Source organism: Ranitomeya imitator, chromosome 3, assembly GCF_032444005.1.
Source record: "Ranitomeya imitator isolate aRanImi1 chromosome 3, aRanImi1.pri, whole genome shotgun sequence".
NCBI lineage: Eukaryota > Metazoa > Chordata > Amphibia > Anura > Dendrobatidae > Ranitomeya > Ranitomeya imitator.
The window spans coordinates 353,620,374-353,692,462 of NC_091284.1; the positions used below are offsets into that span (position 1 = coordinate 353,620,374).

At 44.9% G+C, this 72,089-nt stretch overlaps 1 protein-coding gene across 4 annotated transcripts; it reads right to left on the reverse strand.

Moving 5' to 3' along the window:
- Positions 1-5,152: 5,152 nt before the first annotated feature.
- C3H1orf216 (chromosome 3 C1orf216 homolog) lies at positions 5,153-41,192 on the reverse strand. 4 transcript variants are annotated; one of them, XM_069756835.1, is made up of 2 exons: positions 41,064-41,192; positions 5,153-6,249 (listed from the first exon to the last, which is right to left on the reverse strand). In XM_069756835.1, the coding sequence occupies exon 2, from the start codon at positions 6,220-6,222 to the stop codon at positions 5,377-5,379; it is 846 nt and encodes a 281-aa protein (XP_069612936.1). In that variant the 5' UTR covers positions 6,223-6,249; positions 41,064-41,192; the 3' UTR covers positions 5,153-5,376. The 4 variants fall into 4 exon arrangements, with proteins under 4 accessions (XP_069612936.1, XP_069612938.1, XP_069612935.1 ...); XM_069756837.1 differs by lacking the exon at positions 41,064-41,192 and adding an exon at positions 31,194-31,265; XM_069756834.1 differs by lacking the exon at positions 41,064-41,192 and adding an exon at positions 21,116-21,237.
- Between the last annotated feature and the right edge of the window lie 30,897 nt (positions 41,193-72,089).

A 72,089-nucleotide genomic window follows, 5' to 3' on the forward strand; every position in this document is an offset into this window, starting at 1 on the left:
GGCCTTAAGTCTGGGTTTCCATGTGAATTCCCCAAAACCATGATTCAGACAGAGGCCCAGAAGGAACCACTCACTTATGAGACAGATGGAGTCACTTTGGACTAGTCTGTGTTCTGGCGGTGTCCCATCATTTTAGGCGTCTTTTTAGCACAAGTGTGGAGACCACAGATCTGTGCACATCTAAAAAGATGGATACCAACGGAGCACATGTCAAAGTGCGAAAGGTCTCCATCTGCCTCATTATGATGGGTGGTTCCATTGCGGGTATCGCCTGAATCGCATTTTTGTGGCACTTACACAGAAACCCCGAAATAAGTGTTCAGCATAGAGCACAAGAGTATAATCCCAGCCTATGTGCTCACACCCTAAGGTTACATAGTTTTTTTTTTAGGTTAATTTGCCCTATTCCTGCTTTACCCCTCATTACTACAGGCTGCCTCCCCCCTTCCCCTCTCTTCCCTTTACAGGCCTTTCTCCGATATGCAAGATTGAACAGAATTGGTATTGTTTATCTTACCCATGCAATTGTATGTAAGATTATCCTGTAATTGCTGTCCCTTTTCTATTTTCAATAAATAGAGAATTTACAAAAAAAAAGAGTATAATCCCAGCCTTTTTCTGGAAGCGATTAAAAAATATAATGTACCCCAAAATGTTACCAATACAAACTACAGATTTGCAATTCTACAGAAAAAAAGGCTGGCGTGGGTGTTAGAAAATAGTCACTGCAGCCATAGATGAATTGAGAGGTGCAGTTTCTAAAAAGAGGTTGTTTTTGTTTTTTTTTCTGCTGTTCTGGCACCTTAGGAGCTCTGCAACACAACTGTCACCTGCAAACTATTCTAGCAAAATCTGTGCTCCAAAAGACAAATAGAGCTCCTTCCTTCTCAGCCCTGACATGTTGCCTAACATTAAATTCTGACAACATATGGGGAAGCACCGCATTAGAGAGAAATAGCGCAATAAAAAGTAGGGTCCAGATTCACCTATCAACCCTTGTGTACCTGACAAATTTGCAGCAAATACAAAAATTTTACTTTTAGCACTAAAATGTCATATTTCCACATCTCAATGTTCTAAAATTCTGTGAGGCACCTATGGGTTCAAAATACTAAATATACCTGTACATGACTTCTTTTAGGGGTCTAGTTTCCAAAATGGGGGGTTTCTGCTATTTTCACATGTCAGGTGCTCCTCAAATGGGACATGGCATTCACAATCTATCCCAGGCAAATAGCGCTCTTTCATTTCCTAGCCCTGTCATGTGCCCAGGGAGAAGTTTTTGATCACATATGGGGTATAGTCGCATTTAGGACAAATTGCACAACAAATTACGTGTCCTTTTTTTCCTATTATCCATTGTGAAAACTACAAATTTGGGGCGAAAACAACATTTTCGGGAAAAAAAATGAAAATGTTCAATATGACAACTTAATGTTATCAAATTCTGTGTAGTACCTGTGGGTTCAAAATGCTCACTATACCCCTGGATAAAATCTTTGAGGGGTGTAGTTTCCAAAATGAGGTAACTTGTGGGGGATTTTCATTGGTTAGGCACATCAGGGAATCTCCAAACACAACATGACGTCCGCAGACTATTCCGTTAAAGTCTGCATTCCAAAACGTCACTACTTCCTTTCCGAGCCCTGCCCTGGACCCAAAAAGTAGTTTTCCTCCACATATGGGGTATAGGCATACTCAAAAGAAATTGTACTACAGATTTAGGGGCCCATTGTCTTCTATTTCCCTTGTAAAAGTAAAAAAATTAGGGCTAAAATTACATTTTTGTGGGGAAAATGTGATTTTTAATTTTCACAGCTCTACGTCATAAACTTCTGTGAAGCATCTGGGAGCTCAAGGTGCTCACCACACATTTAGGTACATTCCTTAAGGGGTCTAGTCTCCAAACGTGACATGGTGTCTGCTCTCGATTGCAGCCATTTTTGTGTTCAAAAAGTCAAACGGTGCTCCATCCCTTTTGAGACCTGCCGTGCGCCCAAATAGAAGTATTCCCCCAGATATCCCCATATCTGAGTATCTTCATACTCATGTGAAATTGCACAACAGATTTTATAATCCATTTTCTCCTGTTACCCTTGTGAAAATAAAAAAATTGGATCTAAAAGTACATTTTTGGAGGTAAAATGTGATTTATTTTCACAGCTCTACGTTATAAACTTCTGTGAAGTACCTGGGGGTTCATGGTGCTCCCCACACATCTAGATACATTTCTTAAGACTAAGAGGTCTATTTTCCAAAATGACGTCACTTGTGGAGTTTTCCAGTGTTAAGGAGCTCTCCAAATGCAACATGGCGTCCGCTAATTATTCCAGCAAATTTTACATTCAAAAATCAAATGGCACGCTTCCCCCTTCCAAGATTTGCTATGCATCCAAACAGTGGATTTTCCCCAGATATGGGGGGGGGGGGGATCATACTGAGGAGAAACTGGGACAAATTTTAGGGACAACTTTCTCCTGTTACACTTGTGAATATAACAAATTTAGAGCTAAAGTAAAATGTTTGTGAAAAAAAAATGTTTTCCTTCCAGATTGCTTTAGTTCCTGTGAAGCACCCTAAGTGTTAATAAACTTCTTGAATGTGGTTTTGAGCACCTTGAGGAGTACAGTTTTTAGAATGGTGACACTTTTTGATGTTTGCTGCCATAAAGGTCCCCCAAAATCACTTCAAATGTGATGCAGTCCCTAAAAAAATGGTTTTGCAAATTTTGTTGGAAAAATGAGAAATCGCTGATCAACTTTTAACCTTTCTAACTTCCTAACAAAAAAATCTTATGTTTCCAAAAGTGTGCTGATGCAAAGTAGACCTTGTGGGAAATGTTATTTATTAACTATTTTATGTGACATAGTGGGATTTGTTGAAGCGCTCCAAAGTTATTACCTCATATAGTGACACTGGTCAGAATTATTAAATTTGGCTTGGTCATTAAGGTCAAAATTGGCTCGGTCACTAATAGAAATAAGCGAATTTGTTTGGCTCCCTCCTTATTCGGCAAGCTATAGTGCTTACCGAATAAGCTGCAGAGGGAACCCGGCTACCTGCATCACTCGTGCTGATTAGCTGTCGGGCGCAGCAGCTGCATGTGTCGCGGCTGTTTCACTGTCACAACACATGCATGGAGAGGCTATCTGGATCGCTCCTGCTGGTCAGCTGTCTGGCGCCGCAGCTGCATGTGTCACGGCTGTTTCACTGTCACAACACATGCATGGAGAGGCTCATCATACATTTGAGGTACTTTTCTGCGAAAAGGACAGGACGACTGCACCGTATTGAAGGGAGGATGGATGGGGTCATGTATCGTGAGACTAAAGATGGGTATGACTGGGTCTTCCAGCATAACAATGACCCAAAACACACAGCCAGGGCAACTAAGGAGTGGCTCTGTAAGAAGCATTTCAAGGTCCTGGAGTGACCTAGACAGTCTCTAGACCTGAACCTAATAGAAAATCTATGGAGGGAACTGAAACTCAATGTTGCCCAGTGACCATCCCGAAACATGAAAGATCTGAAGAAGATCTGTATGGAGGAGTGGGCCGAAATCCCTGCTGCAGTGTGTGAAAACTTCGGACAAGAACTACTGAAAACGTCTGACCTCTGTAATTGCAAACAAAGGTTTCTGTAACAAAAATTCAGTTCTGTTTTTAAATTGTATCAAATACTTATTTCATGCAATAAAATGCAAATTAATTATATAACAATCATACAGACTTCTCTATTCTTTGTAGGTGGGAAAACTTGCAAAATCATCAGTGTATCAAATATGGTACCTATTTTCCCCAATGTACATACCAAGGAAAAGAAAAACTTACATAAAGTGTAGTTACAGGAACGCATTGAGGGGCATGTACCACGAACAAAGTAAAATGTAATTAATAGATCTTGAAATGAAAATAAGTTCCACAATTGGATGTGATAAAAAATGTTCTTGTGCTGAGATAATCTTATACATGTGCCCCTGCTGTGTGCTGTGAAATGGATGTGTCTGACCGTGCAGGAAAATGGTCTGATCATATCACATCTCCTGGGCAGGGGATGCTGCTAAACAGAGTATACAGACATTACGGCATGGGATCCCTCTGATTCTTTCTGTGAGGTAAAACATGTTGAGTAGGAAGCAGCAAATATTTTACCTCACAGAAAGAATTTGTCCAGCCTTAGGCTAAAAGTCTATAGTCATTATATGTGACTGCAGAATTTTGAATCTTCACATTGTGCGCAATGTGCGCTATGAGGATTCTCTGTTGCTGGCACTGGGAGCGGTGGGCATGTGGCCGCAAGCATGCGATTTGCATACATGTGGTCACATGCCGACTAGATAGGTGCGGCCTTGCTCAATGCAAGTGTATTGAGAGCCGCTGGACACAGTCTAGTTGGAATTTGGCTGAAAGTATGCATATCATATGACCACCCACTCCTGGCTCTGGCATCAGGCCACGTGCACACGTTGCGGAAAGTGGTGCGGATTCTTCCAGACTGATTTTGGTAAATCCGCAGGTAAACCTCACTGCGGATTACCTGCAGAATTACAGCGGATTTACCGCGATTTTTTGCGGATTCCACCTGTGGTTTTACACCTGCGGATTCCTATTATGGAGCAGGTATAAACCGCTGCGGAATCCGCACAAAGAATTGATATGCTGCGGAATAAACAACACTACGTTTCTGCACGTTTTTTTTCCGCAGCATGTGCACTACGGATTTTGTTTTCCATAGGTTTACATGGTACTGTAAACTCAGGGAAAACTGCTGCGAATCCGCAGCGGCCAATCTGCTGCGGATCTGCAACAAAATCCGCAACGTGTGCACATACCCTCAGAGAATCCTCATAGCACACAGAGTACGCGCGATGTTAGGATTCACAAGACTGCAATCACATAACGAGACTTCAGACTTGTGGCCTAAGATCAGACAACCAAAATCTATTAACATAGTATACTCAATGAACTTTGGGATTTTTTTCTATTGTAGTACAATATATTTATATAAAAAATATATTTAATTACTACTGTATAGTGGAATGCTGCTTTTTCTGAATCTTGGTAACAGAATTAATGTAGGATTTATCCCACTGCCTGTGCTTTTGAATTGAAATTGCATATAATTTCATGTACAAATTAAAGCAATGTGAACATTTCAATTTGTTTCCACTTTATTTTTTTGATTTACATGATGAAAGTGAATAAATACTCAAGTAATTCTCCAGTACTTGGTTTGATATGTAAAAGCTGTAGTAGTAGCATTCAATATTTTCTGTTTCTGGCTTGTGCTTCACATTACACAATATGTTTTTACAACCACTCTCAGAGTTCAAGCCTTGGGATGAGTAATTTGCACATAGGTATGGTTTTTGTTTTCTTATACTGCTTCTTTAGTGGGTGACTTATTGCAGCCATGCTGGATGTACCTCAGCATCTCCTTGCGGTTGTCCAGGATAGTGTCAAAGCTCTCCTGCAGTCTGTTCTGCTGATCCTTCACCCGTTGTTGAAGACTTCTGATCCATCTCAAAAGAGCTAGTCTCCTATACATTGTCAATTGTGCATGATGCTTCTCCTTTTCTTGCTCCTTTAGTTTTTCCTTGTCTTTTAGACTTTGGAAAGCTTCTGTCAGCGTAAGTGTGAGGGATTCAGATTCTGATGAGGATTCGTCTTCAGAGTTCTCCATTTCAGGATCCTCCAATTGGGTGGATGTTAAAGTAGGTGATTTGTTGTCCTCCCATGTACTGCCAGGTATGCTGTCAGGACTGTCAATGCTAAGTGAACTGCTGGCGTAACCATTGTCTTCCAATGGAGATCCTGGCCATTCACTGCATTCCTTTGTTGTCTCATTAGCTGGTGCGTCCACTCCTAATTGCATTATTTCTGCTCCTTCTGGGGGGCTCCTAACTTCTTCTTCCAATGAAGACAAGCTGATTCCCTCAGACTTGACAGCCTTTATTTTCATCATTGTATTCTTTTTCAGATTGGTTCTGTTATCTTCTAAGTGAATTTTACCACTGTCTTCATTTAATTTATCTCCCCAGTTACCTTCATCTCCCTTCTCCTGTCTCCAGTTTTCATTTTTATCATATGCCTCCTCCAAAATGTTAAAGTTAGTGTCTTGCTTTCGCTCTTTGTCACTAGGAAATGGTAAGTTACCCAAAGGTTTGGTGCGATAAAATGGGGACTGGTGAGGGCTGCTTTCAGACTTCTGTATGGCAAACATCTTGACACACGTTGTTCTCTCCTTTATCTGTTAAATGACCAAGTGCATAAAAATCAGTGTCTCACTATATTTAAATAAATACACTCATATATATACTGTATATGAGCAATTATTACATAATCTAGGTACAGTAATTTACTAAAGGTAAATATACCATGGTTTAGAGACTTCAAACATCTGAGTTCCACAGTCTATATGTAGCAATCGCAATTTCTGGACTAGCCATTGCAACATCTGTTTCATATGCTTATATGTGGCTGCTGAGATCAGGTCAGGAGACTCATAGCCTGTCCGGAAATCACAGTCCGTACATCGATTGTGAAACTCATACATGTGAAACTGGCCTTAGAAAGGGACATACATTTTGTACACAAGAACCTTAGGAAACTTGTCATTAGGGTCATGCTGCTTGAACTGTGGGCAGCATCAATCACAGCCTAGCTACATGATCGCATCCAGATATGTCTTTGAAATGGTGCAGCATTTCAGGAAAACATAGTTTGAAAAGTCAGTCAACTATAGGAAAATACCTGACTGGCTCAGCGCTCCCAGTGACTGGCTTCTTGCCGCACCAGTCCAGTCGACTGACTGACAGGTCTCTCCTATTTACATAGTTATTAAGGTTGAAGGAAGACTTTAAATCCATCTAGTTCAACCCATAGACTAAACTAACACGCCCTAACATGTTGATCCAGAGGAAGGCAAAAACAACCCATGTGGCAAAGAGTAAGCTCCACATTGGGGAAAAAATTCCTTCCCAACTCCACATACGGCAGTCAGACTAGTTCCCTGGATCAACGCCCTATCAAGGAATCTAGTGTATATACCCTGTAACATTATACTTTTCAAGAAAGGCATCCAGTCCCCTCTTAAATTTAAGAGTCTCACTGCTCTTACAGTAAAGAATCCGCGTCTGTTATTATGCATAAACCTTCTTTCCTCCAATCATAGAGGATGCCCCCTTGTCCCTGTGTCAGGTCTATGAGTAAAAAGATCATCAGAAAGGTCTTTGTACTGTCCCCTCATGTATTTATACATTAAAATAAGATCACCCCTTAGCCTTCGTTTTTCCAAACTAAATAGCCCCAAGTGTAATAACCTATCTTGGTATTGCAGACCCCCCAGTCCTCTAATAACCTTGGTCGCTCTTCTCTGCACCCCCTCTAGTTCAGCTATGTCTTTCTTATACACCGGAGACCAGAACTGTGCACAGTATTCTAAGTGTGGTCGCACTAGTGACTTGTATAGAGGTAAAATTATGTTCTCCTCGTGAGCATCTATGCCTCTTTTAATGCATCCCATTATTTTATTTGCCTCTGTAGCAGCTGCCTGACACTGGCCACTAAATGTGAGTTTGTCATCCACCCATACTCCCCGGTCTTTTTCATTGACGGTTTTGCCCAGAGTTTTAGAATTAAGAACATAGTTATACATCTTATTACTTCTACCCAAGTGCATGACCTTACATTTATCCCTATTAAAGCTCATTTGCCATTTATCAGCCCAAGCTTCTAGTTTACATAAATCATCCTGTAATATAAAATTGTCCTCCTCTGTATTGATTACCCTGCAGAGTTTAGTGTCATCTGCAAATATTGAAATTCTACTCTGTATGCCCCCTACAAGGTCATTAATAAATATGTTAAAAAGAAGAGGGGCCAATACTGACCCCTGTGGTACCCCACTGCTAACCGCGACCCAGTCCGAGTGTGCTCCATTAATAAACACCCTTTGTTTCCTATCCCTGAGCCAGCTCTTAACCCATTTACACATATTTTCCCCTATCCCCATTATTCTCATTTTATGTATCAACCTTTTGTGTGGCACTGTATCAAAAGCTTTTGAAAAGTCCATATTCACTACGTCCACTGGGTTCCCTTGGTCCAGTCCGTAACTTACCTCTTCATAGTAATTGATGAGATTAGTCTGACATGAACAGTTCCTAGTAAACCCGTGCTGATACTGGGTCATGAGGTTATTCCTCTTCAGATACTCCAGCATAGCATCCCTTAGACTGCCCTCCAGGATTTTACCCACAATAGAGGTTAAGCTTACTGGCCTATAATTTCCGAGTTCAGTTTTTGTCCCCTTTTTGAATATTGGCACCACATTTGCTATACGCCAGTCCTGTGGTACAGACCCTGTTATTATGGACTCTTTAAAGATTAAAGATTATTTGTATACATGAGAGACTTGTCAATCAATGGGGTGAGGGTCACAATCCTCCCTATAATATCTGGCTAGCTTATCAAACTATGTTTTCTCTGAAACGATGCAGAGTTTTAGAGACAGACATTTCAGGCTACTATTGCACAGTTAGGCTCTGATTCAGACTGCCCGTAGTTCAGACAGAATGAATCTGATGGTGCGTTCCCTTTAATGTCCGTTCTTGCCACAAAAGATATTTTTTCCCCTAAAGCCTAACTACTTAGGATAAGTTTACACAGGGTGTTTTTGCTGCTTTTTTTCTGCAGCAAAACCTGATCATCTTGGTAGGAAAGAAGCTGCGTCAAAAAAGCAGGTTTAGGTGTGTTTTTGGTGCTTTTTTTATGCGTTTTTTTGGTGCATTTTTTTCTCTTTGTCCATACTAATGCCCTTGGATTTTCAGCAGCAAAAATGCAGCAAATAATGATACCTGCATTTTTGCTGCTTTTTTTCAACACCCATTCAAGTCAATGGGTAAAAAAATGCAGCAAAAACGCTGAAAGAAGTGACATATATGTATATATAGTCACATATCATGAAATAAAGTTTTATCATTGAACATCAGGGGATATTAAATCTGTATTTGGTTCCAAGTTAATAAATGATTGACTTTTCAAAATTTTTCCGCCTGACTAAAGTTGAAAGGCTTCCTATGTTTTGTGTTTATTTTGGGCTATCAAATAGTTATTTTGCACAAGATACATTTTATCCTTTTATGTCCATGTCACATGTATGGTAAAATACTGAAATAGAAGCACTAATCAAATTAACAGACGGAACCTTTGTTTCTGCAGGAGACACAAGGGTCTTTGACACCCCCCAATGTGAAGAGTTCACTAATCCTTAGACAAGGGTATTATTGTTTTAAAAAATACATTTTTCTTCTTTCTAAAATCATTTGTATGCTAGAATCCTAAACAAAGAGTCACATTCTATACACACATATGAAAACACAATGTTTCCCAGGAAACACTCTTTAGACTTCATGTTTTTGGAATTCTAGATTGCAGCGACTCTTTTCTTGCTGTGAAACAGATCTGATGAATATTTGTATACAAATTGCAAACCATAGTATTGCTTTATATTAACAGAACACACATTTGCTCAATTCTGCAAGACTCTGATTGAAATACTCATTACTAATATTCCCACAGAGCTTCATATATTTACACTGAAACTCCTTTGCGTCAACGTCAAAGGTGTGCGGCAACATTTTCTGAGCTTGACACTCCACTGTGCTGCTATGTACTATATACCCAAGGTGCAATAAGTTTTTGGGGAAACATAAAAATCAGGTTATCATCAGAGTTTATAGACTAGAGCATACTTTGTACAAAACTAAGGCTCTCCTGTTCTTTTCAAGACCCTGATATGTCCCCTTCATGTCAGAAGCTCCTGTTAAAACATTAAGGGTGAGTTCACACAAGGCCTTTTTGCTGCATTTTTTTTCTGCAGCAAAACCTGATCATCTTGGCAGGAAAGAAGCTGCTCCAAAAACGCAGGTTTAGGTGTGCTTTTGGTGCATTTTTGGTGTGTTTTTTTTCATGTGTTTTTTTTTCTCTTTGTGCATGCCAATAAAGTTGAGTGCACACAGAGAAAAAACAACAACTTCCTGAAGATAGAATGAATAGATAGGATAGAATGAATAGATTGATAGAATATAGAATAGATAGATAGAATAGATAAAATAGATACATTCCCTGTGGTAACCTCTTCCCCAGCATTTTCCCACGGTGCAGAGGTCACCTCAGGTCAGGCTGTGAGGCAGCGCAGGCTTGGTGACGTCACCGCTCGTTACTGAGCCTGCGCCCGCTCTGTCTTATTCATTCCCCAGTACTTACAGCTGGGAGCGGTCACATTAGCAGCGCTCCCGGTTGTAAGCTTTATCTCCCCCAGATACTGTGTGGAACACTCGTTATATCGGACTATGACGGATCAGGGAGTATACTTTTTTAGTTTATTTTTATTACAGAAGATCGAGGGCTTCTCTTTGGAATGGCAGATAATAAAAAGATGGTCAAAACTGTGTGGTGTTCTATTTCATTAAAATACTTTTTTTCTGCACGTGTGTGTTTATTTAACCCTTTAATTACTATAGGATTAGTAATGGATAAGTGTCTTATTGACGCCTCTCCATTACTAAGCCGGCTTAATGTCACCTTACAATAGTGAGATGACATTAACTCCTCATTACCCTGCTTGCCACTGCTACAGGGCAAGTGGGAAGAGTTGGGCAAAGCACCAGAATTGGCGTATCTAATAGATGCACCTTTTCTGGGAAGCTGCGGGCTGCTATTTTTAGGTTGGGGGGGCCTATATCAATGACCCCTTACCAACCTGAGAATACCAGCCCCCAGTTGTGAGCTTTAGCAAGGCTGGTTGTCAAAAATGGGGGAACCCCACGCCGTTTTTTTAAATTATTTATTTAAATAATTAAAATAAAGCATGAGGACCCCTCTATTCTTGATAACTAGCCTTCCTGACAGCTGGGGGTTGCAGCCTCCAGCTGTGAGTTTTGTCTGGCTGATTTTAAAATTAGGGGGGACCCACGCCGTTTAAAAAAAAAAAAAAATTTATTTATAGCACAGGAGCTGCAGATGAAAACTCCCATCCGCAGCTCCTGCTGTCACTGTAATTAGCGGTGGCAGATGATGGGTTCAGTAGTCCCATCAGCCGACACCAGTGATCGGAGGTGAAGTGTGGGAGCCGTGGCTGTCTGACCAGCATCGAGGAGTTCCCGCCGATCAGAAGAGGTGTTTGCCGCGTTGTCATGCATATGACAGCGTGTCAAACACTGTAATGTTGGACCCCCCATTCAAGTGAATGGGTGGTCCGCTGCTGGATGACAGGCTGCATGAACGCATCATGCAGCCTGCCATCTAGATGTAGCAGAGCAGGGTGTGACGTCACATAAGGCTCTCATCGACTTTTCTGCAGCAAATACGCTGCAAGAAAAGTAAACCTAGCGTATTTGGAGCATTTTTTCACCATCCATTCAAGTCAATGGGTGGAAAACCGCTGAAAGAAGTGACATGCCCTATGTAAAAAAAAAAAAAAGCGCAGCAAAGCACAAAATACTGATCACACAAAAACCCAATGTGTGTGCATGAGATTTCAGAAATCTCATAGGCTTTGCTGGTACTGTAAAAAGCAGCTGAAAATTAGCATAAAAAATGCAGTAAAACCGCCCTGTGTGATCTTACCTTTAGATGAGCATGGTTGACTTTAGCTGATGATGGCACTTTATGACTGTGGTTGAGCAAACTTAGCACAAACTTTGGAAGACCACACATGACATGGATCATATATTTCTATATCAGAATCAATGACTCCATATCATGTTAGTAAATCACTCCTCTAAAAGAGCATTTTGTTACAATTTTGTGTGTCATCTCAAAGAGGTTTCATTGTATATTATTTGGTCCTCATCGCATGGCCAAATTGGCCAGTGACCCAGCCACCAGATATTATAGGACAGCGCTATAGATCACACAGAATTAGATTGCGATAGTTTACATAGACTCATTGATTTGTGGGTAAATATAAAAAATATTTTGCCCACAAGGGTGTATCTTGAAACACTGATTAATTTTTTCTAACTCTTTGCACACTAAACCAATTACCAATGTTATGCTCTAGAATCTTTTAACCCTAAGGCTGTGTGCACACATAGCAGATTTTTCGCGTTTTTTTTTGCGGTTTTTTGCTATAAAAACGCAATAAAACCGCGAAAAAACGCTCACATTAAGCATTCTATTTAATAGAATGCAATCCGCATTTTTTGTGCACATGCTGCATTTTTTTCCTGAGCGGATTCGCATTCCAGAAAAAAATGCAGCATGTTCATTAAATTTGCGGAATCGCGGGGATTCCGCACAACTAGGAATGCACTGATCTGCTTACTTCCCGCATGGGGCTATGCCCACCATGCGGGAAGTAAGCAGATCATGTGCGGTTGGTACCCAGGGTGGAGGAGAGGAGACTCTCCTCCACGGACTGGGCACCATATAATTGTTAAAAAAAAGAATTAAAATTAAAAAATCGTGATATACTCACCTTCGATGGCCCCCGGAGTCTTCCTGCCCCTCAGCGCTGCACGCGGCCGCTTCCGTTCCTGTAGATGGTGTGTGAAGGACCTGCGATGACGTCGCGGTCACGTGACCGCGACGTCATCGAAGGTCCTGCACACACACCATCTATAGGAACGATAGCCGCTGAGGAGATCGGCTGTTTGCGGTAGGTGAGTATAACCATTTTTTATTTTTTTAAATTATTTTTAACATTCTATCTTTTACTATTGATGCGGCATTGGCTGCATCAATAGTAAAAAGTTGGTCACACTTGTTAAACACTATGTTTGACAAGTGTGACCAACCTGTCAATCAGTTTTCCAAGCGATGCTACAGATCGCTTGGAAAACGCTAGCATTCTGCAAGCTAATTATGCTTGCAAAACGCTAGTTTTCTGCGGGAATATGCATGCCAATTCTGCATGCGATATACCCGCGGCAGGAGGCGCAGAATTGCCGTGGAAATTTCCGCGGCAATTCTGCAACGTGTGCACTTAGCCTCAAAAGTAAAAATGTCATATATGTTGCAGTTCTGTGGTTCCCCATACATAGACTGTGTTGATGTTATCTGTCACACAGTGTTTGTATGTGTACGTACAAATGTAGGTATCCAGTGTCTCTTATATTATTGTTTTATTATTATAAATGGATAGGTAGACAGTGCTGGTTAGAATTACCATAATGGTCATCAGACCTAACTGAGTCACCCATCAGCGCAGTGGGGATACTCGGTACCGAGTCTGGTCCTTAAAGGGATGTGTAACGGCGGCGGTGACCCGGTCTGTGGCCCTGGGCACCCATGTTAAAGGGACAGTCTTTAAAGGGGTTAGTTGAATAATAAAAGTTTGTGATGCCACCTGTGGTATTGGGTCAGGGGTGACCGATGCTGCTTAAAAGGGTCCACTGGAGTGATGTTATGGCAGCAGGGATGGTATGGCTTCCCACAGGTGAAGCTGGGTCCCCAGGGCTCCCGGTGTAGTATGGATAGGTGGTGTAGAAAGAAACGGATACCGGATTACAGGTGCTGGTGGTGGTCCGGCCGGCTTTGAAGCGTCTCAGGAATCCCCCTAACCAGGTGGAGTTGGAAGCCTTCCTTCTAGCGCTGTGTTGTTGTAGTCCCTTGCTGTCTTAGGCCTCACAGAAGGTCCTCAGGTTCTCACTCTGTCCCCTTTTAGGTAGGATACTAACTTGAGCCTTTTTACAGGATCTCTATCACGACCCGGGCTCTATCTGTTACTGTGTCCTTGGGTGTTAATGGTGGACAGGTAATTTGAAATCTAGCTGTCTGCCGGTTTCTGCCATGGGGCATGAAGTTACCCTCACAACCTCGGTCTTCTGGATAGCAATACATGCACTCAGCGTGGAGGAAGTTCAGTCGCAACTTCTCGCTCCAGCTCTTCACTTCGCCTTTGCTCCTTCCTCCTTTCAGTCTGTTTACAAGTTGGATTCAAAAAAGAAATGCACAAAATGCAGGTATGCCCGGCACTGAACAAGCTGCTATTCCTCAGAACAATTGTAAGTGTGATCTCCAAATGGCTAGGCGGGTTCTGTTCCCAATGGAGCTGAGGCGGTGCTATGCATACATAGATAGTAATCCAAACGCATAAAAAGAGAAAAAAAATGCCGCACTCACCCAAATCTTCCAAAAATCAGAAGTCCTTTATTTAGGCATTACAAGCCATGTCGGACGTGGCGTGGCATAGACAACACTGCGGAGGGGAGCGGGAGTGAATGGAGACAAGACAGACGACGATCGTTTCGCGCTCCTGCGCTTCTACGGGTCACCGATTTTTGGAAGATTTGAGTGAGTGCGGCATTTTTTTTCTCTTTTTATGCTATTTACAAGTTGCTCTTTTTTTCCTTCCCAGGAGCTGCAGAATCATTTGTCTGCACTGCCCCGACTTTCCTTCCTCACTCCTTGCTCTCCTCTCACCAACTGTCTAACTCCCTCCAACTGCCTAGCAACTACCTAGCAACTGACTCCTCCCAACCAGAGAAGTCAGCTCCACTGAAGTCGGGTGTAGAGTTCCCCTTCTGGCCTAGAGTCAGAACGGTGTTGTATGTGCTGAATACCTGTTAAAGGAGATCCTTCTTGGCTTCCAAGCATGACGTCACTCTCCCCATGAGGAAAGCAATGCCACTGTAACAGCCGATTATCTGGGGTGTTACACTCCCCCTCCCCCCCCCCCCCCCCCCCATTAAATCCAGTACTCCCGGACTGGGAAAACAAAAAGACAATAAATTGGTTAAAGACATATAAAAAATTTTAAATATGCATTTTAACATATTTAAAAAACTTTTCTTCCCTTTAAGGGAGGCTGTTTATCTTTAAATGTTGCAATAACTATATATGACAAGTGCAAAACATTTTTCAAGTGCACAACATTACATTAATAACACTTTTACTTCTTGTTCCAGGGCAGGTCCTCAAGCCTGCATCCTCCTTGACTGGAGGCCAGCTGGATCTTCTCTTTTGGGGGCACTTGCATGGACTGCATGATTTTGGTTAGTGCAGCCATACTTTTGGTCAGTTCTTGAACCTGGAGATGCAGTTCTGCAGAGGGGTCAGTGTCCAGGGTCTGTGGAAAGGATGTCGCTTCCTGGTGGTATGTAATTGCTGGGCACCTAGGGGGCACTGTGTGGCTGGAACTTGGTTCATGCAGCACCTGAATGGCCCTATCTTTAAAGTGTGCAAAGTCCAGGTCAGGGTTTTGCAGGGCCAGGATGTGCAGCTTTGTTCTCTGGATGGTGGACAGGAGTCCCTCAATAAACTGCTCCTTTAATAATTTGTTCCCATCTTACACGCTGTCAGGGCCAACCTGTTTAATGGCCCGCAGTGCCTCCTGGAGATTAAGGGCATATTCCCGTACACTGTCCTACACCCTCTGTTTACATCCAAAGAATCTCATTTTTATTTCTGCTGCAGTGCGAGTGTCAAAAGTGTCCTTAAGTTTGGCAAATATCTGCTCTACAGTCCCTTCTTGAATGTCCAGCCAGGACTTTAACTTTTCTTTGGGCTGCGCCAATTAGTTGGCCAGTTAGAATGCTGACTTTTTGATGTTCTGTCAGGGGATATACTTCAAATAGGCTGCAAAGCCTTTCTGTAAAGTCACTCAGCGTGTGGGACTCTCCTGAATATTGTGGAAGCCAGGCAGCTCCTGGTAAATAGGGCATTGATAGGGGCATTATGGGAGCTGTAGTTGTGGCATCCATCGCCAGAGCTGCATCTCCACCCAGGCTGGACATGTTCCTTCTCCCCCCTGTTAACTTCAGCCAGGCCCTGCGCTCTATTACCTTGATCAGTGGCTGCTCCATCGGCGGGCTGGAAGAACTCTTTCCGGTCTCCAAGTCGGGGCTTCCTGCTTTCCACCCGCTCACAACAGAGCGTGCTAGAGCATCACTTCATGCTCTTTCTTCTGGGTACCGCCCACGACGGCATGCCCCTTGTGCTTCCCGCGTGCTATGTGGCGCTGTAATGGTGGCAGTTCTTTTTTGCGGCAAATTTTGAAAATTCTTTTGCGTGCACCATGTGCCGCAGTTATGGCAAAGATTTAGAGACCCATTAGCGTCTCTGGCACACAATTTAACAAAGTCTCTCTTTTAAGCACGGTCTCTTAGGTGCAAAAGACCCATTTGCTGGGTCGGTCGATCCTATTCATGACGCCAAAATGAGTCGCCCGTCAGGGCAATGGGGATACTCGGTACTGGGTCTGGTCCTTAAAGGGATGTGTCACGGCGGCGGTGACCCGGTCTGTGGCCCTGGGTGCCCATGTTAAAGGGAAGATCTTTAAAGGGGTTAGTTGAATAATGAATATTTGTAACGCCACCTGTGGTATTCGGTTAGGGGTGACCGATGCTGCTTAAAGCGGTCCACTGAGGTGATTTTATGGCAGCAGGGATGGTATGGCTTCCCACAGGTGAGGCTGGGTCCTCAAGGCTCCTGGTGTAGTAGGGACAGGTGGTAGGTGGTGTAGAAAGAAACGGAGGACACAGGGTTGCAGTCTCTTACCTCTTTACTGTGTGATTTAGGCAGCCACAGTTCAGGGTATCACAGGTGCTGGTGGTGGTCTGGCCAGCTTGGAAGAGTCTGAGGAATCCCCCTAACCAGGTGGAGTTGGAAGCCTTCCTTCTAGCGCTGTGTTGTTGTAGTCCATTGCTGCCTTAGGCCTCACAAAAGGTCCTTAAGTTCTCTCTCTGTCCCCTTTTAGGTAGAACACTAACCCGTAGGACAGGTAACTCGAGCCTTTTTACAGGATCTCTATCACGACCCGGGCTCTATCTGTTACTATGTCCTTGGGTGTTAATGGTTGACAGGTAATTTGAAATCTAGCAGTCCGCTGGTTTCTGCCGTTGGGTATAGAGTTTCCTCCCACAACCTCGGTCTTCCGGATAGCGGTATATGTAATCAGCGTGGATGAAGTTCAGTTGCAACTTCTCTCTCCAGATCTTCATTTCGCCTTTGCTCCTTCCTCCTTTCAGTCTATTTACAAGTTGCTCTGCTCTTTTTTTCCTTCCCAGGAGCTGCAGAATCACTCGTCTGCACGGCCCCGGCTTTCCTTACTCACTCCTCGATCTCCTCTCACCAACTGTCTAACTCTCCCCAACTGCCTAGCTACTGACTCCTCCTCCCAACCAGAGAGAGCAGCTCCCCTGAAGTCAGGTGTAGAGCTCCCCTTCTAACCTGGAATCAGAACGGTGTTGTATGTGCTAAATACCTGTTAAAGGAGATCCTTCTTCGCTTCCAAGCGTGACATCACTCTCCCCATGAGGAAAGCAATGCCACTGTAACAGCCGGTTACCTGGGTTGTTACTTTACCCAGATGGACTTTTTCTTTCGGGCAGTTATAAAGTATTTTCATGAAAACCATGCACAGTCGATTGATAACTTGGCTATAATTCAACTATTTGAACTGTATACTTAGTTATGCACCCCCAGTGTGTGTGAACGTGTATATATATAGAGGAAGCATGGTGGCTCATTGGATAGCATTGCAGCGCTGGAGTCCTGGGTTCAAATCCCACCAAGGACAACATCTGCAAGGAGTTTGTATGTTCTCCCCGTGTTTTCATGGGTTTCCTCCGGGTACTTCCGTTTCCTCCCACATTCCAAAGACATACTGATAGGGAATTTATATTGTGAGCCCCATTGGGAACAGCAATAATAATATGTGGAAAAAACTGTAAAGCACTGTGGAATATGTTAGCGCTATATAAAGATTATTATTATTATACAGTTATATGAAAAAGTTTGGGCACCCCTATTAATCTTAAGCTTAATGTTTTATAAAAATTGTTTTTATTGCAACAGCTATTTCAGTTTCATATATCTAATAACTGTTGGACACAGTAATGTTTCTGCCTTGAAATGAGGTTTATTGTACTAACAGAAAATGTGCACTTCATGCTTCCCTCTGCTGACAAGCTTTTTGGAGATGGAAATTTCATTCTCCAGCAGGACTTGGCACATGTCCACACTGCCAAAAGTACAAATACCTGGTTTAAAAAGAACAGTGTCACTGTGCTTGACTGACCAGCAAACTCGTCTGACCTTAATCTCATAGAAAATCTATTGCGCATTGTCAAGAGGAAGATGAGACACCAGACCCAACAATGCAGACGAGCTGAAGGCTGCTATCAAAGCAACCTGAGCTTCCATAACACCTCAGCAGTGCCACAAGCTGATCGCCTCCATGCCACGCAGCATTGATGCAGTAATTGATGCAAAAGGAGCCCCAACCAAGTATTCAGTGCATTTACTGAATATACATTTCAGTAGGCCAACATTTTGGATTTTAAAATTATCTTTGCAAGCTGGTGCTACAAAGTATTCTAATTTAATGAGATAATGACTTTTGGGTTTTCATTGGCTGTAAGCCATGATCATCAATATTACACAATTGTAATTAACAAGAATTCAACCACAGGTAATGTTCACTAAACAGGAGTCCAGTAGACAGTTTACTATAAAAGGGCATCACTTAAAGTGAACCTGTCATGTGAAAAAAAGCACTATTAACCTGCAGATATGGGGTTAATCTGCAGGTTAATTAAATTCTGAACCTGCCCAGTTCTGCTGAGTGGAAATTAACTTTATTCCCCCGATAGCATTCGGATTTAAGTTATGGAGGCGGTGCTGGTGCAGGCTCAGTCACCGCTCTGTGTATAAAGCGCAGCGGCTATAACCGAGCCACTGGACCTGACTGACAGCCAGCTCTAATGCTGATCTGCTGTCAGTCAGTACAGAGGCGCGCAGTTGCAACTGCCGCTCTCTATACACAGAGCGGTGACTGAAGTTGCACTGCCGTGACTGAAACCAAAACGCTACCGAGAGGCATCAAGTTAATTTCCTTCTGGCAGAAGGGCTGTAAGTGCTGGCGTCGGACAGGTTAAGAACGATATTAACCTGCAAATTAACCCCATATCGACAGGTAAATAGCGTTTTTTTCACACGTCAGGTTCCCTTTAACCAAGAAAACCTTTTCCCATTTCATGCTGTCAGCAATGGCACCATATGGAAAAGAAGTGTCACCTAAGATAGGACATAATTTATTTACACAAGAAAGGCGAATGCTACAAGAAGAACAGCAAAGTTTTACTTATCAGTCAGAATACTGTAACAAAAGTGATACACAAATGTAACAAAAATGCAACTGCAATAATCTCACTGATACATCCAGGCCGTCCACAGAGGGTAACAAGAGCATCTTCTGATGAGAAGGGTTACTTTGTGTCATTTTTTCTACATACCTGAATAAAAATTTAGCACAGTACTGTATGTATGTACTGTTGAAATAATGCTGGAAATGAAGAATACTTTCACAAATAGGAGTATTAATAGTTAATTTTTTATCAATTCATAAAATGCAAAGTGAATGAACAAAAGAGAGATCTTGATTAAATTTATATTTGTTGTGATCCAAATTTGCCTTCAAAACAGAATCAATTGTTCTCGATACACTTGCACAGTTTTTTAAGGAACTCAACAGTGAGGTTATTCCAAATATCTTGGAGAACTAACTACAGATCTTTTGTGAAAGTAGGCTTGTGAAATCAGGGCTTCGTTGGGGCTATATCATCACTTCCAGAACGCCTTATTATTTTTAATGCTGAAGATACTTCTGAATGACATTGGCTGTATATTTGGGGTTGTTGTCCTGCTGCAGAGTAAATTTGAAGCTAATCAGATCTCTCTCTGATGGTACTGCATGATGGATAAGTATATGCCTTTATTTCTCAGCTTTGAGAATACTATGAAATGGAAAATGTTGAGGTTTGTAGACAGAGTGGTCAGGCAAGGAAACATAAATGCAGCAGATGAAAAACACATCATGCTTACTTTCCTTCAAAATCAGAAGACGTCCATGTCCAGTAGTGCCATCAGGTATAAATTGGCAGTATCCATTGTGGACCAGCTACACGTCTACTGTTCAGAGAGGTCTGACCAGAAGTGGTCTTATGGATCGTACCTTACATAAGAGCAAGGCGAAGAGACTCAACTATGCAGACAAATATAAGAAATGGGGACCAGAAAACTGGCAAGATGTACTCTAGACTCAGGAATCAAAACTTGGAAATATTTGGCTGTTACAGAAGGTAGTCTGCTCGCGGAAGGACTGGGCGCCGGAAGATATTGAGTGCTGACAGGTTTGGGTTTTAAAAGTTTTGGGTTGTATTTCACCAAATTGATTTGGGAATTCAGTCATTGTTAATGGTGTCCTCCATGCTGAGGGTTACAGGTAAATACTTAGCCATCATGGAGGTGTTTAGTTGCCTCAAAAGTTATTATGCAGCAGGAGAATGACCCCAAATACACAATGTAATTAAGAACTATCGTCAGCATAAAAAACAACAAGGAGTCCTGTAAGTGATGATATGGCCTCCACAATTCCTTGATTTCAACATCATCTACAATGTCTGGGATTACTTGAAGAGACAGAAGGATTTGGGCAAAGTCACCTGCACAGATCTGTGTTTACTTCTCCAAGCCAAGATGTTTGGAACAACCTCCCTTCCGAGTGCCTTCAAAAACTGTGTGCACGTCTACCTAGAAGAATTGAGGCTGTTTTGAAGGCTTTGATTTACATTTTTGTTTTGTTCAGTCACTTAGTTAATTTTTTATCAATGAATACAATGTATGGACTTCTATTTTTGAAAGCACTCTTCCTTTGCCTCCTATTTTCTACCACTGCATATCTGACCCTGGCTTTGTTGTCCTATCTGTACAGCCCTTGGTGGTGGAGGGGGGTGCTGGCTGCTGGTTCTGCTTCCTTCCTGCACTGATGGCATGGTGGTGCTGAAAGGACAGCGCCAGCTGCAGTATCCCACTGTATCGCAGCCATCTCCAGTGCACAGGGATGATAGGACACTTCTCAAGGGGTTTTACATTGCAATGTCACAGGGAATTAGACTAGTGTTCCCTTCCATGTCACTGCATATAGTAAGTAGGGGAGCAGGATGCTGTAAATAGAAAGCTACTAAATAGGATTACAGCTGTTATATAAGTGATCCAGTGCCCATCCCCCACCTTGGTGCAATGGATTCAGTGTGCCCAGCCAGCATGTCTCATGTCATGGGGTGCCCATGTGTGGCAGCAGCAGCAGGCAGGGGCAGACTACTCACAGTGCGTGGCTATGCTCCCCAGCTCTGGGTCCGGCTGCTCCTCCTGCTGCAGCCGAGGATGTGAGTGCTTTCCTGGGCAGGAACACGTCAGTGGTTACACACTTCCTCTGAGCACTGAGCCCAGGCAATCAGCACACAACAGCCACTGCAGCCTCCAATGCTTTCCCTCTGCAAGCAATAGTCGTCATTTCCTAATAAACTCCCATCACTGCTGCAGGTTATGGCTACAGAAGAGATCTGCTACTAAATCTCTATACATACAGAGGATGGAATGAGGAGCCCCAAGCAATGGGGAACACCCAAATGTGCACATGTGCTCAGTGGGAATGACTAGTCATACCTATAGACCAGCGCTCAGCAATACTTCTTAGTTCTCCAGCACAGCAAGGGTCAAATGTTGCGTTTTGGAAATAATCCCATTAATTTTAGACACTGTAGAAGGATTAGAGGTAGGTCGTATAAATATTAGGTGCGAAATGTTATCATACGGTACTTATAGGGACAGTCTATCTACCATGATCCATGTATATCATGATGAAGGCTTTCTGAAAGACCAAAGAGGGTCTCATGGGCCCAATGCAAATTCTGTGACATGACTTCCCCAACTATATATCTTTTCTAGTACTGTGGGGCAGAGGATCCTTTTAGGTTCCAAGAGTCCTAAAAGAAACCATAATCTATTACTGTGTACTTACTAAAAGGGGTATTGACATCTCATATTTTTGGCATTTTCATGGGTTCTGACATAAATGTATGTTTGATGCTCATCCCAAAAAGACCAGCATCTATCCTGAGATTAGTGCCTTGTTGTGAACTGCTTTTAGAGGAAAAGCGTCTGAATTCCCATACATATGGTTGAAGTATCCGAACTCCTCTTCATTTTCAGCGGAACATCAGGGCCCTAGTCTTGAGATAGATGACAGATACTAGACATTAATTTCATATGCTGCTGAAATTATCAGGGGACAATGTTCAGGCACTGGTCGCTCCTAGACCAGGGAAAGGGTTCAGGCCCTGGCCGTTCGGGGACCAGGGTACGAGGTTCAGACTGTCCGCTTCGGGACCAGGGGACATAGTTCAGGCCCTGGCCACTCTGGGACCAGGGAACGATGTTCAGGTACTGGCCGCTCTGGGCCAGATGACGAGGTTCAGGCACTGACCGACCGGTACCGGGGGGACAATGTTAAGGAACTGGCCACTCTGGGACCAGGGGACGAAGTTCAGACTGTCCGCTCTGGGACAAGGGGACAAGATTTAGGTCCTAGCTGCTCCGGGACCAGGGGACAATGTTCAGGCCCTGGATGCTCCAGGCCAGGGGACAGGGTTCAGGCACTGGCCGATCCAGGACCAGGAGACAAGGTTCAGGGACTGGCTGCTCTGGGACTAGGGGAAGAGGATACAGGACTGGCCACACCGGGTCCAGGCGATAATGTTCAGGCTATTGGCTGGGAGCCATCTTGCAGGTGTACTACTTATGCTAAATGCGTCTCAGCAACAGGCTAAGAGAATTTAGCATCATGCTCACTACCTCTTTAAGAATGGGGAAGCATGAGGATGCTTGAACTAGGCTCACTGCCGGACTGCAACACAAACACAGAAAGCAGGAAGTTGCCGGAGAGACATGCCAGGAGACAAAGCTGTGGGGCTGGGGCGGTGAGTAAGCCGATGTCCCATTATAGAGGGGGAAGGGGACACTGGCAGCAGCATTATAGTATCCCCCTATGCCCCTTCTTCAAGCCTGCAGGGAGTCTCTGCAGAGAAGTTGCAGGCCGACACCTCGTCACAGACTTCCATGATTTCTCTTCAGGACCACGACTTCTTCTGTCCACGGGAAGAAAAGTGACACCTCTCACCATCTTCACGACTAGGATGCTTCTCTTCACCCAACCATTCTCAGCAAAGTACAATGCGGGCATAGTACCAGGAACTGGTCATTGGAAAGTCTCTACTGGTACATTGAGAACAGCTACCACCCAGAGGATTCAAGGACCGACTGGAATTCCTCCTCCTGGTTGGTGGGTTGCAGAGATTTGTAAGATGTCGCTGCCTTGACATTGTCTTCACCAGACCTACTGTCACAATTCCTCCGCTCAGTGAATGATTGCTATGCTGTTCTATGCAAACTATCTGGCTGAGCTGTTTGTGTCTTGATTGACAGCTTGGTTATCCAATACTGTAATGGGCTTGCTGGGCTGTTGGTACCTTGATTGATAGCTCCGCTGTCCAATCTGTGACTCGGGTGTGCGGAACTTTCTGCAGGTGTTCAGTGTTCTGGTAATCGCATAGCTACTTAACTGAGCTGTCTTCCCATGATTTCTGCCAGATGTAGTTTGTGCTTCTTGATGAATGTTAGCCTGATTCTGTTGCTCTGAGCTCTGAGGAAGCTCTGAGCTGAGGATAAGGGACATATACCTGGATGGTGCGACATGTACCAGGATGGGGGACATGTAGGCAGATGGGGGACATGTATCAAGATGGCGACTATGTACCAGGATGGGGACCATATACCGGGATAGGAACCATATACCAGGATAGAGACCATATACCAGGATGGGCTGTGCATTATACTACATGTAAGACTATGGGCTGTGCATTATACTACATAAATGACTATGGACTGTGCATTATACTCTATGGCGGACTTTGGGGTGCGCATTATACTGTATGGTGGACTACATTATACTGTATGGAGGATTATGAGAGGTGCATTATACTATATGGTGGACTGTGAGGGGAGTGTTATACTGTGTGGAGGACTTTGGGGAGTGCATTATTCTATATGGAGGACTATGGGAAATGCATCATGCTTCTGCTATGGGGCCCCAAGACTTCTATGTTCACCCCTGGTGAGTACAATGGTTAACTTTTTTTTCTATATATTAAGGACCAGCGGCAGAATGGGGCATATATATATATATATATATATATATATATATGGATGGGGGATATATATGTGGCACCCCTAGGGGTATTTGCCACAAAAATAGTTACTGACAGTAAGTACAAATACTAAAATAGCAAGACTGCACTACCACCTCCGGCCAGAAGGGGGAGCTCCAGAGACTCCCCTTGATCCATTCTGGTCTGAGAGAAGAAATGGCAGTTGGGCCAAGGAGCTGATAGTGAGAGGTCATACAGTTGAATCTCTAACAGCCCTGTGACTGTTACCAGGCCTAAATCACCGGCCTGAGGAGAAGAGGGATAGAGAAAAAGGACATTGTGAGAACCGGGTAGCATTAATCACTACCCAGAACAGGCGCAAAGACGGATACCGGATCCGTGGCTGTATTCATTATATATAATACAGCAACCGGAAAAACGTGAGGTGATATCAGGTTCACTAGGGCCGGACGCAGCAACAGATACAGAGTTCAGCGGTACTCCCAGAGGGGGTAAACCGATAAAAGGACTCGGGTTGCCCGTCGAACCAGGACCCGGAGGGGACAGATTGGGCCGGCAGCCAGTTCACATACAGCAGCAGGGCCACACAGAAATTGCGCACAATAAGAGGCGAAGACCCCGGCAGGGTCAAAGTAACTCAGAGTTCCCATACAGACTCCGGTGACAGGACTGGTTGTAAATCCTTTTATGATAAAGTAAACTGGTTAAACGTTTCAGTGCCTCAGTCTTTCATTTGGACAATAGCCATCTATCCAGGATCGAGATCGTCACCGCTGGGAGAACCTGCTGCTGATCAAGTAAGTGCCTGTCCCCTCATGATACCCCTTACACTGTGCATTGCCTGAGGCCACAGCACCGGGTCAAGCCACCCGTGACATCCCCCTCAAGAGACAGACTCCATTGGTCCGGTGCTGGGTATCCCGGTCTCCTGGGCGTCACATATATATACTGTACCAGGATGGAGCCCAAGATAAGGGACATATACCAGGGTTGGGGGCATATATATATACCATAATGAGAGACGTATACTGTTTACTAGGTAGCAGATATATCTAAGTTATATCTATATATCAGGGAGGGAGGGGGTGGTCCAAAACCTACACCAGGGCCCATCAGACTCTAGTTATGCCACTGTGTATGCCCACACCACCTTTGAAACAAATTCAGGCCACTTCATCTTCCGATCATTATCCAATGTCCTTAGCATCTGTAACAACGTTCTGTTGAAACATTCACTGGCCACATTTTCCTGAGGATGATAGGGAATTGTCCTGGACTTCTCAATGCCATAGAGTCGGTGCAGTTCGTACATGACTCTCCCTTGGAAACACACTAAATGGTCAGAATCCTCTTCGGGCACCTGTAAACCCGGATGAAATCATGACAGATGCCTTGGGCCGCTGACTCTCCCATCTGATCACTGATAGGAGTCACGACTGCAAACTTTGTGAAACAAATCGTCATCACCAGGCAATATTTACAACCACTATGAGACAGGCCGATCATGAGATAGTCCACCATCATCACCTCTAGCGGCTCAGATGTCCTTATCACCTGGGTGTGTGACCTCTGTTCTGGAGGCTTAGCCAATTCATACTGATGGCACTTCCAACAAACTTTTTCCACCACTTGACGTAGTTGAGGCCAATACATGATCTGTTGCAACCATTGGAAGGTTCTTTCTGTTCCAAAGTATGCATCACACTCATGGGCTTCATTCACCACACTTGGCACAATTTTTCAATTTTTTCAGGAATTATTACTTGCCACATAGTCCCAAACTCTCTGAGTAACTGTATCCTCCTATATAACAGGCCATTCTCCATACAGATCTGCTCCCATTGGAGGCCACAATAGCTATGGCAAAGCATTTGAAATCTGGGGTCTCATCCCTTTCCAGGTCATCGCCAATATCGTGGATCAGTCGCTCATGGACCACTCTGGATAAAGTGTCTGCGTGGGTATTTTCAGCCTTCATCTGATAGGCTATATTATACCAGTACTTGGACATCCTCACGGCCCACCATTGTTCCAAAGCTCCTACTTCTGCATTTTCTAAAGGGACAAGCAGGTTGTTGTCAGTCCGCACATTAACTTCAGAACCTTGCAGATACTTCACAAACTTCTCAGTCATGGCCCATACCAGGGCTAACAATACCAGTTTGAATGAGCTGTAATTTTCCTGATTTCTCTCTTTATCCTGTAGGGATTGACAGGCATAAGCAATCATTCGTTCTTGCCGTTCCAGCACAACTTTCAGACCATAGAGATTCCCGTCTGTGTCTAACACAATTGCGCACACCAAGATAGGAGTATTTGTGAATGCGAGCCTTACTGGCTGGAAGGTTTTTTCTTGCCTCAGCCTCCACTGGAGAGGCTGACTCTTGGGACCTCCTGTCAGCCTCCTTAGCAGTTCAAGCAGTGGTGCTGCAGTATTTGTGAAATCCTTGATGAATCTTCTATAATACCCTTATAGACACAGAAATGCTCTTAACTCCCTCAATGTTGCAGGTGTAGGCCACTTCTGCAGGGCAGCCACTTTCTCTGTCATCGGATACACACCTTCACTGAAGACCTTAGGCTCTAAGTATTTTATTTCCTTCTGGAATAGGTGGCACTTTTGATGCTATATCTTCAGTCTATGTTTCTGAAGTGGATCTAGCACCTGCTAGGTGAAATATATTATTATGTCGCCCAGATATATCAGTGTTGTCTTAAAGTTCAAGTCTCACCTTTCCATCATAAGACACCTTTCCATCAATCACTGAAACATGCATGGGCATTAGTCAGCCCTAATGGCATCTGATTAAACTCGAACAGTCAAATTGGAATGATGAAAGCCATCTTTTGCCTCGTACCCTCTCTTCTTCTGGCCTACGAATACCAATAATGTCCATGGACCCCATCCACAAGGGTCAGTGTCACAGGTTTACCACGACAGAGAGAAGCCAGAAGACCGCAGCATCTGATTTCCAATACTCCTGTACTGTTTAGAAGCACTTCACCTTCATATTAAATGGTTCAAATTTCTTTTAGCAGAGCAGGGGTGTTAATTTGCTCAGTTGAGAGCTCTTGGAAGCTTTCCTCCATTAAGGCTCTCAGATACTCACTGTTAGCCACTCCCATCTCCTATAAAATTTGGGCGATGGCTAGCACTTATTGCCAGAGCTTGCTTATGCTGCATGGTTAGGAGATGGTGGTTTGTGGTTGTTTGAGAAGGAGTCTGGTGGATTTATCTAAGACTTTCTAGGATTTGGGTGTGTGCTAATTTCCCTTCTTCTACTTTGGTTTTACACCATCCCCCACTCCCTGGTGTTTACCTCTGTTTGTATAGTTGTATGATTTGTATTTTCCTGTATCCCTGTTTGTATTACCCTATTAGTCTGGTTGGTGCATTACGGTACACTACTACTCCCCTTTTCCCTGGGTGGGGGAAGGGTACAGACTGAGGGCAGATTCAGGAGCTAAGGCAAGGTACGAGGCCCCGTCATCTTCACCATCAGAAGTAATCCGGGGAACAGGATGAGCTAGGATGCTCCTAGCTTTAGGGACAGGGAAAGAGCCCCTGGTCCCAGGACACCCGATAACAGAGTTGTGATAGTCAAGTTCACAGGATCCGGTCTCGCGAAATGTTTCCGCATCACGTAGATTTGTGCCACTTCCTTTTAGGCTTGTTCAGCTAAAGTTAAAACATCTCACCAGCACATTTCATTGGCACACTGTCGTCAGAGTGCAGGCCACCAGCAGCCCCAGCATCTCTTCTTCTGTCTCCTGGGGTTCAACCTGCACATCTACTCCTTCCAAAGATGTCTGGGCCCAGGCATGCATAGTGATCACTGTCTGACCATGTGGTAAATTCAGGACTGTAGTAGGGGGTATCACCACTTCTTTTGTTGCTGGCTGCTTCAGGGAGGGGAGGCATGTCCAACACTAAATTCTATGCTCATCTGGTTGTTGTTTAGGTCTGTATCGACCATGGTTAGGATACCCCCATTTAGCCACTGTTCGTACCAGGGTACAGAGATTGATTCCGGGGAAGCTACAGGGATTTTTCTTATGCTCATAAGCTCCACCCTGATTTATCACATCTCCTGCTAGCAGATTATTAGTGAGCAATAAAATATTTTGCAATTTATATGTAAGTCATGTCTTCTGATAGAAGCAGCATGATTAGTTATAGCAATTAGACTCTATCTCACAAGGCACTATATCAATTAGACTCCATCACTCAAGGCACTAAACATTTTCAATAAATACAACCATCTCTATTATATTACTCAGTTATTTGGTACATCACAGTCAGACTTTTACTCATCACCGTCGTTACCCTGTCTTTCTATGGTAATGACACATGCTATCCAGGCCCTCACAGGAGTTTATGCTACTACACCATCAGGCATCAAGTCTCTTCTTAATGAGTCACTTCTTGCACAGGTTGCTCTGGCCACCTCCGTTCCCTGAATCGCGGCCTCGATCCACTGTGTACCATACTTCTGCACCTCCCATTGCGGATCTCATGAATATGCCTCTAAAACTATCTGCTCGCTTCGCTTGGCTATGGTCCCACTCACTCGATTCTGGCCCTCTTCACTTAACTCTGGTCTCGGTCACTCAGTTCTTCTCTTGGTTAAGGTCCCAGTCTGGTCACTCGATTCTTCACTCGGTTCTTAGTCACTCAGTTCTCCTCTCAGTTCTGGTTCTGGTCTGGTCACTCAGTTCTCCACTCGGATCTTGTCACTCGATTCTTCACTTGTATCTAGTCACTCTTCAGATTGGACTCTCCTCATATTGCAGGAATTACCTGATGACACAGGCTCCATTGATGCCACCAGGTTAGGCTACTTTCACACTAGCGTCGGAATCTCCTCGTCGCAATGCGTCGGGCCGAGATTCCGATGCTAGCGTTTGATGCGCCGCACAACGGGTGCAGCGGATGCATCCGCTGCCCCATTGTGAGATGCGGGGAGGTGGGGGCGGAGTTCCGGCCGCGCATGCGCGGTCGGAAAAAGCGTTCCGTCGGCAGCAAAAAAGTTACATTTAACGTTTTTTGCTCCCGGCGGTCCGCCACAACACGGCGCAACCGTCGCACGACGGTTGCGACGTGTGGCAATGCGTCGCAATGCGTCGCTAATGTTAATCTATGGGGCAAAAACGCATCCTGCAAACAACTTTGCAGGATGCGTTTTTTGCCATAAACGACGCATTGCGACGTATTGCAAAAAACGCTAGTGTGAAAGTAGCCTTACCCACTACCACCAATATACCTAATGTGTTTGTCTTCCTATATGAAGACTTGTGCTATCTGCAAGGTACCATTCCATTTCTTCCTCTGCTTATACTTGCGAATTTGAGAAAGACCCGGGCTCGGGTCAAAACGTTAAGGAAATCGTTTAAGAAAAACTTTGTGTTTTCTTCACTGTATTGTTACTTACCACTGTGGTGAACATTTGCAGAAGCATTACGGCTTTAAGTCTCTTCATCTCGGCATGCTTAGCATGTCAATCTGCGCAAGAAGAAATGATACTTCTTGGATATCGGACGGACTCCTCTCACACAGGTTTGGCTATTATCCTAAGTCATGTGACAAGGCTCGTTAAAGGGTCGACATTGACTTGTAGGATTGCTACCTTCCAATAGGTGGCACTAGAGTTCTAGTTCTCTTCCTCTCTGAAGAGACAGTTTGCATAATTAGCATATTTCCCAGAGGAGCATTGCGGCTTTAAGTCCTCTTATCTCGGCATGCTTAGCATGTCAATCTCCGCAAGGAGAAATGATACTTCTTGGATAGCAGAAGAATAAAAGTGTATATCTTGAAATAACTCTTATGAGTGCTGCTGTTAACCACATACTCTGGTCACCCTTCATAGCGGCTATAAGTCAACAGCGTTGCACCATATGTCCATCCTGCTACAGGTTCAGGTGCTGACTCCTCCCCTTCCCTGCCCTCCCAGGTCTTTCATAATTGCTAACCGCACAACAACTATCACCTGACCTGGTGTCTCCTCCAATCTCTTCCCACAGGAACCATGTGCTTCATTTAGCAGTTGATGCAATTCTTTCCTCTTTCTCTTAACCTACAATCTTTAGTCCACAGATGGCGGTGCTAACCTGCAGACACATTAACTTGAACATACATTAACTGTGAAAATCTTCCATTTGTCCATTTCTTTACATAACCAGATGAAAGACCTGCCATTCAGATAGATGGTTACAGTGTTTTTCAGAAAAACATACATTGTTGCAATTATGCAGCCAATCTCTGATTCATGCTGCCCGTGGTTTGTGCACCATGAATTGAGGGACCTGTTCCCTTTAACTAATGCATTCCACTGAAGACTGAAATAACTGCTTGCTTATAAAACGCCATCATATTCCATAGAGCTTTACATACATTATCATCGCTGTCCCCAATCGGGCTGACAATCTAAATTTCCTATCAGTATATCTTTGTAGTGTCGTAGGAAAACGGAGCTGCTTCCAGGCAGAAATAAATTATAGCCAACTGCACACTCAAGCTTAGTGTCCCTTTAAAGAAACAATCATCCATAGGGCAGCTCTCAGATAATTAAAATGCACTGTTATATCAGTCATGTAAAAATAAAAAGTGCCAGGCTATACAGTTGGAAGTGGCAGTAACTAGTTTTGGTTTACCTGAACACAAAAAGAACACCAACTGCAGACTACTATGAGTCCAAGTATTATGCAACAAAACATCGCATGGCAATCAGCCCAGTGTTAATCTATGGGGCAGCTCATATCAGTGTTTCTTTTCTCAGCCATATTTGGCGTGCGTGTAAAATCACAGCATGCTGCGATTGCCACCGAGACTCGGCTGAGACTAACCAATGCAAGCCTATGGGGCGTGAAAAAAAATCGCACAGCACTCAGACCATGCAAGTGCTGTCCAATTTTTATGTAGCAGTGTCCTTTGAAAAGTTGGCAATTCATCTGCCACATACAGTAAAATCACAGAGTGACTGGTTAGAATGGAATAGATAGAATAGATACAAACAGGGCCGTATTTGCCACTAGGCACTGGAGGGCACGTGCCTAGGGGTGGCAGGCTGCAGGGGGCGGCTCCAAGACAGAGAACTTTTTTTCTTAACCTCCCCTTCCCTCCCTCCGTTAGACAACCCATGACATGGGTTGGAATTTTGGTATTTCCAGGCCTCCGTACCTTGTGAGTCACACTCCTTCCAGTAGCCGCTGTCTATCTTGGATTTCCCTGGTTTCCAGGGACGCTACCAGCCAGAGCGTCTCTGGCTCTGTACATGCGGTACTTTCACCTTCCATCCTGTCATCCTTCCTGGCTCCATGCTGCTTCACACATCCCGCCCCTTCTCGGATTACAGCTATCCATGGTATTGTGTGCACAATCTTGAACCTTCTTAAAGGTATAGTAACCGAAGTTACTACGTTGTTTCTATTTATACGCTGCATCACCGATGCTAAGTAAGGAAGGAGCATATTACTAAGACAGCCCAAAGTTGTTTTTTTAATTACAGTCTGCACTTCAAAAGTGCCAAACTGCATTGATAAACTACACTGCTCATAGAGCTGAAGATGGGGGGGAGGCTGGTGACAGGGGAGAGTCTGGAGTTATATACTGGTGACAGGGGAGAGTCTGGAGCTATATACTGGAGACAGGGGAGAGGCTGGCGCTATATACTGGAGACAGGGGAGAGGCTGGCGCTATATACTGGTGACGGGAGAGTCTGAAGCTATATACTGGTGACGGGAGAGTCTGGCGCGATATACTGGTTACAGGGGAGAGTCTGGCGCTATATACTGGTGACAGGGGAGAGTCTGGAGCTATATACTGGAGACAGGGGAGAGGCTGGCGCTATATACCGGTGACGGGAGAGTCTGAAGCTATATACTGGTGAACAGTGGAGGCAGGATCTGCTATATACTGGGGAACAGGGGAGGCTGGAGCTGCTATATACTGGGGAACAGGGGAGGCAGGAGCTGCTATATACTGGGGAACAGGGGAGGCTGGTGCTGCTATATACTGGGGAACAGGGGAGGCTGGAGCTGCTATATACTGGGGAACAGGGGAGCCTGGTGCTGCTATATACTGGGGAACAGGGGAGGCTGGAGCTGCTATATATTGGGGAACAGGGGAGGCAGGAGCTGCTATATACTGGGGAACAGGGGAGGCAGGAGCTGCTATATATTGGGGAACAGGGGAGCATGGTGCTGCTATATACTGGGGAACAGGGGAGGCTGGTGCTGCTATATACTGGGGATCAGGGGAGGCTGGTGCTGCTATATATTGGGGAACAGGGGAGGCAGGAGCTGCTATATACTGGGGATCAGGGGAGGCTGGTGCTGCTATATACTGGGGAACAGGGGAGGCAGGAGCTGCTATATACTGGGGATCAGGGGAGGCTGGTGCTGCTATATATTGGGGAACATGGGAGGCAGGAGCTGCTATATACTGGGGATCAGGGGAGGCTGGTGCTGCTATATACTGGGGAACAGGGGAGGCAGGAGCTGCTATATATTGGGGAACAGGGGAGGCTGGTGCTGCTATATACTGGGGAACAGGGGAGGCTGGTGCTGCTATATACAGGGGAACAAGGGAGGCTGGTGCTGCTATATACTGGGGAACAGGGGAGGCAGGAGCTGTTGTATACTGGCGAACAGGGGAGGCAGACTGGTGCTATGCAGGCTGGTGATTTGGGGGTGGCTGACACTTTAGAATAGAGATTAGCGGGCATATTCCTATAGATGATTTTGAAAAGCTGAAGGTGTCAAAAAACGCTCAAAAGACTGAACCTATGCACAGCAAGTGCAGGCGTTCATTCTTTTAGTGTTTAATTAGCGCTTTTTAAAGCGTTTTACAGAGTGCATCTGCCTTAAATAGATGTCATGTGCACAAACTCAGTGTATGACGTCAGTATGGGGCGCAACCACAAAAAGTGGCTAGGGCAGCATGAAGGCCAAATACGGCCCTGGATACAAACACATAGAATACATACCGTATATACTCGAGTATAAGCCAAGATTCTCAGCCCATTTTTTGGGGCTGAAAGTCCCCCTCTCGGCTTATACTCGAGTCATACCCGGGGTCGGCAGGGGAGGGGGAGCGGGGGCTGTGTAATTATACTCACCTACTGCTGGCGCGGTCCCTGGACGTCCCTGCTTCTTCCAGCGCTGCAGATTCTTCCTGTACTGAGCGGTCACATGGTACCGCTCATTACAGTAATGAATATGCGGCTCCACCTTCTATAGAGGTGGAGCCGCATATTCATTACTGTAATGAGTGGTAACTGTGACCGCTCAATACAGGAAGAAGATGCAGCGGTGGAAGAAGCAGGGACACAGTGCCAGCAGTAGGTGAGAAAACGGGGAGGGGGAACGCAGCGCTGCGCGATATTTACCTCTCCTCGTTCCAGTGCGGCTCTGTCTTCAGCGTCCTCTGGCTGTGACGTTCAGCTCAGAGGGCGCAGGGACATAGTCAGTGCGCGCCCTCTGCTGAACGTCAGTGCCGAAGACGGAGCCGCACAAGGAGCAGGTAAATATTGCCAGTTCCGGGGTCCTGAGCGAAGAGAGGTGAGTATGTGATTTTTTTTTTTTTTATCGCAGCAAAAGCATATGGGGCAAGTGGCTGTACGGAGCATCTTATGGGGCCATAACACTTGTGCAGCACTATAAGGGGCAAGTCACTGTATGGAGCATCTTATGGGGCCATAAAGATTGTGCAGCACTATAAGGGGCAAGTGACTGTATGGAGCATCTTATGGGGCCATAACGATTGTGCAGCACTATATGGGGCAAGTCACTGTATGGAGCATCTTATGGGGCCATGTGCAGCACTATATGGGGCAAGTGACTGTACGGAGCATCTTATGGGGCCATAACGCTTGTGCAGCACTATATGGGGCAAATATCTCTATGGAGCATCTTATGGGGCCCTTATTACCCTTTATGCAGGATTATATGGGGCATATTTTAATATGGAGCATCTAATGGGCCCATCAAACTTTATGGAGCATTATATGGGGCTCCTGATTCAATATGGATATTCAAAAACACTTAACCTACCGATGTCTCAATTAATTTTACTTTTATTGGTATCTATTTTTATTTTTGACATTTACCGGTAGCTGCTGCATTTCCCACCCTAGGCTTATACTCGAGTCATTAAGTTTTCCCAGTTTTTTGTGGCAAAATTAGGGTAGTCGGCTTATACTCGGGTCGGCTTATACTCGAGTATATACGGTAGATATATACAAGTGCATCTCACAAAATCAGAATATCATCAAACAGTTAATTTATTTCAGTTTTTCAATACTGAAAGTGAGACTCATATATTAGATAGAGTCATTACAAACAGAGTGATGTATTTCAAGTGTTTATTTTTGTTAATGTTGATGATTATGGCTTATACCCAATGAAAACTCAAATGCCAGTATCTCAGTAAACTAGAATACTTTATAACACCAGCTTAAAAAAAATTATTTTAAAATCAGAAATATTGGCCTACTGAAATATATATTATATAAATGTATATTATATATATGTATATAGTAAATGCACTCAATACTTGGTCGGGGCTCCTTTGGCATCAATTACTCCATCAATGTGGCGTGGCATGGAGGTGATCAGCCTGTGGCACTGCTGAGGGGTTATGGAAGCCCAGGTTGCTTTGATAGCAGCCTTCAGCTCATCTGCATTGTTGGGTCTAGTGTCTCTCATCTTCCTCTTCACAAGACCCCATAGATTCTCCATGGGGTTAAGGTCAGGTGAGTTTGCTTGCCAATCAAGCACAGTGATACGGTTATTTTTAACCAGGTATTAGTACTTTTGGCAGTGTGGACAGGTGCAAAGTCCTGCTAAAGAATGAAATTTCCAACTCCCAAAAGCTTGTTGGCAGAGGGAAGCATGAAATGCTCTAAAATTTCCTTGTAGACGGCCGAGCTGACTTTGGTCTTCATAAAACACAGTGGCCCTACACCAGCCGATGACATAGCTCCATAAACTATCACTGATTGTGGAAACTTCACACTAGACCTTAAGCAGCTTGGATTGTCTGTCTCGACACTCTTCCTCTAGACTCTGGGACCTTGATTTCCAAGGTCTAGTGTGAAGTATCCACAATCAATGATGGTTTTGGGAGCCATGTCATCTGCTAGTGTAGGTCCACTGTGTTTTATCAAGACCAAAGTCAGCGCAGCCGTCTACCAGAAAATTTTAGAGCACTTCATGCTTCGCTCTGCCAACAAGCTTTTGGACATGGAAATTTCATTCTCCAGCAGGAACTGACACCTGTCCACACTGCAAAAAGTACCAATTTATGGTTTAAAAACAACAGTATCACTGTGCTTGATTGGCGAGAAAACTCATCTGACCTTAACCCCATAGAGAATCTATGGGGTATTGTCAAGAAGAAGATGAGAGACACCAGACCCAACAATGCAGACGAGCTGAATGCTGCTATCAAAGCAACCTGGGCTTCCATAAAACCTCAACAGTGCCACAGGCTGATCGCCTCCATGCCACTCCGCATTAATGCAGTAATTGATGCCCAAGGAACCCCTTCCAAGTATTGAATGCATTTACTGAACATACATTTCTGTAGACCAACATTTCATATTTTAAAATCATTTTTTCAAGCTGGTGTTATAAAGTATTCTAATTTACTGAGATAATGATTTTTGGGTTTTCATTGGCTGTAAGCCATAATCAGCAACATTAACAGAAATAAACACTTGACATACATCACTCTGTTTGTAATGACTCTTGGGGTATGTGCACACGTTCGGATTATTTGCGGATTTGTCACGTTTGTAGCGTGTTTTTTCAGCGGTATTCCGCGGCAAAAACGCATAAAAAATGCATACATTATGCATCCCATCATTTCCAATGCATTCTGCGATTTTTGTGCACATGTTGCAGATTTTTCCACAAAAGAACGCATGCGGAAAAATACGCAGCATGTTCATTAATTTTGCGTTTTTTTTGCAGATTTCCCACTATGTTATTGAATTGGGAAGCTCTGGAAAAAAACGTGAAAAATCCGCACAAAAAACGTGCAAAAAACGCGACAAAACCACTAGTAGAACGGGAGAAAAACGCGTGCGGATTTTATGCGGAAAATCTCCGGTTTTGCTCAAGAAATTTCCGCATAAAAACCTGACATGTGCACATAGCCTAGTATACGAGTTTCACTTTTTGTATTGAAGAACGGAAATAAATAAACTTTTTGATGATATTCTAATTTTGTGAGATGAACCTGTAGGTGTCAGTAACACACACACATATATACCGTATATACGCGAGTATAAGCCGAGATTTTCAGCCCATTTTTTTTAGACTGAAAGTGCCCCTCTCGGCTTATATTGGAGTCATTGTCCCAGGGTGTCGGCGAGGGAGCGGCAGGAGTGGCAGTTGTCACATCATACTCACCTCCTCCCAGCACGGTCTCTGCACTTCCCTGCTTATCAGATGGTCTCTGGCCCCGGCAGCTCTTCCTGTGTTCAGCGGTCACGAGGTACCGCTCTTTAAAGTAATGAACATGCACCCGACTCCACTCCCATAGGCGTGGAGCACAAATTCATTACTTTAAAGAGCGGTACCATGTGACCGCTGAACACAGGAACAAGTTGTCGGCGCCGGAGACCATCGGAGAAGCAGGGACGTGGAGAGACCGTGACCGGAGGGGGTGAGTATGACGGGGGAGGGTGAGCCATGCGATATTCACTTGTCCCCATTCCATCGCCGGGCTGTGTCTTCCGCGTCCTCTGGCTCTGATGTTCAGGTCAGAGGGCACGATAACGTATTTAATGCGTGCCCTCTGCCTGAACAGCCAACACTGCGGAGACACCATCACGTGTTTCTCAACGCAGTGATCCAGAACACTGCCCCCAAATATGCAAATGCATGTAGAGGAGCTGCGGAGACACCCGGGAAGGAACAACCAAGGGAAAGGCAGCATCCAATAAAGGAAAACATCCAATAAAGGAAAACCACCTATGCCAAGCATGGTATCCATCCACAGACAGCTGTTTTGGGGGTTTTGCCCCTCATCAGTGTGGAGTAGGAAACTGGCTATCAGGAGCAGTGCCTAGTAGAAACGGATGATTGACCTCGTGGAGACCAAAACATCCAACACTGCGGAGACACCATCACGTGTTTCTCAATGCAGTGATCCAGAACACTGCCCACACTGATGGGCAAAAACCCCGAAACAGCTGTCTGTGGATGGATACTATGCTTGGCATAGGTGGTTTTCCTTTATTGGATGGTTTCCTTTATTGGATGCTGCCCTTCCCTTGGTTGTTCCTTCCCGGGGAAAGGCCTGGCTATTCACTGCCTGCGTTGAGAAACACGTGATGGTGTCTCCGCAGCTCCTCTACATGCCTTCTTTCTTCTCTTCTCTCCTCTACATGCCTCTGCCTGAACAGTCATTGCAGAGACCCCGAAGACACAGCGGCGTTCGGCGGTGGAATGGGGACAGGTGAATATCGCAAGTGCCAGGGGCCTGAGCCAGTGGCGACTCCCTCACCTGGCCCCCATAGTGTGCTGGTGTCCCCGCCTGCTCAGGACACTGACACCTGGCGCCCAGCAACAAGAGGTGAGTATTTCATTTTTTTTAATTGCAGCAGCAGCCTATGGGGCAAATTATTCTATGGAGCATCTTATGGGGCCATCAACCTTTATGGAGCAGCATATTATTCTATGGAGCATCGTATGGGGCCATCAACCTTTATGGATGAGCATATGGGGCATAATATTCTATGGAGCATCTTATGGGGCCATCAACCTTTATGGAGCAGCATATGAGGCATATTATTCTATGGAGAATCTTATGGGGCCGTCAACTTTTATGGAGCATTATATGGGGCATATTATTCTATGGAGCATCTTATGGGGCCATTATTAACCTTTGTGCAGCATTATACAGTATGGGGCATATTTTTTGTACTGAGCATCTTATGGGACCCATCATGAACTTTTATGGGGTGTATTTTGTATGGAGCATCTTATGGGGCTCCTGATTCAATATGGATATTCAAAAACATTTAACCTACTGATGTATCAATTAATTTTACTTTTATTGGTATCTTTTTATTTTTGAAATTTACCAGTAGCTGCTGCATTTCCCACCCTAGGCTTATACTCGAGTCATTAAGTTTTCCCAGTTTTTGTGGCAAAATTAGGGGTCTCAGCTTATGCTCGGGTCGGCTTATACTTGAGTATATATGGTATATGCATATGTATGAGATAGATAGATAAATAGATAGATATAGATAGATAAAAGTCAAAAGAGATTGAAGCAGCACATCATATCTAAAGTTGAAAAAAGTGCTTTTTGATGGCCCATATGGCGACGTTTCGATCCTAAGTGTAGATCTTTCTCAAGCAGAGAAAGATCCACACTTAGGATCGAAACGTCGCTATATGGGCCATTAAAAAGCACTTTTTTCAACTTTAAATATAGTGTGCTGCCTCAATCTCTTTTGGCTTTTATTCATAAGGACTGGTATGTACATGTGAGGCTTTGCACCCTATCCTAACTGTGCTGGTTTTCTATTTTTTCTAGATAGATAGATAGATAGATAGATAGATAGATAGAAGAAAACCCAGGAATTCAGCAGCTGCATTGTGTAAATTCACAACAGGAGCTGACAGGATAGAAGAGATTGATTACATACAGTGAATGCAAATAGAATAGGTAGCTATACAGATGTCTGTGACAAATACAATTAGTATTTTCGTAACCAGCAGGCAAAGCCAATGGCTCTTGACTAATGTTTATAGCCTGGGAAGGGAGTAATACCTATGGAGCTTCCCAGACTATTAATATCAGCTCACAACTGTATACTTAGCCTTTACTGGCTATTAAAATGACCTAGGTCCCCCTATAAATAATAACCAGCAAAGGCTATGCAGACAGCTGCAGGCTGATATTATAAGCCTAGGAAGGGGCCATGGATACTGCCCCCCAGGCTAAAAACTTCAGCTCTCAGCCGCCCCAGAAAAGGCGCATCTGTAAGATGCACCAATTCTGGCACTTAGCCTTGCTCTTCCCACTTGCCCTGTAACAGTGGCAAGTGGGGTGATAGTTGGGAGGGTTGATGTCACCTTTGTATTGTCAGGTGACATCAAGCCCCAAGGTTAGTAATTGAGAGGCGTCAATAAGATGCCCCCATTACTAACCCCATAGTCACATTGTATGAAAACACAGACACTCAGAATAAAGTCCTTTAATTGAAAGAATGACACAGACTCCTTTAATAAATCTTAATTAAACCATACTTAGGATGTCGCCCATTCCACCAACGCCCTTGTCATCTGCAAAAGAGTTAAAAATAAAAAACAACAACATTCCTCACCTTTCCGCAGGGATGCTGCCAATCCATTTGTCCCATGATGGGTCTAGCTCTGCTACATCTATATGGCAAGCTGCATGGTTGCATGATGCGACCATACAGCCTGTCACCCAGCAGAGACACTGAGCAGCAGTACCCAGCATCTGTGATTTGTGAAACAAACAAAACTTACCAAAAACACAAATACTAAAAGTGCTTATGTGGCACCCCAGGAGTCCGGTTGCCACAGTGGCATTGCCTCCCTCATAGGTGGGTGATAACATGTCTGGAAGCAAGGAGGGTTTCCCTGACTAGATAACACTTACATCCAACACTTTTCCTGACTCCAGACCAGATGGGGGAGCTCTAAACCCAGTTTCAGTGGAGCTTCCCTATAAGTTCTGGCCTAGAGGCAGGGTTAGCTAGTCTGAGTCGGAGTGAAGAAAGGATAGAGGAAAAGTGAAGAAAAGCCTGGGGAGTGGAGCTGTGGCCAAGCTCACACCAGAGTACAGTGCTAGAAGCTGGACGCCGGAGTCTGTGGCTGACGGGTACAATAGTCCCGGCAGCTAAATCCGGACGGCAGGGGATTGCAGGTCTCCTGGCCCAGCAGACACCCGAAAGCACAGCAGCAGACCAGAGCCCGGAGCCGCCATAAAGGAGAGACACCTGCAATTGGCTCAAGCTGCCTGCCATAGAGGCAAGTACTTCAGAACAATAAGGAACCGAGGACTGAGCATAGGCAGCAAGGACCTTATAAGACAGCGCAGTAAGGAGGCCTCAAAACCCATAGTGGATCCTAAGTTGCTTCCCGGCTCCCCGGACCTCCATTGTCATCTGTAACTAGTGCCCTGGCCTGCACTTCAAACTGTGAGTAAACTGTGGAAACTGCATTTTGTTGTGTTCTCTGAATTATTGCTGTGCCACCTGCCCTGCACTATGACCACCACCATCACATTTAACACTTTCATTGCCCTGGGGCCTAGCTCTACCCGTTGAGAGCTGTACCAACTCTGCTGCATCACCAACTGTCCCAGTGGACCTGAACCGCAGCGTCGGCCATCCATTGCCGAACACCACAGGTGGCGTCATGAATAATCTCCCCATAAACTTTATTCCCTTTAATTATCATTTTTAATTGGACACCCAGGACCACAGACCGTGTGACTGCTGCCGTGACACATCCCTTTAAGAGCCGGCAGGGTACCGAGTATCCCCACGGCCCTGGCGGGCACTCCATTTGCATAGGATTCAAAGTTTTAAAAGTGCAATATTTATATATCACAGAAAGGTATTTTAATGTATTATAACAAAATGGATTATAGCTGTAAGTAGAGCAGTGAAATGACACATTGATTCTAATAAACATTGTCATAAGACACAGCAATTCATAAAACATAAAGTCAAAAAGGGTACTATACTAGAGCTTAGTTCTGCATTTTTTGGTCAAACAAAGTGCATTAAACGGTTAAATATTTTATTTTGCCAAAATAGGGTCTTTAGGCCAGAGATGACACAGTATAGAGACGTGTCAAAATCAGTTGTACACATCAGTATTTCACATATCTCATCATCGGCACACATTTCACAATTTTATAACAGACTGCTAAGCTAACATATACACCGCAAACATCCACAGTAATTCTCTACCACTTTGGTAATTACACTGTGAAACAGAAGCACAAAGTTGGCAAGTCTGTGAAATGTTATACCGACAATTCCAAACTTACTTCTGGCGTGGCCACTTATTTCTGGCGTGAAGTTACTAGATCATCTTAAAGTCATATTTTTGGGACCATCTCTTCTACTCCCAGACGTGGGGACATGTCTAGGACAAAGGAACAACTTCATGTGTTCACAATTAAGATCCTCTGACCAAAATCAGGCGAAAGGGTGGGGAGCAGGGATGAGAGGATGGACTGGAGAGGCAGCAGGCCAGCTATTGTTTACTTTAATTTCTTTGGCTCTCCTTAAGATGTGTTTCCTCTTCTCATGATTTTATTGAACGCAGATGTGAACTTCAAAAGAAATTATTTATTACTATCAATGCTGGTAATTTCTAATTAAAGGAAAAGTAGTCATTTAGAAATACTAACAAAAGGTGTTATTCACCAAGAAAGTCAGTATCCTAATCTAAAGTAGCAATAGGATTTCTGCTCATATATAATTAACAATATAGGTCAGTTTTGGGATTTCACCACTTCCATACTGCTGTACCAGACTTCCAGTAAATTGTCTATGTACTATATATATATACAGCAGATATGAAAAGTCTACTCGCCCCTGTTAAGATACCAGGTTTTGTCATTTACAATAAATGATACCAAGAAGAATCATTTTAGGACTTTTCCACCATTAAAGTCACCGATAATCTGTGCAGTTAAATTGAAAAAAAAAAACTCTTTTCAGGTGGGAAAAAAGTAAAGTAAAGAACTAAAATAATGTGGTTGCATAAGGATACATACACTAAAGACTAATTTGTATTTGTGGTCCGACTTCTGTCCGTGAAAAAAAATGGACAGCACTCAGACGAATATTATTCAATGTGGCAGATGCAAATGAGCATTTTTTTTAATGACCGAATCTGCGGTTGAAAAATATTGCAGCATGTACTAGTTTCTTACGTAAATCAGATGAAACTCACCCATGCAAGTCAATGAGTGTGTAAAAAAACATATGATGTACATAGTCACAGTGTGGCATCAGAGTTTCATGGATACATTGTAATTCTGTAACATAGGAAACTGTAAATAGTCCTGTAAATGGTTAATAGCTACTGATGTAAAAAACGTATTGCATATGGACTGCAGACTGCCCATGTATGACAAATGAGAAATAAAACCTCGTGAGTTTTCTAGATGAAACTCGGAATTATTTTTTTATACGCTCCTGTGAACCTGGCCTGTGAATTTTTGGGAAGGAGTAGATCAGCATGACACATCTAGAATTGTGAATCTTTGCCTATTCTTTCTTGCTGTGGCTCTCCAAATCTGTAAGATTGAGAGGAAATGTCCTGCATACAGCCTTTTTCAGGTCATCACACAGATTTTTTATTGGATTCATGTCTGGACCCTCGCTGGGCCATTCTACAACTTTGATCTTCTTCTGGCCATCAGAATGCTTAATGTTATTGTCATGCTGAAATGTGAAATCCCTCTTCATCTGTCAGCTTTATAGCAGAGGCCTTAAGGTTTGATGCAAAATTAAATGCTATTTGGAACTGTTTATTATTCCCTCCAATCTTGACTAAAGCCCTAGTTCTAGAAGTCAAAAAACAGTGCTAAAGCATAATGCTGCCTCCATCATACATCACTGGGGGTATGGTGTTCTCGTTGTGATGCGCATTGTTGGCTTTGCGCCAAGCATACCTTTTGAAACTATGACCAAAAATGACAAGCTTGGTCTCATTAGACCAAAACTAATTTTCACATGTGCTTTTGGCAGACAATGTAGGTTTTGACAAAAACATAGCTGACTTGGATATTATTCTTTGTAAAAAAAAGGCTACTATCTTGCCAAGGAACCCAACAGGCCAGACATATGAAGAATACAGGAGATAGTTGTGACATGCAGTAGACAGCAAATACATACTACAAATTCACTTTAATTTGACTGTAGGCCTCTTGGTAGACTCCTAGACCAATTTTTTTCTTTTCATCAATTTTTAGGAAAGTCCAGTTCCAGGTAATATTACCGCTGTGCCAAATTTAAACCACTTCTCGATAACCATTTTTACAATGTTCAATGGTATATCTAATGCCTTGGAATATTACCGTACCCTTCTACTGACTGATAAGTTTCACCAATGAGATCCCTTTGCTGTTTTGTAAGCTGTTTCTGTACCATGGCTTTTGCTGTAAAATTCAGCTAAGAAAATGTCATTAAAATCATACTAGAACAGCTAAACTGTATATGGAACACTTTATACAGTGGGGAAAAAGGTATTGTCAGCCACTAATTGTGCAAGTTCTCCCACTTAAAAAGATGAGAGAGGCCTGTAATTGACAGCATAGGTAGACCACAACTATGAGAGTCAAAATGAGAAAACAAATCCTGAAAATCACCTTGTCTGATTTGGCAAGATTTATTTTGGTGGAAAATAAGCATTTGGCTCTCGCAGACATGTAATTTCTTCTTTAAGAGGCTCCTCTGTCTCCACTCATTACCTGTAGTAATGGCACCTGTTTGAATTTGTTATCAGTATAAAAGACATTTCTCCACAATCTCAAACAGTCACACTCCAAACTCCACTATGGTGAAGACCAAAAAGCTGTCAAAGGACACCAGAAACAAAATTTTAGACCTGCACCAGGCTGGGAAGACTGAATCTGCAATAGGCAAGCAGCTTGGTGTGATGAAATCAACTATGGGAGCAATAATAAGAAAATGGAAGACATACAAGACCACTGATAATCTCCCTTGATCTGGGGCTTCACGCAAGATCTCAACCTATGGGGCCAAAATGATCACAAGACCGGTGAGCAAAAATCCCAGAACCACACGAGGGGACCTAGTGAATTACCTGCAAAGAGATGGGACCACCGTAACAAAGGCAACCATCAGTAACAGTACGCCACCAGAGACTCAGATCCTGCAGTGCAAGATGTGTCCCCCTGCTTAAGCCAGAACATGTCCAGGCTCATCTGAAGTTTGCTAGAGAGCATTTGGATTATCCAGAACAGTATTGGGAGAATGTCATATGGTCTAATAAAACCAAAGTAGAACTGTTTGGTAGAAACAAAACTCTTCGTGTTTGGAGGACACAGAATGCTGAGTTGCATCCAAAGAACACCATACCTACTGTGAAGCATGGGGGTGGCAACATCATACTTTTGGGCTGTTTCTTTGCAAAAAGACCAGGACGACTGATCCGTGTACATGAAAGAATGAATGGGGCCATGTATCGTGAGATTTTGAGTGCAAACCTCCTTCCATCAGTAAGGGCATTGAAGATGAAACGTGGATGTGCAGCATCCCAGGGTCCTGGTCATTGCAGTAATGTCATTTTCCTCTAGGGGAGAGTGGTGTTACGTTTGGAGGCAAAGAAGGACAACTGCATCCAGGTATCACAACCATGCAACACATTTCACACTCCAGGCCACCAGGGGGAGCCCTTGCTAATATTTTTTAGGTCACTCCCCACATTGGTAAAACTGGTCACCTGTAGGGAAAGGTAGTTAGTTGCTGGCTGAGCTCCGCTCAGGTAGTTGGTCCCTGACAGGGGTGGGATCTTGTCAGAGAATGAAGGAGAAAGTACACAGAGCTGTGCATGCCCTAAGAGCTGCAGCTCCTGGAAAGCGACATCGAAGGCAGAACTGTATTGTAGAGAGGGTGAAGGAAGTCCTAGCAAAGAAGTGGATATCAGAAGGGGACCAGCCCTACACAGGCTGCCTCCTTCTGAGGTGCAGAAACCCGGTAGCCGGAACACCGAGGGAGTAACGACCTTTATGCCTTGCTCCAGAGACCGGCAGGACAGCTAATTTCACATTACCTGTCCGCCCTACCAGGAGGCACGGTGGCAAACTGTGGAGGCCGGGGCATGATAGAGTCCCTATAAACAGCCTCTAGCCACCAGTCATATGGGTTTGTCCTATCCCATATGGGGGACAGAGAGAAAGACATTACATCTGTGAGGACCTTATGTGAAGCCTTAGACAGTAAGGAACTACAACACTGCAGCGCAATGGAAGGCTACTGATTTCCACCTGGACAAGGGGTCTCTGGACTTGCCTCCAAATAGGCCGGACTCTGCCTGCCCTGTGATCTGGTGCTCTGGACTGTGGATGCTGAAGTCTTCAGTAAAGGTAAAGAGACTGCAATCTTGTGTCCTCATTCTTCTCTGCGCCTCTCACCATCCACCATCTACATACTGGGAAGCCCTGGGGATATACTTCACTTGTGGGAAGGTATACCATCTAGCTGCCATAACATCACCCCAGCGGACCCCTTACAGCAGCGTCGGTCACCCTGACCGAATACCACAGGTGGCGTCACAAACATTTCCCCTTTAAAGACCTTTCCCTTTTACACGGACGTCCCAGGGCCACGAACCGGGTCAGCCACTGTGACATCCCCCTGAGAACCGAATGACCTGGTACCGAGTACCCCACGGCCCCATGGGGGCGATCCAGATGGGTCTTTTACCATGATAATGATCCCAAACACACCACCAGGGCAACGAAGGCGTGGCCTCATAAGAAGCATATGAAGGTCCTGGAGTGGCCCAGCCAGTCTTCAGATCTCAACCCCATAGAAAACCTTTGAAGGGAGTAGAAAGTCCGTGTTGCCCAGCGACAGGCCCAAAACATCACTGCTCTAGAGGAGATCTGCATGGAGGAATGGGCCAACATACAACCAACAGTGTGTGCCAACCTTGTGAAGACTTACAGAAAATGATTGACCGCTGTTATTGCCAACAAAGGATATATAACAAGATATTGAGATGAACTTTTGTTAATGACCAAATATTTATTTTCCACCATAATTTGTGAAATAAATCTTGCCAAATCAGACAAGGTGATTTTCTGGATTTGTTTTCTCATTTTGACTCTCATAGTTGTGGTCTACCTATGATGTCAATTACAGGCTTCTCTCATCTTTTTAAGTGGGAGAACTTGCACAATTGGTGGATGACTAAATACTTTTTTCCCCACTGTATAATAGCAGATGTGTGCTATTACTATTTAAATGGGGTCTGTCAGCAGGTTTCTGCTAGCTAATCTGAGAGCAGCATGATGTAGGGGCAGAGACCCTTACTGGGCTTCTTGTTGCAGTTTCAACAAAATCAGTGTTGTATCCCTAAAGGGTTCGCTCACACTAGGGTCCAAATCTAATGAGTGCCAGAAAAAAAGGTAAAAGCAACCCAATGGTTTAATAAAGGAAAACAATGAAATCTTTTTCAGTAGCCTTGTTACTTATCCTCATACTGATTGAGTATGCTGTCCATTTACTGAAGACAAAACTGAAGACAGAAAGACACATAAACAAGAAAAACAGTTGCACCAAGGCATCTCGAGGAAGGTGTGATTGAGATTTCAGGCAGTCATTAAATGTAAAGTATTTGCATCAAACAAATACAGTTAATGCTTAGATTCATAATTAGGTTTGTCTAATTACTTTTGAGCGTGTAGAAATATAGGAATTATGTAGAAAACCCCCATATTATTGTTAACTGGTGGTTATTGTTAAAATATTGGTATACAAATATCACTGGCACTCACCACTAGTACCCACTGGGTAAGTGGGAATAAATTGTAGAATCCCCCAGCTGCTGGTATCCCCAGAAAATGTGCCACTTCTGTCAAAACCGAATAAATATACTAATAACTTATACCGCGCTTGGGTGATTTAGATACCACTATCTCTGACTGCAGGAGTACGACCAGAAAAATGTGAATGTGTGCAGTAATTAAAATGTGAAATTCCACGCTAGGAGTAGTAGTATAACTAATTGCTGACTGATATGTAGGCTGCCAATCTGCTTGTTCTTTGCGGTGTATGCCGTATATCCAGGTATAGATATTTTCCGGCAAGATAGACATAAACAGGTATAATGCCCACAATTGGTGGAGGTATCGCACTTGCGTGCTAGGATATAATTAGCAGTGAAACTCTTACCGTATTAAAGTGTAGTCGGCAAGATGACGTGTGCTGCGCTGAATTCCCACAAGGCTGCTCGTGGTGGGTGCCGGGGGTACTATGCAGCGTCTCACCGGTATCGGCAGCAGGTGTGGAGGCAAGGTAATCCTGCAGATGGTAGCGGTCAGGTGGGCGCATGTGTGCTAGTGCTAGCTGCAACCAGTGTGGGGTGTCGCTACTCAGTGCAGAGCCAGGGAACGTCCCGGCCGGAGGCGTCCCTGGTTACACTGAAGAAAGACTAACCGACGCGTTTCGAAGGGATGCACCCTTCTTCATCAGGGTCCCTGAGGGCGCATCCCTTCGAAACGCGTCAGTTAGTTTTTTTGCCCTAGTAAGGCTCCGTAGGCTTGTGACGTCACACGCTGCCTGTCAGCGTCTGCCATCTTTCTTCAGTGTAACCAGGGACGCCTCCGGCCGGGACGTTCCCTGGTTCTGCACACTGGTCGCAGCACACGTCATCTGGCCCATAAGTAAAGACCAGTACTATTGGAGAACCATGATAGATGGGAGCCGTGTTAGAGATTTGGCTGTGGGGCCCATGAGGTGCCTGGGCACTGCCTTTAAGCCTCTTGGAATGGCTGTATAAATATTACATTTGCTTATATGAATAATATGTTGACATCGATTGACTATGGATTTAATACTAATAAAACTAATAAAGATACAAAATGGTTGACTTCTGTGCAACCTTGAAGATGTTGGCCATGGTTTATCAATGTTTTTGCGCCTTTTTACTAGAGTGAAAATAATTGTAAAAGTGACTTTTTATTGCCGCCGTATTCATGATTCAATTTACTCCTCTTTTAAGTTCACTTTAGTTTCCTCTGTTTTGTTATTATTCATTTTTCTTTTTCCAACTTTTTTAGCCCAATTCATCATTCACATTTTCAAAATGTTGCTAAATTTTTGTGCAGTTGTATTCCAGGACCCTAGTGCTTGGTATTTTTTTGGCTCACTTAGGCCACCGTATCCATCAACAAGTAACGTCATACACCATCCCTGGAAGAAGCCACCACTCCTACACATAATATATCCAAAAAGATGTTAGAATTGCGCAAGGACACTGCACCATGACTCTGAACCTTCTCACTACTACCATTGGACTCCATCATAGTATGCAAGGTTATAAGTCCAAAATATCAAATTTACTGGGTGCATATGTAAGCAGGTTGCAGGATGCAGTGACGGACAGGAGGCAGATCAAGGGTTAACAGGTTCTACTAAACAAGGTATTACTCCACACAGGGAGATAGAGAAAATGTGAGGTAAAATGTAGTCAGAATGGGGAAAACATGAGGAAAAATGTAGGCAGAATAGGGAATACAGGGGTTTGGTCGGGAAAAAATCAACGCAGGTAAAACAAAGAAAGTTGTTCTCAATAAAGTCACTTATCCATCAGGCATCTTCCTGACAGGAATGGTTCCAGAGTAGATAATGGCGTCAATAGCCGTCAACGCAACCTGGATCCGGTGTGGTCCTGAAGAAAGCAATGATCAGTTCCAGGCTAACAACTTTTAGGCTATGTGCACATGTTGCGGATTTTGCTGCTTTCCATGGATTTACAGAACAATGTAAACCTATGGAAAACGTAATCCGCAGTGCCCATGCTGCGGAAATAAACGCGCGGAAACGTTGTGGGTTACATTCCGCAGCATGTCAGTTCTTTGTGCGGTTTCTGCAGCGGTTTACACCTGCTCCATAATAGGAATCCTCAGGTGTAAAACCGCAGGTGGAATCCGCATAAAATCCGCGGTAAATCCGCAGGTAAAACGCAGTGCCTGCTGATTTCTCAAATCCGCTGCAGAAAAATCCGCAGAGCTCAAAACTACGTGTGCACATACCCTAAGTCTTTGAAACGTTCCATGGAGTCCGCAGTAAAGAGACTCCAGTGGCTGGCAAGTTACATGCCACAATCCTGTCAGAATTAGGCGAGGCTCGATGAATATGCACCAGGAATTCAGGAATCAGCAGTACCCGATCACAGTCACAGTCTCTGTCAGGCGACACACGTGCAGCACTGTTACAGAGCAATTGGCACCTCGATGCCTGGGTGCCGACCTGCACACGACGGGCTTCTCGTCAGAATCTCTTCCATCCGTCTCTCTCACGGCGGGGCACGCGCCTTAACTGCTAACTGCCCCGAGCAGGAGCTCTCACTTTCCTCAGCTGCGCGCTGCACCTTCTCCACTGGCAAAGCTCTCTCTGCTGGTGACCGGGGCTCCTTTATTATGGCCCGTCGCCACACCGGTACCCTTTGGTGGGGGAAGCAGGGCAGGCCGCTCACCGCACTGCACGCTACTCTCTGTGCTGCCCTCTGCACTTCACTTCGCCGGCGCCAGGCTCTCTTGCTTCGCACACTTTCTCCTCTTCCCCTTCCGATGCTGCATGCCCTTTTTAGGTTCTCCCCTTTTCCCTGGGACAGCAGAAAATTCAGTCTCACTAGGGCTTCCCCCAGGCTGCATGGAAAGGTCCGGCTCTCCCAAGCTTCCCCCCGGAAACAGAGGATGCAGCCTTTTTAGTTCCTGACCTGGCACGCAGGAACCCATCATCTCGTCGACCTCCTTACACATAATTAAATTATCGATAGGGCCGTTTCCACCTGAAAGCAGCCTCTTCACACTGATATTAACCATTAGCAATGCCACAATAATTTTTGCCCTGTAGGGGGGTATGTTCTTTGATAGGGCATGTTTTCTATGTTCATAAGAATGGACACATGTACTATTTTTGTATATACTGTATGTAATGGAGCTCTTGACCTCTGTGTCTATTACTTAAAACGCGATGCAAATGACATTCGTTGTATCTATTTTTCAATGTTATTGTATATGCACTGCATTATTACCAATGTTCTGATTTTTGTCGTCTTTCACAGTTTTTGGTCTGATAGCTACCTTTTTTACATGTAATACTTAATAAAATATATTTTATATCTAGGAAAAACTCTTTTTTGCTTCTTTCTATGAAAAGACTATGATTACATTAATTTCGTAAGTGGAGCAATCATTGGCACATGATGTACATTTATTTTAAGGTTCAGCTTTCTGCCTATGCACATCATTTTCATGGTGACATGTTCCCTTTTAAGTAATGTTCAAAATGTAATGATTTTATGTATCAAAATGGCGTCACTATTTTTTCTGTTCTGGACTGACGTGTGTTGAAATTTCTGCTTTCTTGCAGCTTACAACAGTCATTAAAGTTTCCCACTTTTCTCGTTTTGTCCATGCTTTAGTCTATGTCTATTTCTACAATTGCCAATGTCTTCTCTTCACCCTCTAACTGTTAGGCCATGTTCACACAGTGCGTTTTTTACTGCGGAACCGCAGCGGTTTTGCCGCTGCGGTTCCGCAGCTGTTTTCCATGCAGGGTACATAACAATGTAACCCTATGGAAAACAGTCACTGCTGTGCACATGATCCGGAATTTCGTTTAAAAAGCCGCGCAGAATAGCTGCGGCAAAAAAGAAGGAGCATGTCACTTCTTTTTCCTGAACCGCAGCGGTTCTGCACCCATAGACCTCCATTGTGAGGTCAAAACCGCAGTAAAACCCGCAGATCAAAAATATATCTGCGGGTTTTACTGCGATTTGATGTGCAGAACCGCTGCAGCAGGAAGTGCGGGGGAGCGGGCGGAAGTGCGTGGGCGGAGTGTGGCTGCCCCCCCGTGCTCCGATCCCGCCCCCCGTGCTCCGATGCCCACCCCCCGTGCTCCGATGCCCCCCCCAGTGCTCCGATGCCCCCCCATGCCCTAATCTCCCCCCCTTATACTTACCCGGCGTTCCGGCTGTCCGTCCGGCCGTCTTCTCCCTGGGCGCCGCCATCTTGCAAAATGGCGGGCGCATGCGCAGTGCGCCCGCCGAATCTGCCGGCCGGCAGATTCGCTCCAAAGTGCATTTTGATCTCAGTGATCAAAATAAAAAAATAGTAAATGACACCCCCCCCACTTTGTCACCCCCATTGGTAGGGACAATAAAAAAATTAAGAATTTTTTTTTTTTTTTCACTAAGGTTAGAATAGGGGTAGGGGTAGGGTTAGGGTTAGGGTTAGGGGTAGGGTTAGGGGTAGGGTTAGGGTTAGGGTTAGGGTTAGAAAACTGCATAGAAAAAAAGGATCAAAAAACGCATCAAAAAAGGACAAAAAAGGACCAAAAAAAGGACCTGCGTTTTCTGCCAAGAGCTGCAGTTTTTTAAAAAAACAGTCCTGAAAAAAAAAGGATGGAAATCCTGAACTTGTGAACATACCCTAATGCAGACTTTATAGGCATATTAAGGGTATGTGCACACGTTGCGGATTCTCTGCGGATCCGCAGCGTTTTTTGCAGTGCAGAAATGCTGCAGATCCGCAATTGGTTTACAGTACACTGTAAATCAATGAGAAAAAAAAAATGCTGTGCACACTTTGCGGAAAATCCGCTGCGGAAACGCTGCGGTTTAAAAGAAGTAGCATGTCACTTCTTTTTTGTGAATCTGCAGCGTTTTTGTACCCATTCCATTATAGAAAACCACAGGGGTAAAAAACGCAGCAAATCCGCAAGAAAACCGCAGCAAAAACGCACAAAAAACGCTGCGGAACTGCACAAAAAAGGTGACAAATCCGCAGGTGCGTTTTCTTCCAGGAGAGGCAGAATCCGCACCCGAAATTCCTAAGCCTAATCCGCAACGTGTGCACATAGCCTTAGGGCTGCTTTCTTGATAAACTTGTATCCAGAAAAAATCAGATATGATTGCTACTGATTGATTCATATGACTAAAGGAAGTCAATCTTAACAGTTGTTGATTCTCTTGACATAGGATCAGCCTTTAATATTATGAAAAATACATCACAAATTGGGCCGTCCTGTCTAGTATTCCTTTCCCGGCTCAGCTGTCATGCAAAGCTTTATGGCTAATATACTCCAGACTGGAAGGCGGATTAGGAAATTACTAGGGAAATTGGAATGAAAGGAAGCTTGTGGTAAGGAGGGACAAAGAGAAAGTTTTTTTTTATGGCATTTCCTATGTAATCCATTTGATGTTAAACTATAAATACTTGAGATTATGTTTAAACAGCTATCCTTAAAGGGAACCTGTCTGCAGGATTGTTCACCGTAACCTACAGTGTCAGGTCGGCGCCTTTATATTGAACAACATGATACCTTGGGTGATGAAATCAGTCTTGTGGTTGTTGTGTAATCTTTATTTTTAGTTCTGAATTAATGATATGCCGTGCTTCGAGGCAGCCTGTGGGAGGTTCTTCATGTGGTGCTCTGATTAGGTATTCATCAGTATGGCTTCTGACAGGTCACTGATTCCTCACTGACATGCCCCCTAGTTTGCATAATGAATATACAGTACAGACCAAAAGTTTGGACACACCTTCTGATTTAAAGATTTTTCTGTATTTTCATGACTATGAAAATTGTAAATTCACACTGAAGGCATCAAAACTATGAATTAACACATGTGGAAATATATACTTAACAAAAAAGTGTGAAACAACTGAAATTGTGTCTTATATTCTAGGTTCTTCAAAGTAGCCACCTTTTGCTTTGATGACTGCTTTGCACACTCTTGGCATTCTCTTGATGAGTTTCAAGAGGTAGTCACCGAAATGGTTTTCACTTCACAGGTGTGCCCTGTCAGGTTTAATAAGTGGGATTTCTTGCCTTATAAATGGTGTTGGGACCATCAGTTGTGTTGTGCAGAAGTCTGGTGGATACACAGCTTATAGTTCTACTGAATAGACTGTTAAAATTTGTATTATGGCAAGAAAAAAGCAGCTAAGTAAAGAAAAACGAGTGGCCATCATTACTTTAAGAAATGAAGGTCAGTCAGTCAGTCCGAAAAATTGGGAAAACTTTGAAAGTGTCCCCAAGTGCAGTGGCAAAAACCATCAAGCGCTACAAAGAAACTGGCTCACATGAGGAAAAGTTCCCAGGCTCGAGTTCATATGAGGACATCCAGCAGAGGGCGCATCACCACAACTCGAGGTAACCACAGGTCATTCACCTACATTCCATTCATTCGCCGGGTTTTTACAGGCAGGGGCGGCTGCATTAGCAGGCTTCTGCTTGTAAAATTAGTTAACCCTTTCAGATGGATTTACAGCGTGGGACGAGACTGATCTTCGGAAGGTATGGAATATTGTTGTTTGTTTTGTTTACATTTGTTTCAGGTGACAAGGGTCTTCAGGTGGATTACCAGTATAATAAAATATTACAACAACCTGTGTATTTATTTCATTAAAATACTTTGTAATAATGTGTGTGTTTTTTTAACCATTTCATACTATTGGATTAATAATGGATAGGTGTCATAACTGATGCCTCTCCATTATTAATCTGGCTTAATGTCACCTTACAATAGCAAGGTGACATTAACCCTTCATTACCCCATATCCCACCGCTACACGGGAATGGGAAGAGAGCGGCCAAGTGCCAGAATAGGCGCATCTTCCAGATGTGCCTTTTCTGGGGTTTTTAGCCAGGGGGGTGGCCAATAACCATGGACCCTCCCCAGGCTATTAATATCTGCCCTCAGTCACTGGCTTTAACACTCTGGCGGAGAAAATTGTGCGGGAGCCCACGCCAATTTTTTCCGCAATTTAACCCTTTAATTTAATAGCTAGAGTGCCCAAATTTTGCACATACAAACTACTAAGATTAGTAGTGTGGAATATGCAAAAAAAAGGGATATGAGATGGTTTACTGTATGTAAACCATGTCTCATATCATGTCAGGTTTGAGAAGGAGATAGCAAAAGCCGGCAATTGAATTACCGACTTTTCTGCTATCTAGCGCTGTATGATATATTAATATATATATATATATATATATATATATGTGTCTCACTGACATTTATATATATATATATATATATATATATATATATATAGACAGTATATATGTTTTTACGATTATTTGAGCCCATGGATCAATTGTATGTCCGTATTGCAAGCCTGCGAGAAAATCTCGCAGTACGGATGCCATACGGATTACATACGGAGGATGCCATGCGCAAAATACGCTGACATACCCTGCCTACGGATGACATACGGATCACTATTTTGGGGACTTTTCTGCATATTACGGCCGTAAATAATGGACCGTATTTTAGCAGAAAGCTAAAGCTAAGAAAGCCCAGAGTCCCCACACCAATGGGAGCATGAGCCGGAAGCATGGCCCGAGCCAGAATTTCTTCCCGAGAAACCAGTCCGTACCACCTCTGCAGAAGGATGCAGCGTTCGCGGAGAGGACGTGATCCGGAGATGACCAACTGAGGCGATGAGTGAGCTTCGTTCCGTGGCCCGAGAGTGTCTCCATCATCTGCTCTCGGAGCCTTTCCCCAATCGTTTCCCTCTGCTGCAACCGACCAACCCGCGCCAAAGGAGTCAGTGGTCCCGGGGTGTATGACAGCTCGCCGGGTGCTAGAGGAGAGGCACGTCGCAAGCACCGAGGCATCCCATGGAGCCACATGCCCTGCATGTCTTAATGAGGGTCCACTTCCATCTCCTGACCAGCTGGCCTGGATCGCCAATATAGTGGAGCAGAAGAAGAAAAGGGAGAAGGAGGTCTGGGCTGAGTTGCGCCTGCCAGGAGGTGGCGCTATGTCTGGTCGCCGCACCTATGGCCAGTTAACCAATGTGGAGTTGGGCCGAGGCTATGGCTTCATTCATGAGATTGACACCTGCCAGAAGGTGTATGTGCAGCCTCTGTTAAATTTGGGAGACCCCTGAAAGAGGGGGACTGAGTCTCCTTTTATAAAGAGCATTGCCTATGGGGCTACTACACAGTGGCCGTAGCCCTGTGTACACCAGGAGAGGAGGAACTGCATCTGGGCTCGAGCTTGGAACGTTTAGGTGCCTGTGAGGTATCTTCCCCCCCAGTGCCTCTCTGATGAAATCCATGGCTTTTGTGGCTGCAGAGTCACCCATGTCCCGAGACTGGGAAAGGGAACCTGCCACCACTGGAGTAGTGTAAGGGGCGTGCCGTTAAAGAGAGACTGGTCAGATATGTTCATGGTGCTGTTGCACTTAAAGTAAGAGCAAGGACTGTTCTGCGTCCTGTCGGGGCAAAGAGAAGCCCTACTGTTTTCCCCACAGCCGGGGAATTCCGTGACTAGAAGCAATCACAAAGATATTTGTGTTATTGTCTGTGTTTTATGTCTGATCCAGAGGACTATGAGCTGGATACCCATGTTCGGAGCCTATGGACTCTTTTTGGTTTTTTTTGCTGCACCTGTTGTGCCCCTTCTGCTGGAAAGCAGAGCTTCTTCTAAAGGAACTGAGTCTTAGGGTACAGGACTACAACATTCCAAGAAAGTGGGGATGTATCTCCCTTTGCCAAAGAACATTTACATGGACTTGACTTATATTGAGTCCTTTCTGCTGTTTTAATAGTGATTTATATATAATGTATATATTGAAGTTTTTGCAATGGTTGGGGACAATCACGTTAAAAGAAAGGGGGAATGTAGGGGATGTGATATTGATGTTGCTCCTTTTCTCCCAAAACCCCTGTTTATGTGATATGTGATACTGCTACATTACTTAAATGTATTATCACTAACCGTATTGAGTACTGCTACGCATAAAGCGTATTACTCTGCATTTATATATATATGTCTAATGTATAATATGTTGTCATGCCATTGTTCATATATTTGCACCACTGTTGTTAAGGAAAGTAAATACCCCGGGCCAGTTTACTGTTAGGGGAGGAATATCTCTAGTTGGCCACTAGATGGGGGCATTATAGCAAATAGTTAGAATAGGAGGGGCATGGGGGGAATACGTTAGTAAGAGCTTCCTGGTTTAGTTCAGTTGGGGCCTGGGTGCCCGCACAGCTCACAGAGGGCTAGCTAGCCCAGGACACTTCATGGCCTGCAACGTTCTTCTAAGAAGAGTGGGCCCAGCAGTAATATCCAGAGGGCAAGAATAAAGAATAAAGAACAGAGAGTACAGGAACAGCAGTGCAGTATAAGTGGGACTGCAGCTGCTGAACAGAAGAAGGCTGAGGGTCAGAGATACAGGTGCCTGATGCTGTTACAGTGTGTGCCCTGGATGACAAGTTGCTGAGTAAACATGTTGAAGTTGAAGCAAAACCGGACTGTGACTCTTTATTCTTGGAATCTTGGAATCATCTACCAAGGTAACTGCCCCATGCTGGGAAAACCCTGATGGCGCAAAGATACAGCACCGAGGTACTAAGAGAGGTACACATGTTTGTATGGAGGGGAAGGACAGAGAGTGATAAAGGAATTGCTATTGGCCATGACTACAGCCCTGGTGTCACGCTCGCTGCGCATACTCACCCGGCTTCTTCCATCCCTCGGCGCACTCGCGATCCTGTCCCTCGCCACTCTGCGTCCTCCTTTGCCGACTCTCGGCGTCCGGTCTCTCTGCGCATGCGCGGTCGCGTCTCCTCCGTCGCTGGGCCTTCTGGGAGGTCGCGACCCGATGGCTCCGCCCCAACATGGCGGCGCCCATCGGCTATTTCTTCTCGGCGTCTTTCCAGGCAAGACGCCTTTGCCTTGTGAGTGCACTGTCTGCTGTCAGTGTCCCTATGCCCTAGGCTCCCCTGTATCTTTTCCCAGCTTAGTTCTCGCTTTGTCTCAGTGTAAGTTCCGTGTTCCTGCTGTGTCCTGCCAAGTTCCGTGTTCCTGCTGTGTCCTGCCAAGTTTCGTGTTCCTGCTGTGTCCTGCCAAGTTTCGTGTTCCTGCTGTGTCCTGCCAAGTTTCGTGTTCCTGCTGTGTCCTGCCAAGTTCCGCGTTCCTGCTGTGTCCTGCCAAGTTCCATGTTACTGCTGTGTCCTGACAAGTTCCGTGTCCCTGCCGTCTCCTGCCAAGTCCTGTGTTCCTGCCGTGTCCTGCACCGTCTCGTGTTCCTGTCTTTATCAGTTAAGTCCTGTTTTCCTATTATTCCCTGCCATTCTAATTGCTCTGTAGTCTCCTTCTTTATCTTGGGTCGTCCCTTTGGCTCTAGCTGTTGTGTCTCCATTCCCCCGAGGTCCTGCCCCTAACACTCCCTGTATAGGGGGTGATTCCATCTGGTCCGCTCGACCCCGGGGGCTCTAGAGTCACGACCCAGAGGGTCCACTCTCGGATTGTTATCCGAATCCCTACAGTAGGCAAAGGCCATGGACCCCGCTGGGCCTCTGCTGCGCAAAAAGAGTTACTCTTTTTGCGGGAGAATCAGTCCCGTATTATGTCCTTTATGAAGGCTATGGATTCTCGCCTGTCTACGCTCCTGCCCTCTGATCCTGGCAACGCCGCTCTACTCGTTGGCTTACAGCAAGAGTTAGCTCAGCAGCGTGACACCCAGGCTCATATCCTTAGTTATATGTCTTCGATAGACGATCGGCTGCTTTCTATCCAGACAGCCGCTTCTACCTCTGCTTCTGCTCCCCACCCTCCACCCCGCTTGGCTAAACCACCTCGGTACAATGGGGATCCAAAATTCTGCCGAGGATTTTTGAACCAATGCCGTCTTCACTTTGAACTTCTGCCCCAGCATTACCCGACGGATCGGTCCAAAGTTGCCTTTTTGATTTCCCATCTGGAGGGTGACGCCTTGGCATGGGTAAATCCACTCTGGGAGCGAGACGATCCCCTAGTCTCCCGGTTGTCTGAATTTTTGGAGACCTTCCATCTTGTCTTTGACGAACCTGGACGTCTGGCCTCTACTACTGAGGCTCTATTGTCTCTCCATCAGGGATCGTTATCTGTGGGCCAGTATGCTATTCAGTTCCACACCCTCTCCTCTGACTTAGGCTGGAACAATGAGGCGTTAGTGGGTGCTTTCTGGCGGGGCCTCTCTGGGCGCATTAAAGATGAGTTAGCTGGTCGGGACACCCCTACGGTTTTGGAGGATTTAATTTCCTTAGCTACCCGTATTGACCTTCGGTTCCAGGAACGCGCCCGGGAGCGGAGATCTCTTCGTCCTTCCCCTGCCACCCGTAAGCCACTCAGCCCACAGCCTAGGACTTCCTCTCTGGCGTCCGCACCAGAACCTATGCAAGTGGACCATCTTAAGATGTCAGAACAGCGACGTAAAGAGAGGCGTACTCAGGGTTTATGTTTTTACTGCGGGAGTGCTGCCCATTTGTTGCGGTCTTGCCCTGAACGTCCGGAAAACTCCTCCGCCTAGGTCAGGTAAGAGAGGCCTCCCTAGGTGTGTGTGATTCCTCTCAACCCCTCACTTTGTCTGTCCTTTTGCATATCTCTGGCAAGGGCATTTCTTTGGATGCTTATGTGGATTCTGGCGCAGCAGGGAATTTTATCAGGTTGGAAGAGGTTTTGAAATTCTCCGTTCCAGTCAAAACCCTAGAGGCTCCTGTGATTCTTGCATCTGTGGATGGTAGACCGTTACAGGAGACCATTACTCAAGTTACGCTTGAGGTGGAACTTCAAGTTGGGGCTCTGCATAAGGAAAAAATTGCATTTTATGTTTTAGCGGGTCTGTCTCATCCTATGCTTTTAGGTCTTCCTTGGTTACGGAATCACGAGCCTACTTTAGATTGGCGCAATGGCAATATCTTGCGCTGGGGAGAGCTTTGTCGGGAACGTTGTCTGCTGCCGGTGCGTCCTGTAGGTTCTTCTTCTTCTTCTTCTCCTTCCTCCTCTTCTCCCACCTTACCCTGTGTCTACAGTGCTTTCTCCGATGTCTTCAACAAGAAGGAGGCTGAGGGTCTTCCGCCTCATCGTCTCTATGATTGTCCCATAGATCTCGTGCCTAGAACTAACCCGCCCAGGGGAAGAATCTACCCTCTCTCTCCTGCTGAGACACAGGCTATGTCTGAGTATATTCAGGAAAATCTTGCTAAAGGATTCATTCGCAAGTCTTCTTCTCCCGCCGGAGCAGGGTTTTTTTTTGTGAAGAAGGATGGTTCTCTTCGTCCCTGTATTGATTATCGAGGCCTAAACAACATCACGGTGAAGAACAAATATCCTCTGCCACTCATTCCAGAACTCTTCGATCGTCTTCGAGGTGCGCAAATTTTTACCAAATTGGATTTACGTGGCGCATACAATCTGGTTCGAATTCGTGCGGGCGATGAGTGGAAGACCGCCTTCAATACTCATGACGGTCACTATGAATACTTGGTTATGCCGTTTGGCCTCTGCAACGCCCCTGCGGTTTTCCAGGAATTTGTGAATGATGTATTTCGGGATCTTCTCTACTCCTCAGTCGTGATTTACCTTGACGACATTCTCATCTTTTCTCCGGATCTCTCCACTCATGGACGAGATGTCCGCCGTGTTCTGCAACGGCTAAGGGAGAATCATCTGTTCGCTAAGATTGAGAAGTGCGTCTTTGAGCAATCCTCACTTCCCTTCCTTGGATATATTGTCTCAAGATCCGGCTTAGAGATGGATCCAGAGAAGGTTTCTGTTGTTCTGAATTGGCCCCGCCCTCTTGGAACAAAAGCAATCCAACGTTTTCTTGGCTTTGCCAATTACTATAGACAATTTATTTCTCATTTTTCTTCCATGACCAAGCCTATCTCTGCCCTAGTTCACAAGGGAGTCAACTCCAGTCTTTGGACCCCTGAGGCTGAAGAGGCCTTTCAGTCCCTTAAACAAAGCTTCGCTACAGCCCCTGTGCTTCATCGTCCTGATGCTAATAGACCGTTTGTCCTTGAAGTCGACCCATCCTCTGTTGGAGCCGGAGCAGTACTTTTACAAAGATCCTCGTCCGGACATTTGGTGACCTGTGGTTTTTTTTCTAAAGCCTTTTCTGCTCCTGAGCGTAATTACTCCATTGGGGATAAAGAACTATTGGCTATTAAACTAGCCTTAGAAGAGTGGCGTTATCTCCTTGAGGTGTCTCTTCATCCATTCACCATTTACACAGACCACAAGAATCTGGCCTATGTTCAATCTGCCCAAAGACTTAATCCACAACAAGCTAGATGGTCTTTATTCTTCGGACGATTTGAATTTGAACTTCATTTCCGACCCGGAAATAAAAATGTCAAAGCGGATGCTCTTTCAAGATCCTTTCAGCCTCAGGACATTGAGGATTCTCCGGCTCACATTATTGATCCTGCGAAGATCGTCACTCTTGCTCCTCTAAGAGTGATTTCAGCTCCTCCTGGCAAGACTCTTGTGTCTAATCAAGACCAGGAGAGAGTTTTACGTTGGGGTCACTCCTCCAAGATTGCGGGACATGTGGGAGTCAAGAAAACACTTTCCCTTATCTCTCGGCACTACTGGTGGCCATCTCTCCGACGAGACATCACCGAATTTGTTGCTTCTTGTTCTTCTTGTGCCAAAAATAAAGTTCCTAGGCAGCTTCCTTCCGGTCTCCTGCATCCTCTGCCTGTGCCTTCCGTCCCATGGAGCCATATCGCTATGGACTTCATCACTGATCTACCTTGTTCCTCGGATTGCTCTGTCATCCTAGTTGTTGTGGATCGGTTCTCTAAGATGGCTCACTTCATCGCGTTGCCTAGTCTGCCTTCCGCTCCTGAGTTGGCAAAAATCTTTTTACACCAAGTCTTCCGTCTTCATGGTTTTCCACATCATATTGTCTCAGACCGCGGAGTACAATTTACCTCACGTTTTTGGAGAGCTCTTTGTAGTCTATTGAAAATTAACTTGGACTTCTCTTCCGCTTATCACCCTCAGTCCAACGGTCAAGTAGAGCGAGTTAATCAAGTCCTGACTACCTACTTACGACATTTTTCCAATGCACATCAAGATGACTGGGTCTCCCTTCTCCCCTGGGCTGAGTTCTCATATAACAATCTTCCCAGTGAGTCTTCCTCCAAATCTCCCTTTTTTGTGGTCTATGGTCAACATCCGAGCATTCCTCTTCCTGTTTCTCTCTCCTCGGGGGTACCGGCAGTGGATTTCTTGTCCCGGGAATTCTCTAAGATTTGGAGTGAGACTAAAGAGGCTCTTGAGAGAGCTAGCCATAATATGAAGAGATTTGCTGATAAAAGGCGTTTGGATGCTCCTCCATATTCTCCGGGTGATAAAGTTTGGCTCTCCTCTCGCTATATCAAGCTCAAAATCCCCTCTTACAAACTGGGTCCTCGCTATATTGGTCCTTTTCCTATCTTGAGTCGCATTAATGATATTTCCTACAAATTGAAACTACCTGCCTCTTTACGCATTCCCAATGCCTTCCATGTATCTCTGCTCAAGCCCGCAGTCTTTAATCGTTTTCACTCCGCTACCTCTCCCTCTCCTCAGCTCTGTACTTCTGATGGAATCTTTAATGTTAAAGATATTCTTGCCAAAAAGGTAGTTAGGGGTAAAACTTATTTTTTGATTGATTGGGAGGGATTTGGTCCTGAGGAGAGGTCCAGGGAGCCTCGAGAGAACATCAATGCTCCTCTTATCATGAAAAGATTCCTTTCTAGCCTTAAAAGGAGGGGGACTAAGGAGGGGGGTACTGTCACGCTCGCTGCGCATACTCACCCGGCTTCTTCCATCCCTCGGCGTGCTCGCGATCCTGTCCCTCGCCGCTCTGCGTCCTCCTTTGCCGGCTCTCGGCGTCCGGTGCCTCTGCGCATGCGCGGTCGCGTCTCCTCCGTCGCTGGGCCTTCTGGGAGGTCGCGACCCGATGGCTCCGCCCCAACATGGCGGCGCCCATCGGCTATTTCTTCTCGGCGTCTTTCCAGGCAAGACGCCTTTGCCTTGTAGGTGCACTGTCTGCTGTCAGTGTCCCTATGCCCTAGGCTCCCCTGTATCTTTTCCCAGCTTAGTTCTCGCTTTGTCTCAGTGTAAGTTCCGTGTTCCTGCTGTGTCCTGCCGAGTTCCGTGTTCCTGCTGTGTCCTGCCAAGTTCCGTGTTCCTGCTGTGTCCTGCCAAGTTTCGTGTTCCTGCTGTGTCCTGCCAAGTTCCGCGTTCCTGCTGTGTCCTGCCAAGTTCCGTGTTCCTGCTGTGTCCTGCCAAGTTCCGTGATCCTGCCGTCTCCTGCCAAGTCCTGTGTTCCTGCCGTGTCCTGCACTGTCTCGTGTTCCTGTCTTTATCAGTTAAGTCCTGTTTTCCTATTATTCCCCGCCATTCTAATTGCTCTGTAGTCTCCTTCTTTATCTTGGGTCGTCCCTTTGGCTCTAGCTGTTGTGTCTCCATTCCCCCGAGGTCCTGCCCCTAACACTCCCTGTATAGGGGGTGATTCCATCTGGTCTGCTCGACCCCGGGGGCTCTAGAGTCACGACCCAGAGGGTCCACTCTCGGATTGTTGTCCGAATCCCTACACCTGGCTTCCCCTTTCTACATAATCACCCTTTATGGTTCCTTGCTCCATGTCCTCGTACTCTGCCTGCAATGCATCCTCTTCCATTGTGAGCAGAGAGCTTTTCAGAATGCAGAAAACCGGGATGGTGATGCTAATTATGGCGTCATCGCCGCTCACCATCTTGCTGGGATCCTCCATTTTTTGTAGGATGGTACATATGTCTGACATCCATGTCCACTCCTGAGGTCTTAGGTGTGGAGTCTGAACTGATTAACGACGGCCTTGTTGATGCTGGTAGTCAAGAACTGCCATCTTCTGCTCACAAATCCTTTCCAACATATGCAGTGTAGGGTTCCAACGCGTGGGGACATCACACACCAGTCGGTGAGCCGGAAGCTGCAAATGCTGCTGAAGTGTGGCAAGGGCAGCTGAAGCTGTAGCTGACTTTCTAACATTGGCACACAGGAGGCCTACTTTCACAATCAGATCTGGCGGCTCTGGGTAGCTTTTGAGAAACCATTGAATGACGGGGTTAAGCACATGGGCCAAGCATGGTACGTGTGTGAGCTCACCTCACCTCAGAGCCGCCACCAGGTTCTGGCCATTGTGACCGATGACCATGCCTGGCTGTAGGTTCAGCAGTGCCTGCCACAAACCTGACTGCTTTTTCAGAGCTGTCTACAACTCTTCAGCATTGTGCGGTTTGTCACCTAAGCATATTAGCTTCAGCACAGCCTGTTGCCGCTTGGCTGAGGCAGTGCTGCAGTGCTTCCAGCTTGTGACTGATGTGCTCATTTAGGAGATGGAGGCTGAAGAAGAAGAGGAACTGCAGGAGCTGTAGACTGTGGGGGCAACCATGATTGACGTAGGGCCCGCAATCCTTGGCGTCAGGAGAACGTGTTCCATCCCAAGGTCCGACTGGGTCCTGACTTCCACTCTGTTTACCCAGTGTGCCATCAGTGAGATGTTTCATCCCTGCCAACAAGCACTTGTCCACGTGTCCGTGGTTAGGTCGACCTTCCCAGTAACAGCATTGTTGAGGGCACGGTTAATGTTGTGGGACACGTGCTTGTGTAATGCTGGGACTGCACACCGGGAGAAATAGTGGCGGCTGGGGACCGAGTACCTTGGGACAGCTGCCGCCATCAGGATGCGGAAAGCTTCCGTCTCCACAAGCCTTAACCCCTTCATGACCTTGGGATTTTCCATTTTTCCGTGTTCGTATTTCCCTCCCCTACTTCCCAGAGCCATAACTTTTTTATTTTTCTGTCAATATGGCCATGTGAGGGCTTATTTTTTGCGGGGCGAGTTGTAATTGTGAACATCATTGGTTTTACCATGACGTGTACTAGAAAATGGAAAAAAAATTCCAAGTGCAGTGAAATTGCAAAAAAAAGTGCAATCCCATGCGTGGTTTTTGTTTGGCTTTTTTGCTAGGTTCACTAAGGCTATGTGCACACGTTGCGGATTATTTGCGATTTTTTTAGCGTTTTTGCGCTATAAAAACGCTATAAAACCGCAAATAATCTGCATACATTAAGCATCCTATCATTTTTAATGAAATCCGCAATTTCTGAGCACATGATGTGCGTTTTTCCGCATAAAAAACGCATTGCGGAAAAATAATGAACCTGCTCATTAATTTTGTGTCTTTTTCACGGTTTTCCCACTGTCTAATGCATTGGAAAATGTCCGGAAAAAAACGCACAAAAAACGCGCAAAAGCCCCGTCAAAACCGCGCAAAAAAACGTGCAAAAAACGCATGCGGTTTTCTTGCGGAAATCTGGCAGAAATGTCCAGATTTTCACAGGAATTTTCTGCTTGAATTCCTGAACGTGTGCACATAGCTCACTAAATGCTAAAACTGACCTGCCATTATGATTCTCCACGACAGTACAAGTTCATAGACCCCAAACATGTCTAGGTTATTCTTTATCTAAGTGGTGAAAAAAAATTCCAATTTTTGCTAAAAAAAAAAAAAAATCGCCATTTTCCGATACCCGTAGCGTCTCCATTTTTCGTGATCTGGGGTCGGGTGAGGGCTTATTTTTTGTGTGCCGAGCTGACGTTGTTAGTTATACCATTTTGGTGCAGATACGTTCTTTTGATTGCCCGTTATTGCATTTTAATGCAATGTCGCAGCGACCAGAAAAACGTAATTTTGTCTTTTAAAATTTTTTCCTCGCTACGCCATTTAGCGATCAGGTTAATCCTTTTTTTTATTGATAAATTGGGCAATTCTGAACACGGCGATTCCAAATATGTGTATATTTGATTTTATTTTTATAGTTTTATTTTGAAAGGGGGCGAAAGGGGGGTGATTTAAACTTTTATATTTTTTTTATTTATTTCATATTTTTTTAAACATTTTTTTTTACTTTTGCCATGCTTCAATAGCCTCCATTGGAGGCTAGAAGCTGGCATAGCCTGATCGGCTCTGCTACATAGCAACGATCATCAGATCGCTCCTATGTAGCTTAATTACAGGCTTGCTATGAGCGCCGACCACAGGTTGGCTCTCACAGCAAGCCAGCATCAGTAACCATAGAGGTCTCAAGGACCTCTATGGTTACTATCCTGACTCATCGCTGACCCCCGATCATGTGACAGGGGTCGGCGATGAGCGCATTTCCGGCTGCGCTGCTGAAAGAGGTAGTTAAAGGCCGCTGTCAGCGTTTGACAGCGCCATTTAACTAGTTAATAGCGGCGTGTGGATCGCGATTCCACTCCACTCGCCGCTATTGCACGCACAAGTCAGTTGTTCAAAACAGCTGACATGTCGCGGCTTTGATGTGAGCTCACCGCCGGAGCCCACATTAAAGCAGGGGATCTGACCTCGGATGTACTATCCTGTCCGAGGTCAGAAAGGGGTTAAAGGCAACATTTCAACCGCATGCAGACGATAGATGTGTGAATTTAGTACTGTGTCTTGTGGCTGCGTATTTCCACTTGCATTCCAATGACTGGGGTATGGACAACTGAAGGCTGCGCTGGGACAAGGTCATGATTGTGCTTGATGATGGTACTAGTTGACTGTGGGCAATGACAGGGGCAGGCCAGGAGGCATCTTCATATGCACTGTGCCCAGGGGATTGGCTTGTACGCACAACATTGGAAGAAGCAGTGGTGTCACCCGCAGACACTGTTCCTGGAGCCTGGGGTTCGGCTCACAAAGTCGGGTGCTTTGCTGCCATGTGCCTGATAATGCTGGTGGTGGTCAGGCTGGTAATTTTGCTTCCCCTGCTGATATGGGCATGGCAGGTGGTGCAAATGGCCTGTTTGAGGTTATCAGCAGAGTCTTTAAAAAACAACCAGATTCGGAAAGATCTAAAAGTTGGACTGGCAAGTTCCGTCATGTTGGTGTTACGGGGAACGGTTGCCCGTCTTCTGTCTGCGGCCACCCCACTGCTTCTTCCTGCCTGTTGAGGTGCTACGCCTCCTTCCCCATGTGTGCTGCTGTCCTCACTCTCCATGTCCTCCTGCCAGGTTGGGTCAGCTACTATATCATCCACCATCTCATCTTCCACATCCGCACCTTGGTCCTCCTCCTGACTTTCTGGCAATTGTGTCTCATTATCGTCCATCTCTTGTGACACTTTCCCACCATCGCCTTCGTGTGACCGTGGTTGCTCAAATATTTGAGCATCGATACATGCGATCTCATCTTGCCCTCCTTCAAGTGGAACGACCAAGATTCCCGAATCTATAAATGGAAAAGTGACCAGCTCTTCGGAGTGTGCAAGTGTGGGATCAGTTGTCTCCGGGCACTCGGCATGATGAGAGGAAGGAGGATCAGGGTGAGTAATATGCGGTCCAGACTCACAGCTACTTAGACTTGACCGTGTGGAAGACGTGGTGGTGGTGGTGGTGGTGGCAAAGTGACTGGAAGCATTATCCACTATCCAACCATCAACATTTTGACACTGCTCTGGGTTCAATAGTGGTGTGCTGCAGTCCCCTAGTAATTGGGACAGGAAGGTCGAGCGAGAAGATGTGGGTGTTTGTTGTGGCCCAGTTTCAGCTTGCCCACGGCCTCAGCCTCTGCATGCATCATCAGCATCACGTTCACTTCCCCATCCCTTGCCATGCCCCTTGCCCATATTAAATGGACTATTACAATATTTTCCACGTTCACTACAAATTGCTGAATTTGGAGCATACTTATATGTGATCAGTGTGCATAAAAACCACAGTTTAAAATATCTGGACTGTAGGTAACAATTTTTTTTTTACCAAACTGTTGTTAATAACTAGGGTAAGACACAGCAAAAACAGTTCAAAGGAGCCCTCAAATACCACAGTTTTTAGCCCACAGATAGAGGAGGCATTTGACAGAGATACCACACTGTTCAATATGTGGCCTGTATTTTTGTTTTTTTACAGAAAAATACTACATAGAATTAGGGTAAGACAGAGCAAAAACAGTTGAATTGAACCCTCAAATGCCACAATTTTTAGCCCACAGATAGAAGAGACGTTTGACGGAGATACCACAATGTTCAATATGTGGCCTCTATGTTTGTTTTTGTCAATAAGTAGGCTATGACACAACAAAAAAATTTCTATGTAGGCCTGAAATGGTGCAATTTTTAGCGCAATGATATGCGATCCGTGCGGCGGACAAAACACAGTGTTAAATACCTGAACTGTAGCTAAAAATTTGTTTGGCAGCTAAATATTTTTTGGGCAGCAAAATAGTGTCAAAAAATTGGATAAGACACTCCAAAAAATACTGCAGTACCACAAAAAATGCCAGAATTTTCTGCGCACTCAGATGTGATGGCTGGGATGGGCAAACTCATTTAAAATAGCTGGATTTTCACACTGTAAAAGGATCAGGCTGTAGTCTGCAGTGTCAACAAGCAAAAAAAAAGGGGGGGGGGGTTTGGATTGCTTTGGATTAAAATAATCAGGATTAAGATGCAAAAAAAATTCCTCCTAGCCACTGATACCTGCGGCTAGGTATATATGTAATAGGCCGCTGCACAGACAGTAATGGATTGGACCCTCTTGATGTATGCAATGATATCTATATACCCACATACATGCCTGCATTCCTTGCACTGACATGTATAGAGCCACCTACCTAGCACTGCAATCTATATACTCCGTAATTAGTCCTTAGAAGGACTGTTGGTTTAGCTGGATTTGTGTAAAATATGATGGTATACTCACATTAACTGATAAATCCCCAAATCAGACCCTATCTCGACACCACCTCTCCCTACACTGTCTGACTCCGTAGCTGAATGCGACGAGCATGGCGGCACCTGGTCTCTTATAGACCTGATGACGCTGTGCGGCCAGCCAATCACTGTAATGCCACAACCAAGATGGCTATGGCATTACAGTGTGGCAGACAATCCCTGCATTCTGATTGGCTCTCTAAAGAGCACCAGACAAGCAGGGCGGGGACCCGAGCTCCCACCGAGCAAACCCGGAAATGGTCGGTGCTCACCGAGTACCGCGAGTACCGAGCATTACTGAGTATGCTCGCTCATCACAAATGGGCACAGAACAATCACTAATAGATCAATCTGTCCACATACAGCATCATGTTATCAGCAGCAACAATTCAGTCCCCATAGGAGTATAATGCAGTCCCACAAGAGTATAATGCAGCCCATAAGAGTATAATGTAGCCCCCACAGGAGTATAATGCAGCCCCATTGGAGTATAATGGCGCCCCCGCATGAGTATAATGCAGCTCCATAGGAGTGTAACGCAGCCTCATAGGAGTATAATGCAGTCCCACAAGAGTATAATGCAGCTCCCAAGAGTATAATGGAGCCCCCACAAGACTATAATGCAGCCACATAGGAGTATAATGCAGCCCCCACAGGAGTATAATACAACCCCCACAGGAGTATAATGCAGCCCCTACAGAAATATAATGCAGCCCCCACAAGAATATCATGCAGCCCCATAGAAGTATAATGCAGTCCCCACAGGAGTATAATGCAGCCCCATAGGAGTATAATGCAGCCCACACAGGAGTATAATGCAGCCCCCACAGGAGTATACTGCAGCCCCATAGGAGCATAATGGAGCCCCCACAGGAGTATAATGCAGCTCCAAAGGAGTATAACGAAGCCTCAGAGGAGTATAATGCAGTCCCACAAGAGCATAATGCAGCCCCCAAGAGTATAATGCAGCCCCCATAAGATTATAATGCAGCCCCATAGGAGTATAATGCAGCCTCCACAGGAATATAATGCAGCCCCCACAGAAGTATAATGCAGCCCCATAGGAGTATAATGCAGTCCCACAAGAGTATAATGCAGCCCTCACAGGAGTATAATGCAGCCCCCACAGGATTATAATGCAGCCCCATAGGAGTATAATGCAGTCCCCATAGGAGTATAATGCAGCCCCCACCAGAGTATAATGCAGCCCCTATATTCCAGCCGGTATTATGGCCACCACATACTCACTGATTTAAAAAGTAAATAAATACAATACTCACCTATCCTCGTTTCCCACTGCAGCGTGTCTCCTCACCTCAGCAGCTCCACTGCCCAACACAGAGTACTGTGCAATAAAGTGACGTCATCATGCCCGCTGTGTCAGAGGCAGAGGCGGATGATGGGAGAAGGAGAGTCACGTGACGTTCTCTCCTCCATCATTGATTTCACCTGTATCGGCATCTATATTTCTGATGGAGTTGAATGTGCGATGCGGGGGCGCTGGCACCGGGCCCCCCTGATTCACTGGCCCCATTACTGTCATGTGGTTTACTGCTATTAGCAAACTGGCTGCACTGCACTGACTGGGGGGCTGCAGTGGGGGCCCTAGACAGATGCTTAATACAGCTAAGTAGTTTCCAGACTTAAAGGGAACCCTCAACAAGAAAAAAAAAACTATTAACCTGCAGATATGGGGTTAATCTCTAACTGGGTCGCTGTGACCAGTGGGGTACCGCAGGGGTCAGTATTGGGACCTGTTCTCTTCAACATATTCATTAATGATCTGGTAGAAGGTTTACACAGTAAAATATCGATATTTGCAGATGATACAAAACTATGTAAAGCAGTTAATACAAGAGAAGATAGTATTCTGCTACAGATGGATCTGGATAAGTTGGAAACTTGGGCTGAAAGGTGGCAGATGAGGTTTAACAATGATAAATGTAAGGTTATACACATGGGAAGAGGGAATCAATATCACCATTACACACTGAACGGGAAACCACTGGGTAAATCTGACAGGGAGAAGGACTTGGGGATCCTAGTTAATGATAAACTTACCTGGAGCAGCCAGTGCCAGGCAGCAGCTGCCAAGGCAAACAGGATCATGGGGTGCATTAAAAGAGGTCTGGATACACATGATGAGAGCATTATACTGCCTCTGTACAAATCCCTAGTTAGACCGCACATGGAGTACTGTGTCCAGTTTTGGGCACCGGTGCTCAGGAAGGATATAATGGAACTAGAGAGAGTACAAAGGAGGGCAACAAAATTAATAAAGGGGATGGGAGAACTACAATACCCAGATAGATTAGCGAAATTAGGATTATTTAGTCTAGAAAAAAGACGACTGAGGGGCGATCTAATAACCATGTATAAGTATATAAGGGGACAATACAAATATCTCGCTGAGGATCTGTTTATACCAAGGAAGGTGACGGGCACAAGGGGGCATTCTTTGCGTCTGGAGGAGAGAAGGTTTTTCCACCAACATAGAAGAGGATTCTTTACTGTTAGGGCAGTGAGAATCTGGAATTGCTTGCCTGAGGAGGTGGTGATGGCGAACTCAGTCGAGGGGTTCAAGAGAGGCCTGGATGTCTTCCTGGAGCAGAACAGTGTTGTATCGTGCAATTATTGGGTTCTGTAGAAGGACGTAGATCTGGGTATTTATTATGATGGAATATAGGCTGAACTGGATGGACAAATGTCTTTTTTCGGCCTTACTAACTATGTTACTATGTTACTATGTTACTATGATAACAGTGTTACTAACCTGCCCGGCTAACATGTTTAGACTATCGCTGCGGGGAGAAAATTAACTTTATTCTAGTATAATGCAGCCCCACAGGAGTATAATGCAGCCCCCACAAGAGTATAATGCAGCCCCACAGGAGTATAATGCAGCCCCCACAAGAGTATAATGCAGCTCTCACAGGAGTATAATGCAGCCCCCCACAGAAGTATAATGCAGCCCCCACTGGAGTATAATGCAGCCCCATGGGAGTATAATGCAGCCCCATAGGAGTATAATGCAGCCCCATAGGAGTGTAATGCAGCCCCCACAGGAGTGTAATGCAGCCCCCACAAGAGTATAAAGCAGCCCCTAAATTCCTGCCGGTATTATGACCACCACATACTCACTGACTTAACCCTGCTGATTTGACCCCAGGCTCAAAATCGTCATATTTCATTAAAATTAACATGCTGGCTGTTCAGAACAATCAAGTTTTTTTCTGTCATCATTTCAGAACACAGTTATGAAAGCAAACGTAACTTTGAAGTGATTTATTTGTCATTATCAAACACAAACTGAAATTTATACCAAAATGATTTACTAATTACTAAAATATTCAAATTCAATAAAAAATGCACAATAACTGCAACTGTGTGGATTTTAGTAAAAACATAATGATAACAAATGATCTGGCAACAAATGTAGCCCTTGCATTCACTGCACGTCATAGTGCCATGTTCTTCACAAATGAACTTCTTGCAGTCATTGCAAACAAATCTCGTAGTTTTAACATTCGATCAAGGACAAACATAGCACCGTTTGCGCTGTCCTGTAACACTGCTGGTGTCACTTGGAATGTCTGATGGTGCCTGCAACATTCCACAGCTGCAGATGATTTGCTTGACATCCTTTGGCGTTTGATGCACATCCTATTGCTGACTCGCATATGGAGTGATCAGAGCAACTGCGACTTCCTTCAAAAACTTATTGCGTTTGTCCAAATTCTTAGATGCGTAATTCAGTACATTTTCAATAAAAATAACATACGCATTCACCGCAGCACTGTCAATCATTCCATAAAAGACCCTCTTTGGCCACCAATTCGTTTTTCTAGCAGTGCTGTACAAGCTGCACATTTGATCATGACTATCGACGCCTCCTTTTTTGGCTATTGTAGAAGGCATTTATTTCTTCTTTTCCGGTTTCTTCTTCTTTCTCTTTTTTGCGATGCAAGGTCGACAGAAACACAACTCTCTTGTTCTTCTTGGCGCAATGGACAGCAATGTAATGTTGTTTGCATGATAAAAAGCATACTGAACTGTTCCTTGATCGGCTTTAGCCAGAAAGCTTGGAGGGATACAAGCTTTCTTCTTCTTCAATGTGCCAACCAAAGTCAAACTGCGAGCCTTGAGCTCCAAAGCCAAGGGAATCGAAGTGTGGTACTTGTCCGTTGCAACATTTCTGTTCTTTCCAACAATTGTAGGAATCAAATCCAGCACAGCTTGGGTAGGAATCGACAATCCTGAAGCATGAGTTCCAGCTCCTTTGTAAATCTTCGAAGAAACCGAAGTAAAGTTCTTGCTGTCAGCCATGACATATACCTTGATTCCATATTTGCTTGGCTTATTTGGTATTGTAAGACTCATGCTGGTGTGGTAGTTGGGGGCAGGTATATCTCGCCCAGGTGTTTGTCCTATGTGAATTAGGCCACTCAGTATCTTCAGGGTGCTAATGGGTTAATAAGTGCAGGAATAAAAGATGACCAGCTGGGGGTTTCCAGCGTCTGCCTGGGGCACACAGATTGCCTGTCTGTGTGAGACAAACGTGAGTGAGAGCTATGTTCAAGAATGGTGTAATGTTAGCTGGGTGGGAGACCCGGAAATAAAAATGTCAAAGCGGATGCTCTTTCAAGATCCTTTCAGCCTCAGGACATTGAGGATTCTCCGGCTCACATTATTGATCCTGCGAAGATCGTCACTCTTGCTCCTCTAAGAGTGATTTCAGCTCCTCCTGGCAAGACTCTTGTGT

Coding starts and splice junctions, on each gene's coding strand:
- C3H1orf216 (XM_069756835.1), bottom strand. CDS start 6,222: ATGTTTGCCATACAGAAGTCTGAAAGCAGCCCTCACCAGTCCCCATTT.